At 43.5% G+C, this 72,089-nt stretch overlaps 1 pseudogene; it reads left to right on the top strand.

Annotated features, from left to right (window-relative positions):
- The first annotated feature begins 35,746 nt into the window (after positions 1-35,746).
- Positions 35,747-64,459, top strand: LOC142748874 (piRNA biogenesis protein EXD1-like; annotated as a pseudogene).
- Positions 64,460-72,089: the final 7,630 nt, after the last annotated feature.

The raw sequence follows: 72,089 nt of genomic DNA, 5'->3' as shown, positions 1-72,089 counted from the left end.
TCCAGGCTCTGCGGATGCTATTAAACACATGTCAATAGATTTTATTGCACATCTGTAAACAAATTGGTACACGCTAGTCTCTTATGAATAGTAGCAGTAGAAAATCTGTTGTCCACGAGCCAATGTTACATTTTTTACTGCAAAGTTTGTCTGACTTAGTTTTGGAAATTTGTATGTTTTACATGTTTACAAGATACTTTTTACCTGTAAGGTCAAGCTCATAAAAATGAATAGGCAACACAGATCATAAGCATTAGGCTCTGTTCACGTCTCATCCTTTCTTCCCGTCGGAGGTATACGTCGGGAGTTTTCTCCAACAATTATACTTCCGACAGAAGGCTGCATCGTCTAGGCACCGCCGCTGCTGTGGTCACATGGGATGAAACGTCACAGAGTAAGTAAACGTCATACAGTAAGTATACGTTTTTTTTTCTGATTTGCGCTTTTGCGGTGGAATCGCTGCGATTTCACCGCAATAAACGCAACAACTGCTATTTGTTGTGGGTTTTACCTTCCCATTGAATTCAATGGGAAAAATCTGCAACAAATAAGCAACGTTTACGCAAATACAATTGACATGCTCCGGAATAAAACTCCACACCACATGTCAATATCTGAGCGTTTTTTCCGCTCACTATTTATGCAGCGTGTGAATGTGATTTGTTTTATCTCATCCACTTTGCTGCTACTGTAGGCTGGATTTATACGAGCGTGTGCGTTTTGCGCACGCAAACAAGGCAGCGTTTTGCGCGCGCAAAAGGCACTTAACAGCTCCGTGTGTCATCACCATATGATGGGCGGCTGCGTGATTTTCGCGCAGCCGCCATCATTATGACACTCTGTTTGTATGTTTGTAAACAGAAAAGCACGTGGTGCTTTTCTGTTTTCAATCTTAGTTTTGACTGCTGTTGCGCGAAATCACGCGCGTCACATGGAAGTGCTTCCGTGTGCTGCGCGTGATTTTCACGCACCCATTGACTTCAATGGGCGCGTGATGCGCGAACATCGCACAAATATAGGACATGTCATGAGTTTCACGCAGCGGACATACGCTGCGTGAAAATCACGGACTGTCTGCACGGCCCCTTAAACTAACATAGGTCCGTGCGAGGCGCGTGAAAATCACGCGCGTTGCACGGACGTACACTACCGTTCAAAAGTTTAGGGTCACTTAGAAATATCCTTATTTATGAAAGAAAAGCACAGTTTTTTTCAATAAAGATAACATTAAATTAATCAGAAATACACTCTATACATTGTTAATGTGCTAAATGACTATTCTAGCTGCAAACGTCTGGTTTTTAATGCAATATCTACATAGGTGTATAGAGGCCCATTTCCAGCAACCATCAGTCCAGTGTTCTAATGGTACATTGTGTTTGCTAACTGTGTTAGAAGGCTAATGGATGATTAGAAAACACTTGAAAACCCTTGTGCAATTATGTTAGCACCGCTGTAAACCGTTTTGCTGTTTAGAGGAGCTATAAAACTGACCTTCCTTTGAGCTAGTTGAGAATCTGGAGCATTACATTTGTGGGTTCGATTAAACTCTCAAAATGGCTAGAAAAAGAGAGCTTTCATGTGAAATGCGACAGTCTATTCTTGTTCTTAGAAATTAAGGCTATTCCATGTGAGAAATTGCCAAGAAACTGAAGATTTCCTACAATGGTGTGTACTACTCCCTTCAGAGGACAGCACAAACAGGCTCTAACCAGAGTAGAAAGAGAAGTGGGAGGCCCCGCTGCACAACTGAGCAACAAGAGAAGTACATTAGAGTCTCTAGTTTGAGAAATAGACGCCTCACAGGTCCTTAACTGGCAGCTTCATTAAATAGTACCCGCAAAACGCCAGTGTCAACGTCTACAGTGAAGAGGCGACTCCGGGATGCTGGCCTTCAGGGCAGAGTGGCAAAGAAAAAGCCATATCTGAGACTGGCTAATAAAAGGAAAAGATTAATATGGGCAAAAGCACACAGACATTGGACAGAGGAAGATTGGAAAAAAGTGTTATGGACAGACGAATCGAAGTTTGAGGTGTTTGGATCACACAGAAGAACATTTGGGAGACGCAGAACAACTGAAAAGATGCTGGAAGAGTGCCTGACGCCATCTGTCAAGCATGGTGGAGGTAATGTGATGGTTTGGGGTTGCTTTGGTGCTGGTAAAGTGGGAGATTTGTACGGGATTTTTGAATAAGGAAGGCTATCACTCCATTTTGCAGCGCCATGCCATACCCTGTGGACAGCGCTTGATTGGAGCCAATTTCATCCTACAACAGGACAATGACCCAAAGCACACCTCCATATTATGCAAGAACTATTTAGGGAAGAAGCAGGCAGCTGGTATTCTATCTGTAATGGAGTGGCCAGCGCAGTCACCAGATCTCAACCCCATAGAGCTGTTGTGGGAGCAGCTTGACCGTATGGTACGCAAGAAGTGCCCATCATGCCAATCCAACTTGTGGGAGGGGCTTCTGGAAGCATGGGGTGAAATTTCTCCCGATTACCTCAGCAAATTAACAGCTAGAATGCCAAAGGTCTGCAATGCTGTAATTGCTGCAAATGGAGCATTCCAAGACCAAAGCAAAGTTTGAAGGAGAAAACTATTATTTCAAATAAAAATCATTATTTCTAACCTTGTCAATGTCTTGACTATATTTTCTAGTCATTTTGCAACTCATTTGATAAATATAAGTGTGAGTTTTCATGGAAAAACTTTTGAACGGTAGTGTATATCACGTTCATGTAAATAAGCCCTTATGCTGCGGATTTTCCGCAATGAATTTAGTTGTAGAAAATCTGCGGTATTTATTCAACGTGTGAACTGATGCTATCCAACCCCCACCCCCTGCTGGTCCCTGGAAAAAAAATTCATGCATTAAACTGGTTCTTGGTGCATAAAAAAACACCGAAAAAGGCCATACTTACAAATGGACACAGCCAGGCCAGAAATGCTGATGAAAGGGCGAGCAGGTGCTTTAAATAATAATAGCCACTCCCACTAGTCTTGAGGGGAGTGGTGTGTGTGGTGCATGGGATGTGTAGTAAGAAATAATAAATGAATAGTGTGTGTGCAAGTGTAATACTATAAGTGAAATATAGGGGGCAGTAATAAATGAAGTGCCTCAATGGAAATAAATGGATAATGGGGTGCAAGTGAGTGAAACATGGAGGGATAGTGTGTACGTCATGAGGCACAACGTGTCTAGCCAGGTAGAAGCCTATTTGTGACGCCTTGATAATTCATAGAGCGGGCTACCCTGCTTGCTATGCCAAACAACAACACACCATGCTCTCCCAGCATCAAAGACCCGGCTGTGTCCAAGAGAAGCGAATATACATAATAATGAAAAATACCTGGGGTATTGGTAATCATTTTGGCCAAAAGGACGCAAGCTCGCAATCCACGACAAGGATCCCCAGACTTGCGAGTCCCTAAATCCTATTTGTATATGTCCCTGTGTTTTTCTCTTGGTGCATAAAAGTTTGGGGACCGCTGCCTTAAAGGGTTATTCCACTTAAAAGAACACTCCATTTTTGAACAACATTTCACAGTTAAATTATATTTAACATGTTGAGTGACTTTCATTCAAATTACTTTTCATTACTTTTTTTGTAAAGATATTGATCGATATGTTGTTGTTTTGTTTTGCCATTTACACACAAAGCGAAAGTTAAAAATACTTTTTAGCTCCCTGCATACAGTCATGTTCACACGCTGTGTTTTCAGACGTAATTCTGGCGTTTTACGCTTCGAATTCCGCCTGAAAAAACGCCCCTAATACGCCTACAAACATCTGGCCATTGATTTCAATGGGTTTTACGATGTTCTGTTCCCACGAGGTGTAATTTTAGGCGTCACTGTCAAAAGATGGCGCGTAAAATGACGGCTCGTCAAAAGAAGTGCAGGACACTTCTTGTGACGTTTTTGGAGACGTTTTTCATAGACTCTATTGAAAACAGCTCCAAAAACGCAGCAAAAAACGCGAGTTGCTCAAAAAACTTCCATTGAAAACAGCTCCGTATTTTCAGACGTTTTTTTGTTAAGCGTGTGAACATACCCTTACTGTGAAACTACCATCCAAGCTCCCATAATGCACTGCTCGCTGTTAGGGTAGAAACACATAAAACGTAAACACTGCGGATTTTCCGCAACGGATTAATTGCGGAAAATCAGAAGCGTTTTACAGTACCAGCAGTGTGGGTGAGATTCCAACAAATCTCGCCCCCACACTGCAGTAAATACCTGCCGAAAACACCGCACATAAATTGACTGGTTACTTCAACCGCAGCATGTCAATTAATTCTGCGGATACGTAACTCTTCTGTTGCGGGTTTACCCATTGAATTCAATGGGGTGCTGAAACCGGCAACAAAGCAGTGTGTGTTGCGATATTTGCGGCGGAATCACCGCGATGTGCGACATAAAAATAAAAAAAAAATGATAAAGTTATATTTACCCAGAGTTCCCTGCTTCTTCACCAGTCCGGCCTCCCTGGATGGCGTTGCAGGCCATGTGACTGCTGCAGCCAATCACAGGCTGCAGCGTCACATGGCCTGCAACGTTATCCCAGGAGGCTGGACTATGCGCCGAGAAGAGGGGGGGGAAATATGAACGTTTTTGGGTTTTTTTTCCGGCGCTGCTTCGCAGCAGAAATTCCACCGGAAAAACGCATCACAATGTGGTGCTATTTTCCGGATGGCATTTCCTGCGGTGTTCAGGGCGGATACGCTGCGCAGCCTAACGCAGTGTATCCGCACAGAATACGTTGTGTGTGTTCAAACCCTTAACAGGAAACGAGCAGAATTTTGAATGTAGCTTTCTGTCTACAGAGAGCATAAAACATCATATCCTTTAAAGGGCTCTCCTCTCAACAGAGATAACCCCTTTGGCCCTGTTCACATCTGCGTTGGAGGCTCTGTTAGGGGCCTCCATCGCAGATTCTGCCGAAAATACTGGAAACGTTAACGCAGCATGCTGCACTATTGTTTCCAGTAAAACCACGGACACCCTGGCGCAAGTCAATGGGTTCCCTTCGGGCACGGCTTCGGCATATTCGTTGTTCTGCTCCTCTGATGGAGCAGAGAAATGGAATGCCGAATGCGGCTAGCAGGCCTCATGCATACTAACGTGCATTTTTGTCCGCAGAATTACAGTGCCTAATATGAAACCAAAGTCCACAACATATTGTGGTCAGTACTATTTCATATTGGGTGTTTGAGGAAAATACAGTCCGATGTACAGAGTCCCTTGGAAACACAATGTAAGTTATTTTTTGTGGCTTCCCAGTGTATTGCCACATTAAATAAGTGGGTATTAATATCCCCAAAAAATGCATGGCAGCCATATACGGAATGAAACGGCTCTTATGTGCATGAGGCCTTATAATCAGAAACCTTCCTGTTAGTGATCTGTTATAATAACCTGGAGTACTGCAAATTGAAATCCCCCAAAGTTTCTCTAAGAATCCATCATAATTGTATTTCACTGACAACCCGGTTACAATCTAGACACCATGTAACTGACGGCATTGCTAATAATGAGACCGAATTTGTGAACCATTCCAGGACATAAAAGGATTACTGACACTCTAGACATCTTATACCAGGTTATTGTGGGTACTTTTGAGTGCATTTTTATATCTATATTATTGATGTGGGACTCTTTAATATCAGTGCTGCTCTTATCCTGGACTAATATTGTTTTAGCCTATTTCTTCCAATATGAATAACCAGTTCAAATATATTTCCATAGATTTGACCAAAAACTGTTAAGTGTCAATGTCTTAAGCCCCATACACACGGAATACAGTCCGCAATTACGGACCCATTCAGTTCTATTGGTCGTGGACATCTTTTCGTATCGCTACGGATAGGTGTCCGTGCCGTAGAACTGTGCCGGGAATTATGGAGCATGTTCTATTTTTCGTATTTTACGGGCCGTGCTCCCATACTTTGCGGCCGTGCTCGCAATCGCAGGCCGTGATTAAGGGCACGGCCGTATGCATGAGGCCTTAGGGAGTACAATTGCATCTCTTTCAGGCTGCCAGCTATACTGATTTCTAATGAAGCCAAAGTATTTGAACTACATTTACCCGCATCCCTTGTTTTTCAAGTTGTTGTTGTTACAGCTTATATCAAGCACGTCACAGTGAGAAGGGTGGGATGGCATGGGGTACACTCACTTTGCCATAAAAATCTCAAAGAGGCCTCTGGGTGACAGATAAATTTACACCATGGGAGCAAATATGGCTGACCGTGGTTGCTGTCAAACAGCTACTTTTTGTCCAGGGAGGCAGGAGAAGTCTGGAACACAAAGGGAATGTCCACACACAAAATCAAAAACGTCTGAAAATACGGAGCTGTTTTCAAGGGAAAACAGCTCCTGATTTTCAGCCGTTTTTTAAGCAAACTCGCGTTTTTAACGGCCGTTTTTGGAGCTGTTTGGAGTCAATGAAAAACGGCTCCAAAAACAGCTCAAAAGGCTCAAATGGCCGGGTAAAATACGCCCTGTCGGAACAGTGCGCTGTATTTCCCATTGAAATCAATGGGCAGATGTTTGGAGGCGTTCTGCTTCCGACTTTTCAGAAGTTTTTCGGGCCGTAAATAGGCCATGTGAACATACCCAAACGGTTGATCTTACAAGAGAAAGACTGCACGCGGTTACTGCACATGAGAATTCAGTAATGCAGGCTTGAAAGACGTCTCTTGAAGACAGAGAAATTACTATGAGAGTTAATATTGCTGACCATGGTAAGGGTATGTTCACACGCAGTGAGCAAAAACGTCTGAAAATACAGAGCTGTTTTCAGGCGAAAACAGCTCCTGATTTTAAGACTTTTTTTTAACAACTCGCGTTATTCGAGACATTTTTTACGGCAGTTTTTGGAGATGTGTCAATGAAAAACGCCTCCAAAAATGTCCCAAGAAGTGTCCTGCACTTCTTTTGACGAGCCATCATTTTACGCGCCGTATTTTGACAGCGACGCGTAAAATAAAGGCTCATGGGAACAGAACATCGTAATTCCCATTGAAAGCAATGGGCAGATGTTTGTAGGTGTATTAGGGGTGTTTTTTCAGGCGTAATTCGAGGCGTAATACGTCCGAATTACGTCTGATAATACTGCGTGTGAACATACCCTTAGGGGGGATTCACACGAGCGTGTATTCGGTCCGTGCGGGCCGCGTGGTTTTCACGCGGCACGCATGGACCAATACAAGTCTATGGGGCAGTACAGACAGTCCGTGCTTTTTGCGCAGCGTTTGTCTGCTGCGCAAAAAGCGCGACAGGTTCAATAACTCTGCGTATTTCGCGCATCACGCACCCATTGAAGTCAATGGGTGCGTGAAAACCACGCAGGTTGCACGGAAGCACTTCCGTGCGAACCGACTGAAACAGCGCACCAGCTGTCAAAAGGATGAATGTAAACAGAAAAGCACTACGGAGTGTCTTTGCGATGAGCGAAGCCGGACAAGCGAACCGAACTTCACCGGGTTCGGCCGAACTCGTTTTGGCCGAACCCGGCAAAAAAATTATCGGTACGCGACGTCAGGAGATAGTCACTGTCCATGGTGCTGAAAGAGTTAAACTGTTTCAGCACCATGGACAGTGACTTCCGATCCCAATATACATGAACCTGTAGAAAAAAAAACTAAGTTCTGACTTACCGATAACTCCCGGCTTCTTCCTCCAGTCTGACCTCCCGGGATGACAATTCAGTCCAAGTGACAGCTCCAGCCAATCACAGGCCAAGCACAGGCTGCAGCGGTCACATGGACTGGCGCGTCATCCAGGGAGGTGGGGCCCGATGTCGAGAGGCGCGTCACCAAGGACGCGTCACCAAGGCAACGGCCGGGAAGTTCTCGGTAAGTACGAACTTTTTCTTTTTTTTCAACAGGTTTTTCGATATTGTGTTCGGCATTCACTGTCGAGGGTGCTGAAAGAGTTAGCTCTTTCAGCACCTTGGACAGTGACGGGCGTCGACTAGCCTCATCTCTATGATGGCGGCTGCGCGAAAATCACGCAGCCGCGCATCATACACGGATGACACACGCAGCTGTCAAATGGTTTTTGCGCGCGCAAAACGCCACGTTGTTTGCGCGCGCAAAAACGCAACGTCCGTCTGTATCTGCCCTTACTGTCAGCCAGCTACTTCTTGTAGAAGTCTAGAACACAAAGGCATAGGAACACAAAGGAACGTATTTCTGTGGGTAATATGCGGACCCATTCATTTTAATGGGCCCATGCACATGTCTGTGCATTGCCCGAGAGCCTGCACCGCAAAAAGATAGGACATGTCTTATTACGGACGCATTTTGCTGTCCAGGCTGAAATGAATGCACACGGCAATGTGCACGGCCCGTGATTTGCGGGTGACACTCCGCGGCCGTCTGAGCCTCAAATCATGGCCCGTGCACATCACTACGGATGTGTGCATGAGGCCAAACAGTTGGCCTTGTTCATACAGTGCAGATTTGCTGTAAATTTTGCATGAATTTTTTAAGCCAAATTTGATACAGGAGAGCAGACCTAAAAGGCCTTTCTTTAAATGTTTCTTCTGTTGAGGTGCCATTCCTAGTTTTGTTTTTTTTTTAAAATACATGCAAAATTTGCAGCAAATATATATGCATTGTGTGAACAAGGCCTTGATCTTACAAGAGAAATACTGCACATAGTTAAACACTGCTAAAACCGTACTTACAGTCCCAGAATCTTCAGAGGATATCTCTTCCCCCCGCACATAAGCGATAGACAATTAGTCCCAGTATTGCGCTTCTTTCTCCTGAGCCATGTAGTTCCACAGTGCAATGGCTTCGCAGCACACAATTTATTTCATACTCACAAAATGGAAGGCAAATAAAATAGTGCGGATTTTGCGGAGTTTTTTTTCAAGTCTGTGAGATAATGATATCCCCTCTTAAAAAAATGCAAGAATTCAGTCCACTTTCCGAAGCAGGAATTGATTTGCTCTGGAACTAAAAATACGCACCGCGGGTGAATTTCGGGGCTGAAATTGTACGCAGCGTGAGGATGACATTTGCTGATTCACAGCCACTTTGCTGCTACTGCATTCTGCTGCGTATTTTCTGTCCACAATTCCAGATGGAAAATACACAGCAACTCCATTACGTGTGGACAAGCCCTGAATTTCATAAAATGACGTGGAAAATAACGCATTTAAACGGCGACGTGGGAACTCAGCCTAAAACGGAACAATTGACGGCAATTAACTCACAACTGTGCCGCAGTCAGCTGCCTGGCACACATCAATAAGGATACACCTGGCACACTTGTTAGACACCTTTGTTAAGGATATGTGTACAGAGCCAGAAAAAATGAAGTGCAAAATTCACAGGAATGCAGTAAAAGCTGGCACTTCCTCCAAAATATGGACTCGCTCTGTCTACTTGTGAAGGGCTGAGCAAACATGAGATTTGTGCTTATGAAATGAGCATTTTCTGGGACATTCTTTACTGTGTGTAGAAGTAAATGTCTGTAATCTGCACGCGCTCACACTGCATGGAGGAAGGGACTGACCCACAAAGGTGATCTATGTAAGGGTATGTTCACACGCGTTTTACTCCTCTAATTACGCCTGAAAACATCTGCCCATTGCTTTCAATGGGAATTACGATGTTCTGTTCCCACGAGCCTTTATTTTACGCGTCGCCGTCAAAATACGGCGCGTAAAATGACAGCTTGTCAAAAGAAGTGCAGGACACTTCTTGGGTCGTTTTTGGAGGCGTTTTTCAATGACTCCATTGAAAAACAGCTGCAAAAACGGCCGTAAAAAACACCACGAAAAACGCAAGTTGTTGAAAAAAACGTCTGAAGATCAGGAGATGTTTTCGCCTGAAAACAGCTCCGTATTTTCAGACATTTTTGCTCACTGCGTTTGAACATACCCTAATAAGCACGGTGATGATGTCCTCCACTGTCAATGATAAAGGGACTTTAAGGGAACGTTCACACGTGGCAGAATTTTTCCGCTGCAAATGTTGGTGCAGATTTGGGGCAATTACGCAACGAATCTGCACCAACATTTGCATATTTAACAGGTAATTCAGACGTTGCAGATATCACAGCGGACTTGCCACAGAATTCAGTTTTTGCATTGCAAAGGCTGAAATCCACAGTGAAATTCCGCTTCTTCTCCGCAAAATACTGTGCATGCTGCGGAGGGGAAATTCTGCACCGCAGCCTAATTTCCGCAACGTAATTTTCTGCAACGTCTGCACTAAGTTTCCTAAAAATGTATAGAAACAAATGAAAAAAACGGCTGCTGCCGAATTCCAATGCGGACTGTCCACAGCGGAATTCAACAGCAATTCCGCCACATCTGAACGTGCCCTAAGGATACAATATAAAAAGCATCATCTTTTAGTTTAGATTGTGTGGCTCATAAACAATTGCCTGCACTGGATACACTTGTACCTGGCTCTCTTTTTTCTTTTCTGTCCCACAAAGGGTATGTTCACACAAGGTCATTACGTCCGTAATTGACGGACGTATTTTGGCCGCAAGTCCCGGACCGAACACAGTGCAGGGAGCCGGGCTCCTAGCATCATAGGTATGTACGACGCTAGGAGTCCCTGCCTCGCTGCAGGACAACTGTCCCGTACTGTAATCATGTTTTCAGTACGGGACAGTATTTCCACGGAGAGGCAGGGACTCCTAGCATCGTACATAACTATGATGCTAGGAGCCCGGCTCCCTGCACTGTGTTCGGTCCGGTACTTGCGGCCAAAATACGTCCGTCAATTCCGGACGTAATGACCTCGTGTGAACATACCCAAACAGTTGGCGTATGTGCACACGATAAGGGTATGTTCACACGCCCTATTTACGGACGTAATTCGGGCGTTTTAGCCCCAAATTACGTCCGAAAATACGGCTCTAAAGCGTCGGCAAACATCTGCCCATTCATTTGAATGGGCTTTACGATGTTCTGTTGCAGAATACTGGTCGGTTCGACTTGGTGGAACATTTAAAAAGGTTCTTGACCAAAGTGTTTTTGTGCAAAAAGGAAGTATTGGAAAGAAAAGTTTGGTGTGAAGACTGGCAAGCCTCCTTGCTCCTTCTCTGCCCTCAGTTTAGTGCCAAATTGGCAAGGGGTTTTTCTACGAATAATTTTCATATCAAAAGCCCAGAAACAAAGTTAATAGCTGTATTAGGGTATGTTCACACGCCCTATTTACGGATGTAATTCGGGCGTTTTAGCCTTGAATTACGTCCGAAAATACAGCACCAAAGCGTCGGCAAACATCTGCCCATTCATTTGAATTGGTTTTACGATGTACTGTGCTGACGGTAATTTTTTTTACGCGCCGCGAGTCCCTGCCTCTCCGTGGAACTACTGTCCCGTACTGAAAACATGATTACAGTACGGGACAGTTGTCCGGCAGGGACTCAGTGGCGTAACTACCGCGGTAGCAGCAGTAGCGGCTGCTACGGGGCCCTGGGCTTGAGGGGGCCCGTGCCGCCAGCCGACACGCCCTCCCAAATGCCCGGTGGCGCCGCTAGCAGCCGTTATGGCTGCTACAGGGGTAGCACCGCTACTGTGGGGCCCGCGCCACCGAGCCTTACACAGGCACTCTCATGCCTGTAGGTGTCGCTAGCACCGGAGGGGGCCCCGGTGCTAGCGGCAGCCAAATACATGTATTAGCACTGAATGGCCGGGCATGTTCCGTGCCTGACCATCCAGTGCCTTACAATGACCCTGATTGGCTAGCGGCGCGATGACATCATCGCGCCGCTTCCATGCTTGGAAGGTGCTGATTGGCGGGGCAAGTCATTCTGCCTCGCCAATCAGCGTCATTGAAGGACGCTCATTCAGCTCCTGCAGACATGCTCAGAAGAGAGCATGTCTGCATCGCCAGTGAACAGCGTGGGAACGGGAGAATGTGAGTATGTCAAGTTTATATATATTTTTTCCTCATAAAAATGTGAATGCAATTATCTATAGTGGGGGGGTCTATCTACAGGGGGGGGGTCGTCTTTATGTGGGCTATTATATATAGGGGGGTCTATATGTGGGGCAGTAGCTACAGGGGGTCTATATGTGGGGCAGTAGCTACAGGGGGGTCTATATGTGGGGGTGTGGGCCACTATATACAGGGGGGTCTATATGTGGGGGTGTGGGCCACTATATACAGGGGGGTCTATATGTGGGGCAGTAGCTACAGGGGGGTCTATATGTGGGGGTGTGGGCCACTATATACAGGGGGGTCTATATGTGGGCCACTATATACAGGGGGGGTCTATATGTGGGGCACTAGCTACAGGGGAGGTCTGTATGTGGGGATGTGGGCCACTATCTACAGGGGGGTCTATATGTGGGGCAGTATATGTGAGACACTATACAGGGGTGGGCTATATGTAGAGCACTATCTATAGGGGAGCTATTTTTTTAGGGTACTTTCTATAGGGGTGGGCTATGTGTGGGACACTATATACAGGGGTAGGTTACCTGTGGGGCACTAGCAACAGGGTGGCTATATGTAGTGCACAGTCTACAGGGGTGGGCTATATGTGGGACAATATCTACAGAGGTGGGCTATACGTGGAGCACTAACTATAGGGGAAGCTATATGTAGGGCAGCACGGTGGCTCAGTGGTTAGCACTATTGCCTTGCAGCTCTGGAGTCCATATGTGGGCACTATCTACAGGGGCTTCTATGTAGGTCACTATCTACAGGGGACACTATCTACAGGGGGCACGGTGTGTGTGTGTGTGTGTGTGTGTGTGTGTGTGTGTGTGTGTGTATGTGTGTGTGTGTGTGTGTGTGTGTGACAGTTATATTTAGATGTGTTGAGAATTTTTACTTTGTTTATAGGTGCAGAAATGTTTTAAAAGTGAGAAGCTGAAGACATCTAAACGGAAAACTGCAGAAATGGGTCATGCCCAGGAGAAATCCATCATAGATGTCTGAATCGGAGGGAGAAGAAAAGAACTAGAATCTGAGACGTCACCGGTGAGTCACTCAATGTAAATGTTTATTCTGCCTCTAATCAGTATTGTAGTCACTGTATGATCTGCAGCGAGATGATGGTGGTATGATTTTTTTTTGTGAAACCGCATCTCCCAGCATATCCTTATCATTGTTTCGGCCATGCTGGGAGCTGTAGTTTTACGCCGTACAAACCTATGCGCAGTGGTGTAACTACCGAAATAGCAGCCGTAGCGACTTCTACGGGGCCTGGAGCATGAGGGGGCCCGTGCCACCCGCCGGCACGGCCCCTCCCATGGCCGCAGGCTCCGCTAGCAGCCGCTATGGCTGCTACAGCGCGACGCCACTGAAGGGGTTGTTCCTACAAAAGACATGCATCCCCTAACCACAGGATAGGGGATACATGTGGGATCGCTGGGACGCCCAGCGATGAGGAGAACGGGGGACCGAAAGTCCCCCCTAAGTTCTCCATGACAAACCTCGGACTTCCGTAGTCTGTCTGCAGCTCCATGGAAATGGCTTGCGCACCGGTCGTGCTTGTGCGCATGCGTGACCAGCGCTCCTTTCATTTTTATTGAACTGCGCAGACGCCGGAAGTCCGAGGTTAGTCATGGAGAACTTCAGGGGACTTTCGGTCCCCCGTTCTCCTTATCGCTGCCAGCGATCACACATGTATCCCCTATCCTGTGGATAGGGGATGCATGTCTTTTGTAGGACAAAATATAGACAGTTTTTTTTTTTGGGGGGGGGTCTGTATGGCGTAATCTACAGAGGGGGCTGTATGGCGTTATCTACAGAGGGGGTCTGTATGGCGTTATCTACAGAGGGGGCTGTATGGCTTTATCTACAGGGGGCTGTGTATGGTGCTATCTATAGGGGGGCGCTGTGTGGTGGAATCTATAGGGAGGCACTATCTACAAGGGGGGGGGGGTTGTGTGATACCCAGCAGAGGGGGGGGGCCCAGTCAAAAGTTTGCTATGGGGCCCAGTCTTTCCTAGTTACGCCCCTGCAGGGACTCCTAGCATCGTACATAACTATGATACTAGGAGCCCGGCTCCCTGCAGTGTGTTCGGTCCGGGACTTGCGGCCGAAATACGTTCCGTCCATTACGGACGTAACATGCGCGTGTGAATCCAGCCTTAAACTACTCTGATATTGTTGCTGAAATGCCGATTTGGACTAATCACGGTTTGTCTCGCTTTCATGATCACGCATTCTGGGAAGTTTTAGGGGTAACTCAATTGCAACATTAATGGGGAAGATCGCACTTTGTCAGCCAGGGAGATACAGGATACATTCCAGGTACCTGAAAGGGGTGCATTTCGATGTGTACAACTGCATCACGTTTTGAAATCTCAATTTAGGAGAACTCGAGGCCCCATTTCCTCCTTGCGCTTATAGGGATACTTAGAACACAAGGCCCGCGGGGGCCGATTTCTGTTGTATACACCTTCCTGTTGTCCCAGAGGGTCGCTCACGCCGAATGTACAGTAGAAGTCCGGTGGAGGGGGCTAATTCCTGATTTGTCTGAGGGGGGATGGCTAGATGCAATGTCTTCGCATCTATTGGTCTCGCCTGCGGCGAATAATAGGATGACTCAATTATATTTCACTCACAAATGTTATATTACCCCTACCAGGTTATTGAATATGGGCAGAATTTCCTCGGCGACCTGTATCAGATGCCAGCATGACCGAGCTGATTTTGATCATATAATGTGGTCCTCCCGGGTGATTGACATTTTTTTGGAGAGAGGTCACGGATTTCCTCTCTTCGATAATGGATAAACGGGTCCCTTGCGAGCCTGGGATTTGTTTATTGGGTCTGTTGTCATTGGATTCTTGGTCTCATTATGAAGGTATATTCTTACGTAAGGCCCTGTTCTTGGCCAGGAAAGCTATTGCCATCCGCTGGATGGGGGACCTTACCCCTACAATCGCTCAATAGAAGAGGATGGTTAACTCTGTGCTATCATATGTAAATTTGGTGTATAAACAGTTATGAGTATTTGGGGTAGGTGGTGCATATCACCTCATACTTCTTTTGGCCTGGGCGACCTTAGGGCTTCCTTACCTCAGGATGGGATATCTGATGGTTGATATGGTCTTGGTTTGTGTCATCATTTTGTGGGGATGTATTGCCCGTCTGCGAGTGTCGACTGGACCTGGAATGTGTTGTAATGCTTTATTCTTATGTATTTATTTCTGTACCTTTTGCATTGTATTTTTTGTGACATGTATCTGACGCTTATCTCATGTTTATATGTACAGGGAGATCGATGTTGTTCTTTGGTTTATGTTTCTTGAAGAATGGGTTTCTTGTATGTCACCCACTATGTTTTGATTATCATATCTGTGAATTACTTTATTTGCAATAAACCGAGTTTAAAAAAACAAAAAAAAAAACAAGTTTGTGAGTGATTGACATTACAAGCAGGTAAAAAGAATGAAGGGGAAGTAGGCCTCGTACAAGCGCCGCTGGCACAAAAAATAGGAAATATGCATGCGATATTTTCACACAATACTACTAGGCCTGTAATACGGCATGACGAACATTGCCTTAATTTTTTTGGAACAATTTACATTAAAGTTAAAAAAATGCACAAAAATCATAACTTACGGTGGAAGTTCCATGACATCCTTCAGGTACATCAGCTGCTGGGTGAACATATAGCGTTTTTTTTTTAGAAGGAGCCTCTCTGTTTTTCCCTACTTGGTTCTGCTCACGGCGAAATTGGTCCGGACAAGAGTTCCACCGTGTTTTAACTTTGTGCACTTTAAAAAAGAAAAATATAAAAATATGAGTAAAAATGTGGTTATTAATGCATTATACATAGTACAGGCCATATGTATGATCGTTGGCGGTCAAACTAGATGCACCCACGCGGATCAGATGAAGGGGCCGTGGCGAATGTGTAAAGCACAGTAATGAGCCGGAAATCATTGAAATGGCCGCAGCGTTCGCACATGCACAGCGGCTCATTTTGAAAAATCTTTTGCTTGGGTGTGTAAAGTTTCACCACAACCATATATATATTAATGGCATAATATCAAAATAGATCATAAATAATCAATTGCAGCAAAGTGCAATGTGTGTATTTACTTACTTATTTTCTGACGCTGTGCACGAGTTCCCTGCTCCCAACGACACTGCCGCAGCTCCTTTGAAAGCTCCTCCCACGCGGCGTCCTTTTTGTAGCGGTCCTGGTACGATTCTGACGACGTATCCCACAGTTCTGGGTGGTCATACATCATTGCGATCAGTCTGTCCACATCCATCTTGTGTGTTGAATGCTGTGAACTTTTGAACTTTGGCACGCCCCGCCGTTGCTTGGCAACGGATTCGTCAAAAACGGACGGCACACGGATGCCTTCTGTGTGTCGTCCGTTTTTTAGACGGACCCATAGACTTCAATGGGCCCCACGGAACGACGGACAAAAGTAGGACATGCTCTGAAACTTACTGCATGTCCTATTTTGGTGCGTTTTTGTGCACCACGCTGCTCATTGAAGTCTATGGGTGCGTGAAAAAAACGGACAGCACAGGGACGACATCTTTCACGCACCAGTTGCTAAAGGAATGATGGGGGGGGGGAAAAGCACCTACTTCAGTTTTTTTACTGCCGTAAAAACACATGACATATGGTTGACATATGAGCGTAAAAAACGCAGACGCGCACCGTATACGGATGCCACACGTATTGTATGCACGCAAAACTGACACGTTTGGCCGTATTCACACGAACGTGTAACACGTCCGCGTGACGGCCTTTGAAACAACGGCCGTCACACGGACCTATATGATTCACTGGAGCCGTTCACACGACCGTTGTTTCAACGGAGCGTGTGAGGGTTCCGTGAGAAAATAGGACATGTATATATTTTTAACACATATTTTCTTGCGCTTCACGCATCCCTCCATAGACTGGTCTATCGGGGATGCGTGATAACGCGACCCGCAGCGTACAGCACGGATAGACCTCGGACGTTAAAAACTGCCGTTTTTCACGTCCGAGGTTCGAAACGTTCGTGTGAATCCGGCCTTAGGCCTAAAGTCCAGCAGGTTATAGAGATGAGGTAACGGGTACCACTCCCCTGAGGCATCTTTTTATGTCTCCTAAGGCCCAAACCACCTATAAACCAGACCACCTATAAAAGTTCCCTCGCACGACATTTCCTCAAAACCGCTAAAAGTATTATCCCTCAAAACTGTCATGTGAGAGTCCCAGGGTCAACTCAAACCCCCTTTAAAGGGTGAAGAATTTTTAACGTAATGAACACAACCACAACTGAAGTAGTGAGTTTTCCGGTTGGTAATAGACGAATATGAATACTACCTAATACATTGTTATGGGTACAACAATTAAAAGGAAGCATTATGGCGCCATCTGGTGTCTGTCATAGAGACAGCCAGGGGAGAGTTCCAAATGCACAAAGATAAGAGTGAAGAATAAAATCTGTCTGCGAATCACTTATTAAAAATGTACAGATTCATGACTAAAAAGTCAGGATAAAGTATCACACAGGGCAACCGTAAAGGGGCATTTTTCTGGGAGAGAGTGTCCATACTAAATGATATTGGACTGTTACCAGTGCCGTCTGAGCGGTAAACTTAACTGTACTTTATCTATGTCATTTAGGGTATTTGGTGGACAATACCCAATTTAATTTTACCTGCTCTGGTCTGAGAGATATATTGTGGGTATTTGAGGCAGGAGAAACTACCATTATATTTGTAACTATGTCTATGAAGCTCCTGCGCCCTTTTTTTTTTTTTTTCGACATATGAATGACAAAAAGTGGGCAAGGCTTTAGAATTGTGTCTAATGTGACTTTTCTACTAGGTCTGTCCTAGCATTTTTAACTTAAAGAGGCTCTGTCACCAGATTTTGCAACCCCTATTTGCTATTGCAGCAGACCGGCGCTGCAATGTAGATTACAGTAACGTTTTTATTTTTAAAAAACGAGCATTTTTGGCCAAGTTATGACCATATTTGTATTTATGCAAATGAGGCTTGCAAAAGTCCAAGTGGGCGTGTTTAAAGTAAAAGTCCAAGTGGGCGTGTATTATGTGCGTACATCGGGGCGTTTTTACTACTTTTACTAGCTGGGCGTTCTGACGAGAAGTATCATCCACTTCTCTTCAGAACGCCCAGCTTCTGGCAGTGCAGACACAGCCGTGTTCTCGAGAGATCACGCTGTGTCGTCACTCACAGGTCCTGCATCGTGTCGGCCACATCGGCACCAGAGGCTACAGTTGATTCTGCAGCAGCATCAGCGTTTGCAGGTAAGTAGCTACATCGACTTACCTGCAAACGCCGATGCTGCTGCAGAATCAACTGTAGCCTCTGGTGCCGATGTGTCCTCGCTCGTCCGACACGATGCAGGACCTGGGGCAGGAAGTGACGTCACAGCGTGATCTCTCGAGAACACGGCTGTGTCTGCACTGCCAGAAGCTGGGCGTTCTGAAGAGAAGTGGATGATACTTCTCGTCAGAACGCCCAGCTAGTAAAAGTAGTAAAAACGCCCCGATGTACGCACATAATACACGCCCAGATGGTCATTTACTTTAAACACGCCCACTTGGACTTTTGCAAGCCTCATTTGCATAAATACAAAAATGGTCATAACTTGGCCAAAAATGCTCGTTTTTTAAAAATAAAAACGTTACTGTAATCTACATTACAGCGCCTATCTGCTGCAATAGCAGATAGGGGTTGCAAAATCTGGTGACAGAGCCTCTTTAAACTAGATTCATCAGTATTAACCCCTTGGTGCACCATGACATGCCGGTACATCATGGTGGAGGGGGAGAAGTATGGAGCGGGCTCACGTGCTGAGCCCGCTCCATACACTGCGGGTGTCAGCTGTGTATTACAGTTGACACCCTGCACTAATGGCCAGGAACAGCGATGGTGTCTCTGGCAGAGCTTAACAGAGCGCCGCCACACTTTCATTGCAAAGTTTCTAAATTTCAAACAGACAGAGATAAGTTGCTGGAACTTGTGAGAAAACGAGGGCGTTTGAAACATACCAATCAGGATGTGAGAGTCTTTCCGGACTACTCATTGGAGGTACAAAAACAGAAGTAGCGGTTTACAGAGGCCAAGAAATGCCTTAGGGAGAAACAAATCGTCTATTCTATGGTGTACTCCGCCAAACTCAGATTGGTGCACAACGGCTCTACAATATTCCTGGACACGCCGGAAGACATCTTTGCCTGGTTGGAACGTCATGGACGCTAGTTTTTGTACTCCTGTAATATCGTAACTCCTGATGTGAAGGAGGCATACCACAGGGGGAAACTGTTCTGCAATATGGAACATGTTCTTAATTTTGCTCCTTGCTGGAGCTCTCGATTTTCTTTAACAAAGATTTCAGGACTGCGAGGACCCATTGTCCACCTTACCTGCCCAGGACCTTATACCATCCTTCATTAAATAACACACCAACACCTTCTTTATGGAAATGTGGAAGTGGCCACAGCTTTATTATTATATTTACACCATCGGCATGAAGACATATATATATATTTCTTTCTCTCCTTCTCCTGAAATGTTAAATACTTTTGTGTCAAAAAAGACAAAAGTATAATAGGTATGATACCTTTATTGGCTAACCATTAAAGTTCTATATGCAAGCTTTCAGAGCACACAGGCTCCTTCTTCAGGCAGTTTACAAATGAATGACTTAGAAAAAAGCACAACATTTAGATGTTACACAAAGACAATTAGTACATGAAGTGTTATATCATTAAGATAAGCCGTGGCAATAAAACTGAGGTTATAGGGGTGATGACTTAGGAGTTAAGGCATCTGGAGTCAGTCTGATGGGGGACGTGACGTGTGTCCATGTAGTGGCTCATAAATCCTGGTGTTAGATTGAGGCCTTGTGTCAATGACTGGAATTTTATCATCATCTTGAATTCCCAAATTTTTCTTTCTCTGTTGTTTTTAAAATGACCCTTCAGAATGAGTACCTTTAAATCTGCCAAACTGTGATCAGGTCCAGAGAAGTGTTTTCCCACCGGTGTATCCACCTCCTGGTTTATTGTATGTCTGTGAAGATTCATCCTGGTTTGTAGTTTTTGTATGGTTTCTCCAATGTAGATTCCTTTATTGATGCACCTTGTACACAGGATCATGTACACTACATTGGAGGATGTGCAGGAGAACGTGCCAGTGATTTTATAGTCCTGCTGCGTGTTTGGTATCTGGATGGTGTTTGATGACCAGATGTTGGTACAGGTCTTGCATTTTCTACTGTTGCAAGGAAAAGTGCCAGTCTCTGATGGTGGTGAGCGGCACTTCTGACCAGGAGATTCCTTAGGTTTGGTGGCTGTTTGTATGCAAGGAGTGGTAAATCTGGGAATATTTCCTTCAGTTTATTGTCTTTGTTAAATATAGGTTGGAGATCAGCAGCAATTTTCCTCAAGATGTTCATTTGGGGGTTGTATATGACCACTAGGGGAACCCTGCTGTTGTCTTCCTTCTTTTTGTACTCCAGAAGATTGCTCCTTGGAATTCTTGTTGCTCTGTAGATCTGATCATCTATAATCCTTGGATGGTATCCCTGTTGTAAGAATGTATTCCTCAGTGATAGCAGGTGTTGTTTTCTGTCTTCACAGTCTGAACAGATCCGTATGTATCGCAGAGCCTGGCTGTAGATGATGGATTTCTTTATGTGTCTCGGATGGAAGCTGTTCCATCTCAGATATGCTGGACGGCCTGTAGGTTTATGGTAGATTGTTGTTTGTATGGTATTGTCTCTCATGTATATGGTCATGTCCAGAAAATGTATTTGAGATGTAGAGTAGTTGAGAGTGAGTTTGATGGTAGGATGGAACTTGTTGAAGTTTTTATGGAAAGAAAGCAGTTCATGTTCAGAGCCTGTCCAGATTATCAGCAGGTCATCAATGTACCGGAAATATGCTAGAGGTTTAGTTGCGCAGGTTGATAAAAACTCTTCCTCTAGTTTGGCCATGAACAGGTTAGCATATTGTGGTGACATTTTGCTACCCATAGCGCTTCCCATACATTGCAGATATATGTCTTTGTCAAATAAAAAATAATTGTGATGGAGTACAAACCTGATGAGTTGTAGGGCTGGCTCTGTCGCTAGATTGTTCTTTTGAAGAAAGTGTTGGCATGCGGCTATGCCATCCTCATGGGGGATGTTAGAATATAAAGATTCCACATCCATAGTTGCCAATATTGTTCCCTCTGGTAGTGGACCTAGAGCTGAGAGTTTGAAGAGGACGTCTGTGGTGTCCTGAACATAACTGGGTGTGCACCTCACCAAGGGCTTTAGAAGATTTTCCACCCAGCCAGAAATATTCTCAGTTAAAGTCCCAACACCTGAAATGATTGGTCTCCCTGGATTGCCTTCTTTATGTATTTTAGGTAACATGTAGAATGTTCCCATTCTGGGATTGTCCGGTATAAGGTCCATTAAACTGTCTGATACAGCGTTGAAATTATTGATGATACGGACAAGTTCTACTGTGTATTGTTTGGTGGGGTCTTCATTAAGCAGGGTGTAGTATTTTCTGTCTGAGAGTTGTCTGTGTGCCTCCTGGATATAATCGGATGTATTCAGAATCACTACAGCGCCTCCTTTATCAGCTGGTTTGATGATGATGTCTCTGTTGGATTTTAGTGATTTTGTTGCATTCCTTTCCTCCATGCTGAGATTGTGTGTTACTTTGTGTTGTTGGTCCAAGATCTCAGATTTAATGATATATCACTTCATGTACTAATTGTCTTTGTGTAACATCTAAATGTTGTGCTTTTTTCTAAGTCATTCATTTGTAAACGGCCTGAAGAAGGGGCCTCTGTGCTCTGAAAGCTGCATATAGAACTTTTATGGTTAGCCAATAAAGGTATCATACCTATTATACTTTTGTCTTTTTTGACACAAAAGTATTTAACATTTCATATTGTCTCTGGCTAACACGGTACTACACAATTTTTTACTCTCCTTCTCCTGAAATGCCGATGCTCCATGTCTCCATCAGGCATGTAGGGTGCTAACTCTGTCTTCTTCTGCCGTACTTTCCGCCAGCTGTGACATCTACGAAAAAAACAGAAAAACGGCAGAACAAGAATATAACCGTAGAAAAATTTGCAAAAACAAAACCAACACCACCAGGGGAGGGAGGGCGGGTGTTTCTTCCACTGCAGCTTGAAGGTAAGAGGGCTTTCTGCCCCAAACCCCTGCCTTATATCTTCTTAACCACGCCCCTCTCAACCCCTTGTTCACCAATCCTGGTCCTGGGCATTATTAAAACGTTCCATCCTTCTTAACCCCTTGCAGTCCCTGACACTCTCCCTAGGCGCTTCAGTGTCTGCAAGACTGATGGGGGCTGAGAGATGTGCCAAATTATCGATCTACATCAGGTACTCGAACTATATAGCTACCATCGCTCCCTATTTTCTTATGCTGTAGGGAACTATACTGAAGGGAGACTGTTTTGCAACATGGAACATGTTCTTCACTTTACTCTTCGGGTGAAGATTTGGAGTTTCCTCGCTGATGTCTTCAGTGATGATGGATGTCAGGTCGCATAGCAGGACTTGGATATAGTGTCACAATATTTCTCTTTCAAGCTGTAGTTCTATCGTGTCTATTAATTATACGTGAAAATTCTTGCTGTTTTCTAGGGGAACGGGGTTGGCCCCCTTTGCTAACCATTTCTACATACCTTGTAGTTTAGTTTCTGTTTTCTACTACTTGCTGCAATTGGGAATGAAACCTGTCTCAAGTTCGGGGGGGGGGGTGTAGGCTGGGTTTGGGTTTAATTGTCTTTGCCTTTCATACTTGTCTTCTTGTATATACTGTATGTTATTTCTCTGAATATGTGCACTGGTGATCTAATCTATGGGAGTGCTGGTGTTGGGAGATTTTCATGGGAGGCACGACTGCAATATTCAACCCCAGTATGTTGCGGCTCACCAAATTTATATTGCCCTTATTATTACTAATGGAGACGCTACGCCATCTTAAAATTATCTCCTGGAACGTGAGAGGACTAAATGACAAATTTAAACAGGCTCTAGTGTTTAATTTCCTCTCTACGTACAATCCGCTAATGGTTCTACTACAAGAGACCCATCTACTTGGTTCCAAGCTGCGAGCCCTTACATGGCCTTGGGTCAGGCATGGTTATCACTCCTCCTACTCCAGTTACTCCTGTGGGGTCTTCTTGCTGGTTCGCAAATCTCTGCAATGTGATGTTATGAGTATAAAAACAGATCCACGGGGGAGGTTCATGCTATTTTGTCAAATCCACTTTACATCCTTTACTATAGTGAATGTCTATAATTCTCCTCCGGCCTCTATCCATCTACTCACGGATATAATAACGCTGGTATCGGAACTTGGTCCTACTCCCCTTCTGCTCCTGGGGGACTTTAACCTCTTGCTGTGTTCTTGTCTAGATAAAGTGCGGGGAGTCACAGGTTCTGGTTCCCCTTTAACTTATTGGTCAGCCATACATCTATGGAAAATTTGGCGGGCTCGTTAACCTAAATCTGTGGCTTATTCATGCCACTCACCAGCCTATAGGTCCTTCACCCAAATTGACTTGGCATTTGGTAATTTTGCCTTATTGGCATGTGTAGTGGATGTGCAGTATCTGCCTTGGGGAATCTCGGACCATTCTCCCCTCATTGTTACTTTGGGGTTCCCCAAAATCTCAAAGCGTAAGATTTGAAGACTGAGTCCCCGTTGTCTCTCTTGTGCTGAGATTGCAGCTACATTGGAAAAAGAAATTGTAGGGTTCTGGAGTACTAATCTGGGTTTGACAGCTAGCAATCTGGTGTGGGATGCCTTCAAGGCATATATTAGAGGGGTAGTCTAACGGGCAATGTCCTTGTATAGAAAGGGGCTAGCTCCGCGTACAGTTTTGGAAGCTGAGTTGGCTGAGGCAGAGGAAGAGTATTTTAGGACTAAGGAGTCTTCAGCCTTTACTGCCTTCTTGGCAAAACTATGAGAATATAATCTTTTATTAACTGAACCTACTAAGAAAAAAACGTTACATTCCTGGCAGAGGGTTTTTGAGCATGAAAACAAAAATGGTCTTTTGTTGGCATACCTGGCTAGAGAAGAAACTACCCCAAACCCTATTTTGGAAATAATCTCCTGCACTGGAATGTCTGTTAGTGATCCCATTAATGAAGTCTTTGCTAAATTTTACTCTGACTTAAACTCGTCTAATGTTTCCACCACCCCTTCTGATCTAGAGGCATACTTAGATAATATTGCATTCCCTATCCTGGATAGGGAGGACGTTGGTATTCTCGAAGTTGATTTGACTATAGAGGAAATTACAGAGGCTATTGGCTCCTCTCCAAACCGGAAAACCCTGGGACTGGATGGCCTGCCCATAGAGTGGTATAAACTCCATGTTGAATTAATTGCCCCCCCCCCCCCATTTGCTTAACCTTCATAGATTGTAAGCTCTTGCGAGCAGGGTCATCAATCCTCCTGTCTGAATTGTAAATTAGCTTTGTCACTATGTGATGTCTGATATTGTTTGTTTCATGTTCCCTCTAAATTGTAAAGTGCTGCGTAATATGTTGGCGCTATATAAATAAAGATTATAATTATTATTAATAATAACCTTTTCCAATCCCTTAATGGGGGTGATACCCTCCCTCTATGAGAGGGGCTCTTGTAGTCAGGGCCGCCATCAGGGCAGTACTCGGGCTACTGGTGTAAGGGGCCCGGCCAAAGCTAATTGAAAGGGGGGCCCGGCAACTGCCGCGACTTGCCTTTGGCAGAAAAAAACAGGTCCCTGCAATGGGGCCCGTACTTTTCACCAAAAGAATGTCGTGAGTTGCGGGCCCCGCTCTCTTCATGGGGGCCCGGCCGTCAAGCACCGCCCCCTCGCGGGCACTCGCGCGCACACACGGACACCGGCGCACACACAACTTACCTGGGCCTCCTTCTCCAGAGCGTAGCTGCGTAAGGAGAGGGGGAGGAGTCCAGTTGTAGCTCGGCAGCAGGCGTTCTCCGATCCCTGCCATTTTCTGGAGCCTGGCTGGAGATGACGGACTGGACCTAGAAGATTGGACCTGGAAGACATCGCCTGACACGAGCACTGGAGTGGGAGCCAGCAGCTCTTCTGACACAGTGTCTGAAAGTGCTGATTATGTATGGCCCTGTTTACACAGAGTATTTTGCAGGCAGAAAAAATCTTCCTTAACCCCTTTAGGACACAGCCTGTTTTGGCCTTGTGGACACAGCCTATTTTTTCAAATCTGACATGTGTCACTTTATGTGGTAATAACTCCGGAATGCTTTTACCTATCCAAGCGATTCTGAGATTGTTTTCTCGTGACATATTGTACTTTATGTTAGTGAAAAAATTTGGTCGATAAATTCAATATTTATTTGTGAAAAACTTCAAATTTTAGCAAAAATTTGCAAAAATTTGCATTTTTCTAAATTTAAATGTATTTGCTTGTGAAACAGATAGTAATACCACACAAAATAGTTACTAGTTAACATCCCCTATATGTCTACTTTATGTTTGCATCATTTTTTTTCACGTACTTTTATTTTTCTAGGACGTTACAAGGCTTAGAACTTTAGCAGCAATTTCTCATATTTTCAATAAAATTTCAAAAGGCTATTTTTTCAGGGACCAGTTCAGTTCTGAAGTGGCTTTGAGGGCCTTATATATTAGAAAGTCCCCATAAATCACCCCATTTTGAAAACTGCACCCCTCAAGGTATTCAAAACCACATTCAGAAAATATTTTAACCCTTTAGGCGTTTCACAGGAATTAAGGCAAAGTAGAGGTGAAATTTACAAATTTCATTTTTTTTGCCGAAATTCATTTGTAATAAAAAAAAATCTGTAACACAGAAGGTTTTACCAGGGAAACGCAACTCAATATTTATTGCCCAGATTCTGCAGATTTTAGAAATATCCAACATGTGGCCCTAGTGTGCTAATGGACTGAAACACAGGCCTCAGAAGCAAAGGAGCAGCTAGTGGATTTCGGGGCCTCCTTTTTTTAGGAAAATATTTTAGGCACCATGTCAGGTTTGAGGCGGTCTTGTGGTACCTAAACAGCCGAAACCCCTCCAAAGTGACCCCATTTTGGAAACTACACCCCTCAAGGCATTTTTCTAGGGGTATAGATAGCATATTGACCCCACAGTTTTTTTGCAGAATTTAGTGGAATTAGTCTGTGAAGATGAAAATCACCTATTTTTCTGTGGAAACATAGAATTTTTTCATTTTTACAAGGAATAAAGGAGAAAAAGCACCCCAAAATTTGTAAAGCAATTTCTCCCGATTACGGCAATACCCCATATGTGGTCGTAAACTGATGTTTGGACCCACAGCAGGGCTCAGGAGGGAAGGAGCGCCTTTTGGATTTTGGAGCGCAGATTTTGCTGGATTGGTTTTCAGTGCCATGTCGGGTTTGCAACGCCCCGGAGGGACCAAAACAGTGTAAACCCCCCAAAAGTGACCCCATTTTGGAATCTACACCCCTCAAGGAATTTTTCTAGGGGTATAGTGAGATTTTGGCCCCTCAGGATCTTTTTTAGAGCTAAGGTGACCAAAAAACAGCGATTTTGGCACTTTAAATTCTTTATTTATTACAGCGTTCACCGTGCGCAATAAATTACGTTTTAATTTATTCTGCCGGACGGTACGATTATGGCGATACCACATGTGTATAGATTTTTTTACGTTTTGCAGCGTTTGCACAATAAAATTAAGTTTCTATAAAATAATTTATTTTCTGGGACACGCTATTTTGAGCCGTAACGTTTTTATTTTTTCGTCAAAAAAGCTGTGGGAGGTCTTGTTTTTTGCGGGACGGGTTGTAGTTTTTATTGGTACCATTTTGGGGTAAATGCGACTTTTTGATCACTTTTTATTCTATATCTTGGGAGGGGTGGTGACCAAAAAATAGCGATGCTGACAGTTTTCCGTTTATTTTGTTTGCGGCGTTCACCGTGCGGAAAAATTAACATTATAGTTTCATAGATTGGGTCGTTACGAACGCGGCGATACCAAATATGTGTACTTTTTTTTTAACGTTTTCATTTTTTCCCTATAATAAATGACTTATTATAGGAAAACAAAACCTTTTATTTTTACACTTTTATAAAACATTTTTATTAACTTTTTTTTACTTTTTACACTTTATATTTTTGTTTATTAACTTTTCTTTTACTTTTTACACTTTCTTTTTTGACCTGCAGCTCTGATCGCTGCTAGAATACATTACACTACCTAGGTAGTGTAATGTATTCCAACTGTCAGTGTGACGTCACAGTCACTCTGACAGTTGGTATACGAGGATCAGCAGAGGCTGATCCTCATAGGCTGACATACATGGCAGACCTGGGGGCCGTTGTCTGGCCCCCGGGTGCCATCACAAGCATCAGAAGCCCCCACGATTGCATGGGGGCTGCTGATGCGCTACAAACCCGCTACATGCGGAGATCGCAATCGAGCCCCGCATGTAACGGGTTAATTGCCGAAATCAGCGGCGATGAGCCGCTGATCGGCAACACTGGAGAGTGTCAGCTGTCGGGGACAGCTGATCTCCAAGTTCCCGATGCACACTGTCGCCGACAGTGTGCATCGGGAACGGCACAGTGACTTTCTGTCACTCTGACAGGAAGCCTATCAGGACCAGCCGAAGGTTGGTCCTGATGGGCTTCTGTCCATGGCAGACCCGGAAGCCATTGTTTGGCTTCCGTTTGCCATACTAACTATCGGCAGACCCCGCGATTTCGGACGGGGGTCTGCCGATATGTTAGAAACCCCTAAAATTCGGCGATTGCACCCGATCGCCGAATTTAAGGGGTTAATGCGCCGAAATCAGCGGCAAAGGACCGCTGGCCGGCAAGAGGGGAGTGTCAGCTGTCGGCGACAGCTGACCTCCTGGTTCCCGGTGCACACTGTCGCCGACAGTGTGCACCGGGATTAACTCAGTAACTGTACGTCCTCGTGCGGGAAGTAACTTCCCGCAACGACGTACAGTTACGTCCTGGTGCGGGTAGGGGTTAAAGAATTTTGAGGCAGATTTTGACCTGCCCACACTATCTTGCCGCGTTTTTTGCCCGCGGCGATTGAGGACAGCAGAAAATAAACGCAGCGAAAAATGCATTTTCTGCCTCCCATTGATTTTGATGGAAGGTCAGAGGCGGAACCGCGGCAAGAAAGGACGTGCTGCTTTTTATTTTTTCCGCGACTGGCTCCCATTGATTTCAGATTAAATCAATGGGAGGCGGTTTTGGAAGTTTTTTGGCGCTGATTCTGACGCAGTGTCCGAGTCAATATGTGAACTGGGCCTTATTGTTAGGGTAGGAACACACTATGCGTGAACACTGCGGATTTTATGCAACACATTTTATTGCGGAAAATCTGCAGCGTATAACAGTAGCAGCAGAGTGGATGAGATTTGAACAAATCTAATGCACACACTACAAAACAATTGACCTGCAGTGTTTCTTGTAAGCCGCAGCATGTCAATCTATGCTGCGGAATCACTGCTCCTCTGCCGCAAAAATTACAATTGAGGAAAAAAAAAGGTATTTTTTTAATTTACATTTTTTTTAAAAGTTTAGACTTACCCCGGCCTCCTGTCATGACGTTTTATCCTATGTGACTGCTGCAGCGGTCACATGGTCTATAGCGTCATCCCAGGAGGCGGAGCTACGTTCAGAAGAGAGAGACGCGTCGCCTAAACTATGGCCGGGGAAAGTCTAAACTTTTTTTTTCCCTGCAGGATTCCCGCAGCGGACATGCCTCACGAAACCTGCGCCACTATTTGGTGCGGTTTTTCTGGCGGAAATCCTTGTGGCTACCGGGGCGGATAAACTGTGTAGTTTTACTCAGCGTATCCGCCTAGTGTGTTCCTTATGATGTCGCTCCTGGAGCTGCTGCCTGTCTCTAAATAGGCAGTTGGTCCAGTAGAATTTGTAATTTTTTTTTTGTTAACCAGCTTAAAAAAATACAAAACTTTTGTTTTAGGCCTTGTTCACATCTGCGTTGGAGGCTCCGTTGCAGATCAGACCAAGAATACCAGATACAATAGTGCAGCATGCTGCGATATTGTTTTCGTTAAAACCACCGACACCCCAACGGAAATCCGACAAAACCCATTAAAGTCATGGGGTTTCGTTGGCGGCAGGTGTTATTTTTCCGTTGCTCTGCTCTGACAGAGGAGAATAACGGAAAGCTGAATGCAGGTGGGAACCCAGCCTAACATTTTGGGCATTTTGAGTAAAATAAAACTTGCACTCCCATGCAGGCGGAGCTTGTACGGAGCGGCGGTCAAGCATGTACTCTGGTGTCTCCGTCATTCCCATACACTTTGAATGAAATGGAAGCGTGCACGCTTGACCGCCGCTCAATTCAATGTCTCCCTCACTGTGGGGGGTGCAGTGAGGAGGATCTGGGGGTTTGGGACCCTCGTTCTTATAAACACAAAAAAAAATAAACAAAAATGAAACTGTAAAATTATTGTTAACCTACCTGCTGGACTCACTTTCTTGCTTCCCGATCCTTTCCCTCGTTCTGGTCCCAGTTGTCCAGGATCCAAGATGGCTGCTACTGTCTCAGACTTGCATATAGAAAGCATTGCCTGCCAGTCTGAGACATGCCCCCCACCTCCTTCACTGCTCTCGGAATCTCTGTGTCCATCTCTTCTGACACTTGTCCTGCTGGCTTCTTGACAGGGGTTCCGGCTGCAGCAACATCCTCACTGACAGCACGTCAGTAGAGTACGGAGGAAGACAGCGCCAGGGTTGGCATGAATCATCTTCTGTATGTAAGTATATCATTGTATGCTTGTAACGGTCTTATATGTTTTATTGTCTGTGTTTTTTTACAGGTTTCACTATCTTGGACTATGTAAGATCGTCGTAGGATCGAATTTTTACCAATAAAATGTTCAAAGCGGGCTGTAGGGGACAGTTTATTTCAATAAACTATTTTTTATACATTTTTCCACTGTATAACAGAACTAGTAATCGAGGTGTCTGACTGACAACTCTCCATTACAATTGCTAGGGTTTGGCGTCAGCCAGAGTTGTGCTATGTCCACTTTTGGATGACACCAACCCCTTCAATCTATTACCCCAGTACCCAACGCACCATGGGTACTGGGAAGAGCCGAGGAATATCAGGAGCGGCCCATCTAATGTGATGGGTAGCCCCTGGGACAGCCGCAGGCTGGTGGTTTTAGGATGGGAGGGAACCAATAGTCATGGACCTACCCATCCTGAGAATTTTGTAATGGAAAGGTGCCAGTCAGACACCTCGATTTGTAGCGCTGTTACACAGTTGAAAAAAATATAAAAAACACTTTATTGAAATAAACTGCCCCCCCTACAGCCCGCTTTGACCATTTTATTGGTAAAAATTAGATCCCACGACAATCCAATGTAGTCCAAGACACGGAAACCTTTAAAAAAACCAGATAATAAAACATATAAGACCGTTACAAGCATACAATGTGATATACTTAAAAAGGCTCTGTCACCACATTATAAGTGCTCTATCTCCTACATAATGTGATCGGCGCTGTAATGTAGATAACAACAGTGGTTTTTATTTTGAAAAACGATCATTTTTTACCAAGTTATGAACAATTTTAGATTTATGCTAATTACTTTCTTAATAGACAACTGGGCGTTTTTTAACTTTTTACCAACTGGGCATTGTAAAGAGAAGTGTATGACGCTGACCAATCAGTGACCAATCAGTGACCAATCAGCGTCATACACTTCTCATTGTTCCAGCCCAGCTGGTTTCACTGCACACACAGCGTGATCTCGCGAGATATTTCTTACTACACATCCCATGCACCACACACCACTCCCCTCAAGACTAGTGGGAGTGGCTATTATTATTTAAAGCACCTGCTCACTCTCCTTCATCAGCGTTTCTGACCTGGCTGTGTCCATTTGTAAGGGGGCTTTTATAGAGGCACCGGAAGCACAAAATAATAATGATCCGATTCTCACCTGTGGGAAGATACCGCAAATCGGCGCGTGATGGGCATGATGATCCGCACCAAACATCGCCGGAAGTGCCATGTAACTGCATGGTCGCAGAGACGTCTCGTCAGACGCTCATCGCCAAGGTAACGCAGATAAACATTTTTAGGCACTCCGGAATGCGGCGCTCACAGCGCATGCGTCGCCAAGCGTCTGTGCAGAAAGCACATAGGTGAGAAAAGTATTGACCAAGGACTAAAATTACCGTCCTGAGACACATATAAAGCGAAATATGTGGTCCATATATTACCGTCCTAAAACACATGTAAGGCGGAATGCATGATCCATAGAAATAGAACAAATACTACATAAACAATAAATAATGTGCATCTTATAAATATATAAATATATAAACATATACATGGCTGTGCAGCAAAATAAGAGATATATATCATTTAAATTTTATATATATATACATAGCAGAAAAAGAGATATATATCATTTAAATTTTACATATACACATATATGTAAAAAATTTGAAAAATATATAAAAATATATATATAAAAAATATATACACATACATATACATCGCAATATTAATAAGTAAATACATAAAGGTGAATACATTAAACATAATTGAGTCAATACACATACATATACATACATCCAAATAAATAAACACATATTCCAAATCCATACATCATACATAAGCCAATATCGACATGATCAATTACAGAGATTTTATGTTTATAAGTCCTTAAGTAGATCCATATATATGTACTTATTTCATAAATGTACATGCAAAAAATACATATATACAGTTAATCAAATCACAATAAATATATGAAAAAATTGTTTTTTTATATATGTTAAAAAACAAACCAAAACAAAACAGAAAACAAACGAACAACAAGAACAAAAACAAAAACAAAAAGAAAACGAAAACAAACAATAAAAACAAAAACAAACAAAAATAAAAATAAAAATAAATATATCCTACATGCCATATAAAGAATAAAATGAACTGTGACAGTAATTGTGAGAAAATAATATATATATAAATATGAATAAAGTGTATACATCAAAAAGATATTATATATGTAAATATAGTAAATTAAGAATAATGTGATCACAAAATATGTGCAATAAATACATAAAAATAATAATAATAAAATGTGATTACACAATAACCAAATTTTCATAAATACAATATGAATAATAAACAAATACACACGTATATCAGGATGAAAAAGAGACACAATACTAAAAACACCCCACGTGAACAAATATCAAGGCATGATAAAGGCAATTATATATACAGAAAAATATATAATATAAAATAGACAAAAAAAGCGAAAAATATATTAAACAAAAAGTAATAAAAAATAATAAATAAAAAATAAATAATAATATAAAAATAAAAAATAAAAAATAAAAATACAACAAATAATAAAAAAATATTAATATAAAAATAATAATAAAAAAAAAAAATGTACGATGGCAAGGCTGGCGACTGTTACTATGGCAACAGGAGCCCTAACAATGGACTCCTGTCTGCCATTACGTAAGCTGATTAGGCCCCGCCCAGAGGCGGAGCCTGATCGGCTTGCTGTCAGTGAACAACTGACAGTTCCAATACATTGCACTACATAGGTAGTGCAATGTATTAGAACATCAAACAAACAGTTGGACATTCAAGTCCCCTAGTGGGACTAAAGAAAAATGTAAAAAAAAGTGTAAAAAATGTAAAAATAAAAGTTGTAAAACATACAATAAAAGTTTCAAATAATAACACAAAACACAATCGCCTTTTTCACTTATCAAGTCATTTATTATAGAACAAAATAATAAAGCCATACATATTTGGTATCGCAGCGACCGTAACGACCTGAACTATAAAAATATTATGTTATTTATCCAGCGCAGTGAACGCCGTAAAAAAAAACCTCAAAAACACTGCCATAATTACTGTTTTTTTTGGTCACTGTCTTCCAAAAATTGAAATAAAAATTGATCAAAAAGTCGCATGTATCCAAAAATGTTACCTAAAAAATCTATACCTCGTCTCGCAAAAAACAAGCCCTCATACAGCTCCATCGACGAAAAATTTTAAAAGTTATGGCTCTCACAACTTGGCGACAGAAAAAATACATTCTCTTTCCAAAAGTAATTTTATTGTGCAAAAAGTTATAAAAAAGTTCTATAAATTTGGTATCGCCAGAATCGTACTGACCCACAGAATAAAGGTAACATGTAGTTTATAACGTACGGTGAACGCTGTATATAAAAAAAAAGTGGCACAAGCTGGGCACGACATATTTGACACTGAATTGGCATATCTAGGGAAAAATTTTAATTTGTACCTTCCGCAGCGCAATCATTTATGGAAAAGACACGTGGGGTGAAAATGCTCACTACACCTCTTAATAAATGCCTTGAGGGGTGCAGTTTCCAAAATGGGGTCACTTCTCAGGGGTTTCTTTTATTATTTCACATCAAAGCCTCTGCAATTGTGAACCAATACTTTATATGTCGCCAAATTAGGCCTCAATTTTACACGGTACTCTTTCACTCCTGAGCTCTGTCGTATGTCCAGGCAAAAGATTAGGGCCACATGTAGGGTGATTCTAAAACAGGAAAACACCGCATAATAATTGAGAGCTGTCTTGTTATGGTGGCACAAGCTGGGCACCACATATTAGCGTATCTAAGGAAAAATTCCCATTTTCATTCTCCCACATCGTGTGCACACGAATTTCTGCAAAACACCTGTTGGGTTAACATGCTCACTACACCCCTAGGTGAATACCTTGAGGGTGTTGTTTCCAAAATGGGGTCACTTCTGGGGGGGATCCACTGTTTTGGTCCCACAGGGACTTTGCAAATGCAACATAGCGACCAGAAACCAAATGCAGCAAAATCTGTACACCAAAAGCAAATGGCGCTCCTTCCCTTCTGAGCCCTGCCGTGTGCCCAAACAGCATTTTATGACCATGTGTGGGGTATTGCCGTACTCCAGAGAAGTTGCTTTACAAATGTTGGGGTTCTTTTTTTCCTTAATTTGTTGAGAAAATTTAAAATTTGGAGCTAAAGCTACGTCTTATTGAAGAAACAGGATTTTTTTTATTTTCACTGCCCAATTCCAATAAAATCTATGAAACACCTGTGGGGGCAAAATGCTCACTACACCCCTACATGGATTCCTCAAGGGGTGTAGTTTTCTCAATGGAGTAACTTTTTTGGCGTTTTCACTGTTTTGGTCCCTCAGGGGCTTTGCAAATACGACATGGCCTCCGTAAACCATTCCTGCTAAATTTGAGCTCCAAAAGCCAAATAGCGCTCTTTCCCTTCTAAGCTCCGCCGTGTGTCTAAAAATCCGTTTATAACCACATGTGGGGTATTGTTTTACTCGGGAGAAATTGCTTTACAAATGTTGTGGTGCTTTTTCTCCTTTAGTCCTCGTGGAAATTAGAAAAAATTAGCTAAACCTACATTATCTTTGAAAGAATGACGATTTTCATTTTCTCGGCCTACTTCCAATAATTTCTGCAAAAAACCTGCGGGGTCAAAATGCTCACTATACCCCTAGATAATTTCCTCAAGGGGTGTAGTTTCCCAAATGGGGTCACTTTTGATGGATTTCCACTGTTTTGGCACCGAAAGAGCCCTTGAAACCTGACATGGTGGCTAAAATATTTTCTAATAAAAAGGAGGCCCAAAATCCACAAGGTGCTCCTTTGCTTCTGAGGCCGGTGCTTCAGTCCATTACCGCACTAGGGCCACATGTGGGATATTTCTAAAAACTGCAGAATCTGGGCAATAAATATTGAGTTGCGTTTCTCTGGTAAAAACTTCTGTGTTACGAAAAAAATAGATTAAAAATGAATTTCTGCAAAAAAAAATGAAATTTGAAAATTTCACCTCTACGTTGCTTTAATTCCTGTGAAACGTTTAAAGAGTTAAGAAACTTTCTAAATGCTGTTTTGAATACTTTGAGGGGTGAAGTTTTTAAAATGGGGTGACTTTTTTGGGGTTTCTAATATATAAGGCCCTAAAAGCCGCTTCACAACTGAACTGGCCCCTGTAAAAATAGCCTTTTGAAATTTTCTTGAAAATCTGAGAAATTGCTGCTAAAGTTCTAAGCCTTGTGACGTCATAGAAAAATAAAAGGACGTTCAAAAAACGATGCCAATCTAAAGTAGACATATGGGGGATGTTAATTAGCAACAATTTTGAGTGGTATAACTGCCTGTCTTACAAGCAGATACATTTACATTTAGAAAAATGCAAATTTTTGCAATTTTTCACAAAATTTTGGTGTTTTTCACTGGTAAATATTGAATTTATCGACCACATTTTTCCACTATCATAAAGTCCAATGTGTCACGAGAAAACAATCTCAGAATCGCTTTGATAGGTAAAAGCATTCCGGAGTTATTACCACATAAATTGAAATATGTCAGATTTGAAAAAATGAGCTTGGTCCTGAAGGGGTTAAGGAAAATATTGAAAGTTGACATTGCAAATATATTATTATTCTGTGGTAAAGAAAGAGCTCAGCGTGTAAACGAACCTCTCAGGATTGTAAATCTCTCCGCCAGCCACCATTATCCGGAACGTGAACCAGCTTCCACTAGGGGCGCTCGATAACACACAGAGGCGAGGTACGGCGGGGTACTGCAGAGTAACATCCGACAACCCTATTGGCTGATAATTACAGAGAAGGGGAATATGAGCCAATTAGCGGCCGCGTAGGTGGCGCACATCTTATCAAGCGACTAGAGAGGGGTTTCTGCCGCAAACGGCAACGTTGAGCGCAATGGAGTGAGTGCGGTGACGTCATGAACCTGCATTATATTTATTATTTTCTTAGAATGCTGTTAGTGACGTTTATAAACGTGCTCAGACTGAAGGACTAATGTGTCTACATTATAAGTAATCTTCTGTAATCTATTATATAGACACAGCTGACGTAGGGTAAGGACTAGAAGAGCTGACCGTTGCTTATATAGAACAAAACTTCTGCCTCAAGCACATAATATGCATAAAAGCCATTTACTCTAATATTTGTCTAAATGTTGCCTGCTGACAACGCATGTAAATCACGTGACCGTGTGCAAATATCTATATGACATCACGCGTCATGTGACTTTATCCAATGGGACAAGGCTGCATACCCGTGTCTGCACGTATGCGTACGCAGCTTTGGAACATGGAAAATTCAGTCACATGATCGCATCGTATGTGTCGTCATATAGACGAGGTTCCTCGCACATAATTCTAGCTATAACGCAAAGGTGAACATAAAACGGTTGTCGAAAATAGTGATAGACGGCAGAGAACAGCACCATTACCGCGCCTGGTTTTCTAAAACCATTGCCATAAGTATTTACATGAAGTTTTACATGTGGATTATAGCTGTTATATTCCCGAATTGTCCATATACTCGCCATTATTCAGGTAGTGGTGCAGCAGAAAGCAATAGCTATTCAGTAGATTTGCAACACGATCCTCAGCACTTCTTTTTTTTTTAAAGAATCTTCTAATAAATGTCCCTAGAACTTTTTCCATGGGAAACCACAATCACGTTTTTTTTTCCCATCTTCGCTATACATTTTTTTCAGAATTTCCTTCTTTTTCAGGAACTGGATCAGTAAAAATACAATGAACGAGCTGGATTATAGCTTCTTGAGCAGGGTCATTAGTAAAAAAGTCATCGTGACAATGACATATGGTCAGTTTCAGGGAACCTTGATACATGTTTACCATGGCAAAGCTGTTATGCTAAGTAAAGGTAAGTCTTTACACTGAAATAATACATCACTACCCATAATCCCCTGCTAGGCACGTAAATGGCGAGTATCACAACTGCTGAGGTGTTCTGAGTCCAAGGACTGTAGTGTAGGTCCTATGCACATGGCAGTGCCTTATGCGAGAAGCTGTAGAGCCCCACACAGGACTCCGTGTTCCGCCACATGGTTCTCCGTATATGATGGAGAAATTCTATTTTGCTGTAAAATATGGTGCCCAAAGTAAGTTTGCATAACAGAGAAAAAAAAATCTACATATGCCTTCATATTAAATCTGAGGTATGTGGAGTTACAGAAGAGTCCTATAATAGTGTATAGGTGCCCTAACATTGCGCTGTACAACTCGGCAGTTGATTTGACCGTATGCATGAGGCCTAATTTGGACAGTAACACTGTTTTAGGGGATTTCTTTTTACACTCTTCCTCTTTACACTGAAGCGAAAAAGATTGTCCTTTTGACCTCCATCTGGCTGGTTACATCCTGGCTGGTTACACTATTACATCCTGAGGGATCCCACAACGAAATTATATCGCGCGATATAAGTGTTTTTAGCATGGAAGCCTATGGGTGACGGATGTCGCTCATCTGCCAAGTAAACATAGATACGCCAGGAAGCTCCCCACATCACTGTCCATATATGTACAGTGATGACAGGACTTTCCAAAGCCGGAGTCGTGAAGCCGGATGCACTCTGCCCACGAACTTTGGCCTTGGGGTAGCTCCTGACATTACCGTCCAAATATCGACAGTGGCGGAAAGTTCTTCTCCAAAGGCGGAATTCCTGGCCAGAGCGTTGCTAACGCTCAGGCCAGGGATTCCGGCATCTCAAAGCTCTAGACGTCACTGTCAATATATGGCCAGTGACGTCAAGGGCTAACCCTGGGCCTAGAGTCCCCAGCCACAGTGCTTCCGACCCTCTGGCTGGGGACTCCGTTATTGTAGCTCCTGACATTATTGTGACAGTGACGTCAGGTGCCTCTGGGGCACAGCGCTTCAGGTAGCCATCTGCCTGGCGGGGTTCAGGCAACGTATCCCACTGTATACCTATAAATTGGGCCTTCCATCAGAGTTATACTGTACATTGGGAGAAGGGTTACCGGAGTCATTGAAATATCAATACTATTTCGATGCTGTGCACCCTCAACCGGTTCAGTACCGTTAATTCATGTATCTCGATTCTAAGTTGTGCGGCAATACAGCTTAGTTTAGTAAAATATGAATATAGTCACTGGCAAGATGTGATGCGTTCGGCGCCGCACTAATGAGCAGCGGCGACGGCCCTGAAGACAGAGTACATGGCGCGCGATCAGGAGCGGGGCAACCAGCCGCAACCCCGCTCTAACAGCGGAAATCAGAGAAACCTATTCCCTTGAATGCTACAATCAAAGCTGACCGCAGCATTCAAGGGGAAAATTAGATGGGGGGTCTCCCCTATGATCGTGTCATAGGGAATCCCTGTGATGCAATCGGGGGACATACCATATATGGACAGACAGCCTCAGGTCCATTGAAGGACCCCAGGGCTGTCTGACCATATTTCCTGTTAGGACACACTTAAGTATGTCCTAACAACTGCCTGTGTAATACACAGGCTAATCCTGGCATATAGACATATGTCAGTACATTAAAATAAAAGTAATAAAAAAATTAATATTCAATAAATAAAATGTAAAAAATATACAAATTCACATTTTTTACAATAAACATTATTAAAATAATTCCCAATAAATAAAATAATATGCACATATTTAGTATCGTCGCGACCGTAATAACCTGCACAACAAATTTATAGCGTCATTTACGACTGGTGTATGCTGTAAAAAAAAAAAGAAAAAAGTTTTTTTCAGCATTTTTGCCAAAATAAAAACGTATATAAATTAAGCAATAATGTAAATGTACCATAAAACGAAGTCTCATACAGCTACGTTGAGCAAAAATAATAATAAGTGAGCATGGGATGCAAAGAGGACTAATTAATGTGAGGCACGAGGTGTTATGAATTTTGAACCTCCATGTGCCTCACATTCATAGTAATTAACCAATCATGTACCTCATACATTAACCCAATGTTACCCATTATGACTGATAAACATGATGGGGTTAATTACTATTAATGTGAAGCACATGGAGGTTCAAAATTCATAATACCTTGTGCCTCACATCAAAAAATGGAAGGACTTTCTTTTTGTGTGGTTTTTTTTGGTATCGAAAATCGCAATACTACACAAAGTATCAGTATTGAAGTCAAATTCCGGTATCGTGACAACCCTAATTGGGAGTCCTCCCGACATATACCGCTGAGTGACGGCTGTAATGTGATGTGAATATGGACCTTAAATGAGTTGTCTGAGAGAATAAGAAAACAAACTGGTTGCAGGAAATACAATAAAATACCAAACTAAACATAATGTAAAGGATCTGCCAGACACAACTTCTGTGTCGATGCCCGTGGTTACTCAGTCTGCACCTGCTCCTAAGTCTGATAGAGTGACTCCTTCTTCTACCACTCAGGTTGGGAGGCTGAGGAGTGGGAGAGCCTATCACAGCCTGGCCAGACGGAGCTAGCTCCTGCCCTCTGTCTATTTATACCTTCATTTCCTGCTTCTCAATTGCCTGTGATTCTGCTTGTTTCCTGGCTCTGCTGCAGCTGCTTGTACTATTTGTCCTCTGCTTCATATTGACCCTGGCTTTACTGACTACTCTCTTGCTCTGCGTTTGGTACCTCGTACACTCCTGGTTTGACTCGGCTCGTTCACTACTCTTGTAGCTCACGGTGTTGCCGTGGGCATCTGCCCCTTTTCCCTTAGCTTCTTTGTACCCTTGTCTGTCTGTCTGTCGTGCACATAGTGAGAGTAGGGACCGTCGCCCAGTTGTACGCCGTCGCCTAGGACGGGCCGTTGCAAGTAGGCAGGGACTGGGTGGCGGGTAGATTAGGGCTCACCTGTCTGTCTCCCTACCCCATCATTACACATAACCTACCAATGAAATCCCCTGCTGCTCCAGCATCAATGTTCTGGTTGTCCCACCGGTCCCTGTTGATGTGTCTTTCAGTGATGACATGACGTTCATGCATGTGACTGCTGCAACCAATCACTGCGCCACTGAGGCCAGTCATTGGCTGTAGCGGTCACATGGAAGAACGTCACATCATCGATGAAGGGAAATCAATAAAAGACCGGCTGAGACCACTGAAGCATCGGCGGCGCTGGATCGGCATCGGATTTAATAGGTGAGTTATGTTTGGTTTGTTATTCTTTCACATTTCCTGCAGCCAGTGTGTTTTCTTATTCTCTCGGACAACCACTTTACTGCCAAAACAGCAAAAAATAAAAACCGCCAGTCAACTATAGTCCTAGAGTCGTCCATGACGTGTACTCCCCCAAACCACATCTGTTTCCAGTATTTTACGTCTCTTTCTTTTGGCTACCAACATCTTTTTTGTTTTTTCTCTCTCTTTTGACCGGCAATAATTTGCTGCTATATTCGGCATTAATGAAGGTGATGATTACCTCATGCTCCGGGATGACTAATTTGTTACTGGTTTTATGTGATTCTGGTGAGCAGTCCTCCACTAAACCTACTCCACGTTTACTTAGGATTTCTTCAGTTTTCCATTTCTTGTTACCATGACAAATAAAATGTGTGGGGGGCTATTAATAAAATTCTATTTTTCAGGCTGCACTGTCGTGTCATAATATTGGATTTACTTCCTTCATGGACACCTTTTATTTTTTATTTTTCTTACTATGGGTTTTATTTATCAAAATTGTCTAACAGGCAGACTTGAGTTGGTGCGAATCAGACCAAAACTTTAAGGGTATGTGCACACGACCTATTTTCAGACATAATTCAGGCATTTTACGCCTCGAATTACGCCTGAAAAGACGGCTCCATTACGTCTGCAAACATCTGCCCATTGCTTGCAATGGGTTTTACGATGTTCTGTTCAGGTGAGGTGTAATTTTACGCGTCGCTGTCAAAAGACGGTGCGTAAAAATACGCCCGCGTCAAAGAAGTGCAGGATACTTCTTGGGTCATTTTTGGAGCCATTTTTCATTGACTCCATTGAAAAACAGTTCCAATTACGTTCGTAATGGACGCTGCGTAAAACGCGAGTACTTGCAAAAACGTCTGAAATTCAGGAGCTGTTTTCGCCTGAAAACAGCTCCGTAATTTCAGACGTAATTTGTTAAGACGTGTGAACATACCCTAAAACAAAAAAAAAAAGAGTTTCCTTCAGGAATTTTGAGACAGATTTTGAACTGCCTGCATGTATTTTTCCACGTTTTTTCGTAGCGTTTTTCACCCGCGGCCATTGAAGCAAATTCAAGGACAGCGGGCGAAAAACACTCAGAAACGAGTACCGCTGGTTTTTTCTGCCTCCTATCGATTTAAATGGGAGGTCAGAGGCGGATACAGCGGGAAGAAAGGACACTCTGCTTTTTTGTTCTGCGAGCAGCCAAGAGCCGCCCAGGGAAAAATTCCTCTGCCTCCCATTGAAATCAATGGGAGGCGATTGCAGACTTTTTTAGCGCTGATTCGGACTCGGTTTCCACGTCAAAATCAACGCCAAAAAACTCAGTGTGGACTGACCCTTAAACTGCTCCAGAAAAATAAAAACTGCATTGTGATTGGTTGCTATGCACAAAATGGTCAGCTTTTCTGTCAGACAGTTTTGATAAATGAGACCCTATAATATGTTCTTAATAAACGTGATCGTTTTCACTCATCATTGGGATTTCATCAGTTATCTTCTGATTACAAGCAGCTGGACATACATTTCAGATAACTGTAAGCCAAATAATTATTCGCACCACAGCTTTTCCTTCCACATCCCCTTACACATGCACTCTTGGCTCGGCCGAGCGTATATGCATTCTCAATAGGAAAAAGGGAGAAAGCCGCTGCCAGACTACTTTGCCAGCGGCTTATCTCCTTGCAGACTGAAGGATCGGGCATGTTGGAATCCAACATGCCGAACCCTTCTCTCTCTTGACATCTTCCATCAGGGAAGAGTCTGGACACCGCCACACACATTAAATGGTCGGCTAGTCCTGCCAAAATCATCGGGTTCAGTTGACATACGTCTAATGTGTATTTTGGCTTTCTTCACATCTGCGTCCTGGTTTCTGTTTATAGTGGAAACCATCACGCAGTGCTAGGTACGCCGTACGACGGATTCCACCAATGCCTGACAAACCCTATTAACTTATGATGGGGTTCCATCGCGGTATCCATCGTTTTTACGAGAAAAATGTTACATACTGTGCCTGGCATTCTGCTTAAAAAGGACAATAGAGAGGCGTATTGTAAGCTGCTGTCAGACTTTCCTCTCACATGTTCCTTTCTGCTTGATGCTAGGCACACTATACCTTCCACACTACCTCCGGTTTAAGAAGCTGTATAATGGGGATCTCATGGCACCCACTTTTTTAAGTCTTTATGGGCATGATAGAAATACCTTTGTCTCTAAGCCAGACTTCGTGTTATTGAATCTAGATGCCTTTCATGCAATATATAGATACTTTATAAATCAGTCAATATGTAAGTGGACTGTAGACATTCAATTTATGTTTCTTTGTGGAAAATGTATTGGTAAAGGGAATGTGTTTTAGGGACGACCCCCTTATGTATGGTAGCTGGACAGGCGATCAGATGATCGCTGCAGTTCTGACATTTCTAACACCCGGAGATCAGCTGTTACCACCAGGAGAAGCCATCTCTGGCTATACATTTTACCTGCAGCATCTGTACAAGGGAAATGTAGCATTATATTCCAGCCATTGAAATTAATCTCCGTCCATGTAATGCATAGTCGCGCCAGAGTTGCCCTACATTCAGGCATATGGAGGCGGGTCCTGAGTCGGAGACCCTCATTTATGACATCCTAATTTCCTAATTCTCTTTATGAGACAACCCCTCGAAGTTGGTTTTTAACATTTCAGTTGTATGTGACGAACTGTGTTAAGATGAAACACAGAAATTGCTTTAAGTAGACTTTTTTTAAATCTATAAAAGCGGATCTGTCATTTGAATAATTACCATATTTACCGGCAGCATATTACAGGGACAGGACGGTTCTACTTTTAGTCCAAACGGCACAAAAATGTTACCTATGATTCCACTGTAGTCTTTGTTATCTGCTATTAGCCAAATGACACAATATATTTTTGGGGGTTATTTAGGATAATAGTAGATGAGACCTGTCCCGTAAATAGCACAGCATATTCAGGTGACAGATCCGCTTTAAATATAGGAGTATTGATTGAAATTAATGAACCCATTTCTCTATTTTGCAGTTAAGGATTTGTCAACAAACATAATAAAACCTGGAATTCACCTGTATTTTGTACCTGAAATCTTAAATGGTAATTCTCTGCATCCACAAAATTTTTGGAAAGGGGATAATGTTTTTGGATAATAAACTAATTGCCATTCAGGCCCAGTCATAGGGCCATAGCACATGCCACGCAGTTTTTTTTGCAACTCCCTGAACGTATTCCTGTGTTGTCAGCCTGCGTGCCCAGGATTAGTGAAACCAGTTACACTGCTGAATTGTTTTAAATAGTACTTATTACAGGAGATTGTCGTATACTTTTGTATTACCTGCAACACAATACCACACGTCACAAGTTATAAGTGAGGAACATAAAAAAAGCGGCTTCACATATTGTCTGTATAATTGTTTGTTTAAAGAGACACTGAATGACCACTTTATTAGAGACACCCATCTAGTAGCGTGTTGGATCTCCTTTGGCCTTCAGAACCGCATCAATTCGTCATGACATAGATTCCACTTGGTGTTGAAAGGAATATTGGCCCATGCAGACAGGATAGCTTCTCACAGTTGTCACTAAAGTGTCCTTCTGCCATGACGAGAGGTACGTGGTCAGCCACAATGCTTAGGTAAGCCCTACTGATCAAACATCCATCCACATGTATCAGAGGACCCAGGGTGGGCCAAGAAAACATTCCCTACACCATTACTCCACCTCTACCAGCCTGAAATGTTCACATCGGACAGGAAGAGATCATCGATTCATGCTGCTTTCTCCAAATTCTGACCCTCCTATCAGCATGGTGCCACAGAAATCTGGATTCATCTAACCAGGCCATGTTTTTCCACTGCTCAGTGATACAATTTTTGTGTTGTTTTTTTTCCCACTGGAGTCTTGCTTTTCTGTTTCCCTTAGACAGCAATGACACTCAAACTGGTCGTCTGCTGTTATAGTTCATCCACACTAAGAAACGACGAGTTGTGCATTCAGACACGTTAGTTGGGCACCAGCGTTGTATTCGGTTGCAATTTTATTGACTGTTCACCGTCCTATCATCAGAACGACTCTTGACATCCTCGTCTGACCCCTTCTTTCTTGATCACACCATTCTTTGTATACTCTCGACATTGTTACAGGAAAAAAAAAACACAAGCTTAGAAGTTTTTGAAATACTGGCCCCGGCTAGCCTAGCACCGATGACTGTGCCTCAGTCGAAGTCGCTGAGATTGCTCGATTTTCCCATTCTAATGGATTCACACTGAAATTGATCGACGGAAAACTTGCTCACTTGATTTTATGCTTCACTCCAGGGTCACGTGTCTGGTGTCTCTTTTAAAGTCGCCATTCAGTGTATATGCCCATTGTCAAGTCTTATAACACGATCTTAGATGCGAGCACCAATCAGCAGCTACTCAAATGTTGCTATCTCTTCCTGTACCAATCTCAGCAGTGGAGGACAATTCTGAAAGATTATAGAGATTTTGCTAAATAGAACAGTGCCAAGAATCACTGAATTCTGAACACTTGTGTGACGTCGTCAACTAGCCTGGAGTCGTCCGATAGAGGCCCACTAGCCTGGAGTGTTATAATACACCTAGAATTGTTTGTGGAGAGTAATAGATCTCTATGGAACTGCAATTTTATAGTGTATTTGGCGTGACCCAGTATGAGCACTCTGAGCTAAAGATAGGTCAAAAACCTTTTCTCTAAGCTTTATTTTAAACCTTGAATCTATTTCATTATAATATTGCTTTATAAATCTGTCTTTGTTATTACTGCTTCAGTGGAATTACAGATTGAGAAGAAAGATGGTCCCAAAGTGGAGTCAAAAGAACAACACCTCACAAGAGAAAGGTGAGAAACGTCAAAAGCTGCTTCACATATCCCTGTATAATTCTTAGTGTTTATTTTAAATCAACGTTTTCGGGGTGAAAGTTAAAGAAATCCATCTTTTTCCCGGTGTGGAGGAGTCCCTGAAATTCTCACCTACTGGTCAGGCCTTGAGCAGAGAGGACAGTAAGATGTTCTTACTACAGTTCCCTGGGTGGGTCATGTTGCCTGGGACCTGAGCATACAGACAGGCTGAAGGAGCAGTCTGCCAGAAGACACCCAATCGGCAAGGAAGATGACAATTTGGGGGTAGGGTGGACCTTCCACTGAATTTTTAGCTTTTGCCCAGAGTGTTCCTTTTAAAGATTACCTTTTACCTTTCTTTTTGCAAGAATTCTGATTTATCTCATGAAATTGCAATTTACAATATTTATAGGATAAGCCTCTGTATTTTTTAATAGGAAACTCACATCCAGCTGCCTTTTCTTCCCTCTCTAAACATTTCCACAATTCTTTGAAATAATACCAAAAAATCTGGTGAGATTTTGCCTGTTTTGAGATATTTTCGGTCTGCACTGGCCTGAAGTACACTAGAGAGGAAGCTGAGCAGGCCAAGTACTGTTTCTGAATAGCCTTCCCAAGGTTAATGTATTTAGGACAGTTGTACTCATAGGATATTTGCCGTAAGCACCAAAAATACAGGTGTGGAAATAACTTAATGAAATATAAAATGTAATTAAATGTCTTTATAATTGGAGACACTTTTCCCCTGAAAGAGCGGCTTGCCCAAACGAATGGACAATCATGTAATACACAGTCATGTTAAGTCTGCCATAGAGGGAGCCGAGGCTGCTTCCTTACCAGTGGCCACTGGTGCTGGCCCCTCTATTGGACATTTGCGCTAAAGTATGTGGCGAATTTATGGCTGACAATTGCGAAAAACAAATCCTAAAATATTTTTTTTGGGGAGTGCGGCCATCATTAGATTAGAAAAACTATTATACTTTTAACCCAGCTGCAGTGGGAATTTCTAGAAATAACACTTCACTTTTACTTCCTGATAAATATTCATGGTGGGGTCTTCAGAGGACAGTAACACTTTCCAATGATTCTTACATGTACAGTTTTTTTCTTGTAGGAGTAAAGATGCTTCATTGCAGATAGTTGAAGAAGCCAAGGATCTAGGGAGAAGAGAGACTGTGTCTTACACTGATCACATGCAAGCTATAAAGGCTGCAGGTATTTAAAAAGATATGGGTAGAATTAAAGGAGCTCTCCATGCAAATTAGCTACACTGTGTTATGCCTAGGGCAGGGCCGAAGGGAGTGGTGGATGACGCAAGCATTTAAAGAACGCCAAAGAGAGAATCCCTGAGTTCATGCCCCATCCCCCTCATGCCTTGCACTGGACAAAACAGTGTATCTGTTTTGCCCTGGAGTGTTCCTTTAATTTTATTGGAAAAGTTCTTGCCCTAAAGCTGTTATCGGAGATAATTCTTTCAGATTTTACCTCTAAATTATGCAGTCAAAATGTTACCAAATAATACCATTATTCACTATACAAGAAACAAATATCACCATACTATTACTGAACAAAATCCAGTATACCAAAGGCAATATTACCAATTATACCATTATACAAGGGATAAACAATACCGCCACACCGTAGCCACATATTAGCAACACATAGTGACAAATTAATACCACCATACTGTTACTGAATAATACTGCCATACCTTGACCACATATTAGAACCACATAGTGACTGAATAATACCACCATGCTATTACTGAATAATACAGCCACACCATGACCACATATTACCACCACACAGTGACTGAATAATACCACCACAGTGTTACCAAATAATACCACCACACCATCACAACATATTACTACTACATAGTGACTAAATATCACCATACTGTTAGTGAATAATACAGCCACGCCCTGACCACATAATACCACCACATAGTAACTGAATAATACCATACAGTTACTGAATAATACCGACACACCATTGACAATATATAACCACCACATAGTGACTGAATAATACCACCATACTGTTACTGAATAATACCGTCACACCATGGCCACATATTGCCGCCACATAGTGACTAAATAATACTGCCATACTGTTACTGAATAATACCGTCACACCATAACCACATAGTGATAGAATAATACCCCCATACTGTTACTGAATAATACCTCCACACCATAACCACATAGTGACTGAATAATACCCCCATACTGTTACTGAATAATACCTCCACACCATAACCACATAGTGACTGAATAATACCCCCATACTGTTACTGAATAATACCCCCATACTGTTACTGAATAATACCGTCACACCATAACCACATAGTGATAGAATAATACCCCCATACTGTTACTGAATAATACCTCCACACCATAACCACATAGTGACTGAATAATACCCCCATACTGTTACTGAATAATACCCCCATACTGTTACTGAATAATACCATCACACCATAACCACAGTGACTGAATAATACCACCATACTGTTACTGAATAATACCGTCACACCATGGCCACATATTGCCGCCACATAGTGACTAAATAATACTGCCATACTGTTACTGAATAATACCGTCACACCATAACCACATAGTGATAGAATAATACCCCCATACTGTTACTGAATAATACCGTCACACCATGGCCACATATTGCCGCCACATAGTGACTAAATAATACTGCCATACTGTTACTGAATAATACCGTCACACCATAACCACATAGTGATAGAATAATACCCCCATACTGTTAATGAATAATACCTCCACACCATAACCACATAGTGACTGAATAATACCCCCATACTGTTACTGAATAATACCTCCACACCATAACCACATAGTGACTGAATAATACCCCCATACTGTTACTGAATAATACCCCCATACTGTTACTTAATAATACCATCACACCATAACCACATAGTGACTGAATAATACCACCATACTGTTACTGAATAATACCGTCACACCATGGCCACATATTGCCGCCACATAGTGACTAAATAATACTGCCATACTGTTACTGAATAATACCGTCACACCATAACCACATAGTGATAGAATAATACCCCCATACTGTTACTGAATAATACCTCCACACGATAACCACATAGTGACTGAATAATACCGCCACACTGTTACTGAATAATACCTCCACACCATAACCACATAGTGACTGAATAATACCCCCATACTGTTACTGAATAATACCTCCACACCATAACCACATAGTGACTGAATAATACCCCCATACTGTTACTGAATAATACCCCCATACTGTTACTGAATAATACCATCACACCATAACCACATAGTGACTGAATAATACCCCCATACTGTTACTGAATAATACCCCCATACTGTTACTGAATAATACCATCACACCATAACCACATAGTGACTGAATAATACCACCATACTGTTACTGAATAATACCCCCATACTGTTACTGAATAATACCCCCATACTGTTACTGAATAATACCGTCACACCATAACCACATAGTGATAGAATAATACCCCCATACTGTTACTGAATAATACCTCCACACCATAACCACATAGTGACTGAATAATACCCCCATACTGTTACTGAATAATACCCCCATACTGTTACTGAATAATACCATCACACCATAACCACATAGTGACTGAATAATACCACCATACTGTTACTGAATAATACCGTCACACCATGGCCACATATTGCCGCCACATAGTGACTAAATAATACTGCCATACTGTTACTGAATAATACCGTCACACCATAACCACATAGTGATAGAATAATACCCCCATACTGTTACTGAATAATACCGTCACACCATGGCCACATATTGCCGCCACATAGTGACTAAATAATACTGCCATACTGTTACTGAATAATACCGTCACACCATAACCACATAGTGATAGAATAATACCCCCATACTGTTACTGAATAATACCTCCACATCATAACCACATAGTGACTGAATAATACCCCCATACTGTTACTGAATAATACCTCCACACCATAACCACATAGTGACTGAATAATACCCCCATACTGTTACTGAATAATACCCCCATACTGTTACTGAATAATACCATCACACCATAACCACATAGTGACTGAATAATACCACCATACTGTTACTGAATAATACCGTCACACCATGGCCACATATTGCCGCCACATAGTGACTAAATAATACTGCCATACTGTTACTGAATAATACCGTCACACCATAACCACATAGTGATAGAATAATACCCCCATACTGTTACTGAATAATACCTCCACACCATAACCACAGTGACTGAATAATACCGCCACACTGTTACTGAATAATACCTCCACACCATAACCACATAGTGACTGAATAATACCCCCATACTGTTACTGAATAATACCTCCACACCATAACCACATAGTGACTGAATAATACCCCCATACTGTTACTGAATAATACCCCCATACTGTTACTGAATAATACCATCACACCATAACCACATAGTGATAGAATAATACCCCCATACTGTTACTGAATAATACCGTCACACCATGGCCACATATTACCATGACATAGTGACTACATAATACCACCACACTGTTAGTGAATACCTACACACCATAACCACTTATTACCACGACAGAGTCACTGAATAATACCACCATACTGTTACTGAATAATACTTCCACACCATGAGCACATAGTGACTGAATAATACCACCATACTGTTACTGAATAATACCCCCATACTGTTACTGAATAATACCATCACACCATAACCACATAGTGACTGAATAATACCACCATACTGTTACTGAATAATACCGTCACACCATGGCCACATATTGCCGCCACATAGTGACTAAATAATACTGCCATACTGTTACTGAATAATACCGTCACACCATAACCACATAGTGATAGAATAATACCCCCATACTGTTACTGAATAATACCGTCACACCATAACCACATAGTGATAGAATAATACCCCCATACGGTTACTGAATAATACCTCCACACCATAACCACATAGTGACTGAATAATACCCCCATACTGTTACTGAATAATACCCCCATACTGTTACTGAATAATACCATCACACCATAACCACATAGTGACTGAATAATACCACCATACTGTTACTGAATAATACCGTCACACCATGGCCACATATTGCCGCCACATAGTGACTAAATAATACTGCCATACTGTTACTGAATAATACCGTCACACCATAACCACATAGTGATAGAATAATACCCCCATACTGTTACTGAATAATACCGTCACACCATGGCCACATATTGCCGCCACATAGTGACTAAATAATACTGCCATACTGTTACTGAATAATACCGTCACACCATAACCACATAGTGACTGAATAATACCCCCATACTGTTACTGAATAATACCTCCACACCATAACCACATAGTGACTGAATAATACCCCCATACTGTTACTGAATAATACCCCCATACTGTTACTGAATAATACCATCACACCATAACCACATAGTGACTGAATAATACCACCATACTGTTACTGAATAATACCGTCACACCATGGCCACATATTGCCGCCACATAGTGACTAAATAATACTGCCATACTGTTACTGAATAATACCTCCACACCATAACCACATAGTGATAGAATAATACCGCCACACTGTTACTGAATAATACCTCCACACCATAACCACATAGTGACTGAATAATACCCCCATACTGTTACTGAATAATACCTCCACACCATAACCACATAGTGACTGAATAATACCCCCATACTGTTACTGAATAATACCCCCATACTGTTACTGAATAATACCATCACACCATAACCACATAGTGATAGAATAATACCCCCATACTGTTACTGAATAATACCGTCACACCATGGCCACATATTACCATGACATAGTGACTACATAATACCACCACACTGTTAGTGAATACCTACACACCATAACCACTTATTACCACGACAGAGTCACTGAATAATACCACCATACTGTTACTGAATAATACTTCCACACCATGAGCACATAGTGACTGAATAATACCACCATACTGTTACTGAATAATACCTCCACACCATAACCACATACCGTGTTTCCCCGATAGTAAGACACCCCCGATTGTAAGACGTATCGGGGGTTTCAGGGGGGTCGGCTAATATAAGCCGTACCCCGAAAGTAAGACATATGTCTTACTTTCGGGGAAACACGGGGGTATTGCCGCCTCCTGCCCACTTCCGCGCCGCCCCCTCTCCATATGTCACCGCGCCGTCCCCTGCACTTGCTCCTGCTGCAACTGCCGGAATCGAAGCGCGCGCCGATTCCGGCAGTTTAACCCATTAAATACCGCTGTCAATAGCGACAGCGGCATTTAATGTGTTTGACAGAGGGGGGAGCTCCCTCTGTCACCCGATCGGCGCCCCCGCAAACAAATCGCGGGTCGCCGTCGGGTTTCCATGACAGCCGGGGGTCTAACAAAGACCCCCAGGTCTGCCTTCAGCATCTGCCTGTTAGGCGATGCCGGAGGCATGACCTAATAGGTTGCCTGTCAGTTTTACACTGACAGGCAATAATGCTTCGGTATACTAAGTATACCAAAGCATTATATATGCGATCGGCACATCGCATAGTGAAGTCCCCTGGTGGGACTAAAAAAAAAAAATGTAAAACAGTTAAATAAAGTTTGTGAAAAAAAAAAAAAAAAAAATTTGACAATTTTTTTACAATATAAGACATACCCCGAAAGTAAGACATAGTCGGGCTTTTGGGGATAAAAAGAAAGTAAGACACTGTCTTACTTTCGGGGAAACACGGTAGTGACTGAATAATACCACCATGCTGTTACTGAATAATACCCCCACACCATATCCACATAGTGACTACATAATACCACCACACTGTTAGTGAATACCTACACACCATAACCACTTATTACCACGACAGAGTCACTGAATAATACCACCATACTGTTACTGAATAATACCTCCACACCATGAGCACATAATGTCTAGGAAACATGCAGTCATTGAGACCACGATGAACACCACTTTATACCAGAATTTTATTGAGACGAATGTGAGGTCATCTGTTCAGCAGCTTAGGCTGGGCCGAAATCGGGTCATGTAACAGGACAATGATCCCAAGCAATTCAAAATCAAGTTATTGGAAATGGTCAAGTCAAAATCCAGACCTCAACTCTATTGAGATGCTGCAGCGGGATATAAAGGTGGATCTGTGAACTTAATATCCTGCCCTTGTAAGGGCAGCATATTACAGCTACAGGACCATACTCCTACTGCAGTAGCCAAAATGGTTACCCCCGCCACTCTCTGCGGTGACTGACAGGCTGCGGTGTCTGCATGTATAAATAGCAGCCTGTCAGTCACCGGCCCTGAAGGGTGGGGGGAGCGCTCGTCTCAGGAACACACCAGACTCATAATTATGAGTCCAGTGTATTCTTTCAATGATCCTGTTAGTCAAACGGCACAAACGTTTTTGTGCCATTTTGGCTACTAGGAGTATAAACTTGTAGCTGTAATATGCTGCCTGCATTAAGCTGTTAGATCCACTTGAAGAAAGATATATACAAATGAATGCCCACAAGAGACTGCATATTACTTATTTATTAAGTGTACTTATTTTTCCCACCTAGTTTCTGAATATTGGTTTACTTTTTGGAAAAAAAAGTCTACAAATTGAAATCTGTGTTGTTGTTTTTTGTCACCAGAGGTTATTTGCTTGAATATAGAAGTTGGTGAGGACCACACAATTGTTCTTTATGCCCTGATAAATAAAAACAGAGAATTTCCCTATGACTGTACATAGTATGTTAAAGTAATGTTTTTGAATGTATAGTCTATGAAACCACATGTTAATGCATCACCCACCAAATAAGTCAGAGCCCTACGTTGGACGTATACGACATATACACAGAACATATCCATAGGCCCCATTCACCCGAAGTGTGTGGTTTTGGCGTAAGCCGGGCCGGTGTGCATCGGCATGCTTCATGTTTTACCGTATGAAGGAGCTAGGTAGACTACGCTATTACATACAAAATTATTCAGTAAAATAAAAAACTTTTTTTTACAATGGGATCCTATGGGCATCTATGCCTATACAGTGGGATAGGTCACAGACACTCATCAGGGTAGATCCTACTTCCGATGTAAGGCTCTGGCGTAATGTGAACAGAGCCTAAATCTTATTTAAATATGTTGACTATGTCATCATATCTCATGCGTTACATTTTAGGGTAGGGGGACCTTCAATCTCAACCCTCAAAGCCCAAGACTTTGTAACTTTTTTAGTCTATTGTTGTTATATTGTCTGTTGTTGCTATATTATGTGCATTACATGTCGTATCCACTGAGATTGTGATTTTTGTACATCTTTTATATTTTTTCTTGCAGTCGATAGACTGTAGGTTAATTTCACAGTAATTGACCAGCTCCGGACAAGGTTTGGCAATCCTGTAAGTAACCACACAACATTGTAGCCCAGATATAGGAAACCGCTGAGCACTAGATATTCCACCCAGCCACATTTGGTTTGGACCTACCAATAATAATATTATAATTTACTGTCTGTAACAGCCACTTGTTCTGATCCCAACATAAAAAATAATTTCCAGGTGGCACACCCATAGTAACGACAAGGTGAGTAATTTTACTAATCTCCTTCTGGACCCCACAGCGCAAGTTAAAAATTATTCTGGAACTTTTTATAAACTCAGTCAATACTTCCCTTTGTTGAATGGGTTGGTTGTCAATAAACAGATCTAGACCAGAAACGGGAGAATCTCAGCGGCGGTATTTGGATCTTCGCCGAATTCATGGTGGCCTCAGCATCAGTCCATGGGCTAAACTCGACTTAATGTCTTTGGCGGTTTCGGAAACCAGTCATTGGCACCCACTCTTCTGAAGAACCGCTCAGCTCAATCATCCATGTTTTGTTTGCGACAAAACATTTTCTGAAATCGTAATAAAGTTTTGGCTGTAATTTCCGGTCTGCGTTTATTTTCTTTGAAGCTGTTTTTAGGATGGGATATAAAACTAATATTCCAGCGTCGCCTGTTTAATACATTATTCCTCTACCCAAGTATGCATAGGGATTCTGTGTCTGTTTGTAGATTTATTTTAAGCTATTTTTTCCATAGTTTATGGAAGAAAAGTTGATTTAACATTATGCAGTTATTACCATTTCTGAAATAATTTTTCTTCTGGAAATAGTTTTTTTATAAGTTTGAGTTGGGGGGATGCATTTATATATTGTGTAATGATGTAAAAACTTGAAAGCCCTTCTCCTTTTTTCCCTATTAGATTAGGGATATTCAGTGCCAGCCTGTCATTGGTTTGGCTTCTGGTGGATCCAATGTGTGTCGTCATGGAAGTCTGTATTTTCTTCAGGTAAAACCAATTATCTGTGGTTATGTAGGAATTCTGTGGACTCCGTATTTCTTAAAGCTGGCGATACACATTAAATAAACGTCAGCTGGACCGGCCAACGATTTAATATGTTTGGGGGGCTCACCTGAATCTCCAATGTCAGAGGAAAAAATCATCGGGTATGTTGGATTTCAACATGCCCGATCATTTGTTCCTGCAGGAGATAAGCTTCTGACAGCGATATACAGTCAGTCAACAGCTATATACAGTGTATGGCCAGCTTAAAGGGAAAATGCAGTCTGGTCTGTAGGCAGCATGTAAAGCAGGAGCGGAGTAGCTTGATATATAGGTTTTCAGGAAAAGATTGAGAACTTGTAATTTATTTATCTATTTATTGAGTCCAGTTGGCGGTCCTACACAATGATTGACAGCTATTTCTGTATTCACACTCATACATGAAAGCAGTCACTCACTGAGTAGGACCGCCCACTGGACTCCTAAGCCCAGAATGAGCAGAGATTTAGATCAATAACTTAAAAGGTTCTACTCAATCTTTTCCTACAAAGCTATATATCAGTCTGGCGGCGGATAGGATTTTTTTTCAATGTGACATGTTCCCTTTAAGAAATGTGCGTTTTGCGCGCGCAAAAAATGCTGCGTTTTGCGCGCGCAAAAGGCACTTGACAGCTCCGTGTGTCATCCGTGTATGATGCGCGGCTGCGTGATTTTCACGCAGCCGCCATCATAGAGATGAGGCTAGTCGACGCCCGTCACTGTCCAAGGTGCTGAAAGAGCTAACTGATCGGCAGTAACTCTTTCAGCACCCTCGACAGTGAATGCCGATCACAATATACACCAACCTGTGAATAAAAAAAGACGTTCAAACTTACCATGAACTGCCTGCTTCCTCCAGTCCGGTCTCCCGGCCGTTGCCTTGGTGACGCGTCCCTCTCTTGTCATCCGGCCCCACCTCCCAGGATGACGCGGCAGTCCATGAGACCGCTGCAGCCTGTGATTGGATGCAGCCTGTGCTTGGCCTGTGATTGGCTGCAGCTGTCACTTGGACTGAATTGTCATCCCGGGAGGTCGGACTGGAGGAAGGAGCCGGGACTTATCGATAAGTCCGAACTTCTGTTTTTTTTTACACGTATATGTATATTGTGATCGAAAGTCACTGTCCATGGTGCTGAAACGGTTTAAAGAGGCTCTGTCACCAGATTTTGCAACCCCTATCTGCTATTGCAGCAGATCGGCGCTGCAATGTAGATTACAGTAACGTTTTTATTTTTAAAAAACGAGCATTTTTGGCCAAGTTATGACCATTTTTGTATTTATGCAAATGAGGCTTGCAAAAGTACAACTGGGCGTGTTGAAAAGTAAAAGTCCAACTGGGCGTGTATTATGTGCGTACATCGGGGCGTGTTTACTACTTTTACTAGCTGGGCGTTCTGATGAGAAGTATCATCCACTTCTCTTCACAACGCCCAGCTTCTGGCAGTGCAGACACAGCCGTGTTCTCGAGAGATCACGCTGTGACGTCACTCACAGGTCCTGCATCGTGTCGGCCACATCGGCACCAGAGGCTACACTTGATTCTGCAGCAGCATCAGCGTTTGCAGGTAAGTAGCTACATCGATTTACCTGCAAACGCCGATGCTGCTGCAGAATCATCTGTAGCCTCTGGTGCCGATGTGTCCTCGCTCGTCTGACACGATGCAGGACCTGGGGAAGTGACGTCACAGCGTGATCTCTCGAGAACACGGCTGTGTCTGCACTGCCAGAAGCTGGGCGTTCTGAAGAGAAGTGGATGATACTTCTCGTCAGAAAGCCCAGCTAGTAAAAGTAGTAAAAACGCCCCGATGTACGCACATAATACACGCCCAGTTGGACTTTTACTTTTAAACACGCCCAGTTGTACTTTTGCAAGCCTCATTTGCATAGATACAAAAATGGTCATAACTTGGCCAAAAATGCTCGTTTTTTAAAAATAAAAACGTTACTGTAATCTACATTGCAGCGCCTATCTGATGCAATAGCAGATAGGGGTTGCAAAATCTGGCGACAGAGCCTCTTTAAGTCTTTCAGCACCGTGGGCAGTGACTGTCTCCTGACGTCGCGTACCCGAACATTTTTTGCCGGGTTCGGTCAAAACGAGTTCGGCCGAACCCGGTGAAGTTCGGTGCGCTCATCTCTAATTTGACACTCCGTTTGGATGTTTGTAAACAGAAAAGCACGTGGTGCTTTTCTGTTTACATTCATCCTTTTGACAGCTCTTGCGCGAATCACGCAGTTCGCACGGAAGTGCTTCCGTGCGGCATGCGTGGTTTTCACGCACCCATTGACTTCAATGGGTGCGTGGATGCGCGAAAAACGCACGATTATAGAACATGTCGTGAGTTTTACGCAACGCACTCACGCTGCGCAAAATTCACGCATTGTCTAAACTGCCCCATAGAGTAATATAGGTGCGTACGACACGCGTGAAAAGCACGCGCGTATATTACGCTCGTGTAAATGAGGCCTAACTCACATAGACTAGAAGGACAGCAGCGCACATGCACATCCAGCTCTCTCCTGCTTCTGCACCTCATTGTGGCAAACTCTGTCAGGCTTCTATAGCTAAATGTGGGATGTCTATTCGGATAGGTAGGGGCCCAAAATATATCCTATGTATATACCATAAATGCCCTTTAAGCAGCGGGAGTTTTACAATAAAAACTACTGTCTGGAAGTAATAGGTAAGATTTGCCTTTGTCCTGGGAATGTAGTGAGGAAGCAAAGAATTGTGAACTGGATGATGGAGAAGTAATACACCTTTATTCCTATCGGAGAAATATAAATAGTGGTTTAGAAGGATTGGTTATCATCTGTGTTTCTGTGTGCCATCACTTTGTTAGGGTACGTTCACGTAGAGTTTTTATGTGTATTTAGGGGCGTATACGCCTGGAAAGACGCTAGCTAAACACCTACAAACATCTGCCCATTGAATTCCATGGGAAAAATGGCACTTAGTTCAAGACGGGGTGTTTTTTTACGCCGCTGTTTTAAAAAGAAGGAGCATTTCACTTCTTGAGCCATTTTTGGAGCTGTTTTTCATTGTGTCAGGGAAAAAACAGCTCAAGAAACTCCTCAAAAAAAAGTTTTAGGCTACAAATACTGCTGAAAATGACAGAGCTGTTTTCAGCCATTTTTGTAGCCAAAAGCATTTTTTGAAGCCTTTTTGGAGCTGTTTTTCTATTGACGGGTATGGCAGCAATAGGTCAAGTTAGGCGGCAGGCGTCGTAACGAGTATGGCAGCAATAGGTCAAGGCAGGCGGCAAACGTCGTAACGGGTATGGATAGCAATGGGTTAAGGCAGGCGGCAGGCAAGGATAGTCAAGTTCAGGCAGAGGTAACAACGGCAAATCCAGACAAAGGCAGAATGGACGGAAACAGAGAACCAGGGTACAGGGAAGCTCACGGGAAACTTGGTTGAACAAGCATGGATTAGAGGAAGGAGGATCCTTAAATAGGAAGTCTTTGAATTAAGGCGCGTGCTGGCCCTTTAAGAAAGGACGAGTCAGCGCGCGCGTTCTCTAGTGGCTGCAGCCGCACATCGAGGATGACGGCCGCGGAGGGAGGTAAGGGATGAACTTATCTGACGCCGCCCAGGACCAGCAGAGCGTCCGGATCTGGTAAGTGGAGCTCGGGATGAGCGTGACGGAAAGGAGGCCGTGGGGAAGGCGGGGAACGGCGCGGCAGCCGTTACACAGTCTCAGAATCGCTTGGATAGGTAAAAGCATTCCAAAGTTATTAACACATAAAGTGACACATGTCAGATTTGAAAAATAAGGCTCTGTCTGGAAGGTCAAAAGTGGCTGCAGCGGGAAACATACTAATTAACCGGTTAAGGACCAGGCTGTTTTACAGCTAAATGACCAGAGCAAATGTCACAATTTTGCTATGCGCTTCTTTAGATGACTATAACTCTGCAGGTGAATAAAGTTCATCTTTGAATTTGACACTCTTTTTAAAGGACAGATAGGGCTTTGTTTTAGTGGCATTTGTCAGTATATATCATTTTTATTTTTTTCTCTAAAGTGGGCAAAATTGGAAAAAAATGCAAGAATTTAGCATCTGCGTCAGTTTATGCTAGCATTTTTCACACACAGTATGGACCACGGACAAAATTCATCTCCTTTCACGTTCTTCCACTTCTCCCGTGCATGGGGATACCAAATATGTGTGCCTTATTCACTGTGCGGGCATGTGCCAGGGCTTGGCATAAAAGGAGGCTTTTTGGCCTTTTCGGTCCAGGAATTTTGCATTTGATTTGATTGATGCTGCTGAAACATTAGAAACACCCCATAAATGACTACATTCACACAAGTAGACCCCACAAGGTTTCCTTCAAGGGGTTTATCATATTTTTAGACAGTCCAGTTTTTTTCTGAAAGTTTCTTGAATAAGATGGATCAAAATAAAATGAGCAATTTTTTAGCAAATGCGTCAGTTTATACCAGCATTTTTCACACACGGTATAGACCACGGACAAAATTCATCTCCTTTCACATTCTTCCACTTCTCCCGTGCATGGGGATACCAAATATGTGGCCTTATTTATCACATAGAGATGTAGGAGGGCGGAGGATAGAAGAAGATTATTTCACAAATCGCTTTTTTTCAAAGCTGGTTTTACAAAACTCAACAGAGTTTCTATAACACTTCCAAAATATCTGCTCTTGAAGCAGAAATCCCAAAATATTCATCTAGGGGTATAATGGGAATTTATTTTTTGTGGTTTTCTAAAATAAGAAATTGCAGGTTTATGCAAATGGAGCTCTCCAGCAGATGAACTTTAGAAAACATCAAACATGACATCCACCCCCCACCCATTCCCTCCCTCACCCTTGGAGTAAAATCAGGGGAAAAATAAAAACGTAATGTAGGGCAAATATATTTTCAACGAATTAACTAAAATCTAATAATGCAGAACAGTGTGGTATTTTTTAAAACATGGCTCAATGCACAGGCCTGGTTGCGAGGGACATGAGGGACAGAAATATCGGGAATCTTTGCGGTGCCCGTCTTTTCTGCAGACGCGGCACTTTTTCTGGGGGTTGCTTCTGGTTGGTGTTGGGGGAATCCGACTGATGAAGTGTCTTTCAGTCAGTCGCGTGACATCCTCAGACTGGGGGCATTCTCGGGTGTCCTGAACATCAAATATGAGGCCTTCAATAATTTTCTCCTGGAAATCCAGGTATGTGTCTCTGCCTCTGTTTTTTTTATAGAGCACAAATGAGTTGTGGATGGCCACCTGTAACAAATAAATGGCCACCTTTTTGTACCAGGTTTTTGTTTTTCGCTTTACTAAATAGGGCTGTAAAACCTGGTCGCTTAAATCCACCCCCCCCCCCCATGTACTTGTTATATTCGGACACGCTCACTGGTTTGTGCTTGTCCGATGTTGCCCCTCTTTCCCTCACTGCCACTGTTCCTGCGGTATGAATCGTGCTTAGCACATACACATCTTTGCGATCCCTGAACTTGACCGCCAGCAATTCCTCAGATGCATAAGCACAGGAGTCCCCCTTTACCATGCGCTTCCCCATTAATTGCTGTGGAAAACCAATTCTGTTTTTGCGCATGGTACCACATGCCCCAGTCCTTGCAGCATGCAAATGCCTAAACAGGGGCACACTGGAATAAAAATTATCACAGTACAGGCTGCATTATCTCCCACACAATTTTGCTGCTGGTGGAAAGATCAGGGGGGCATCCAGGAACATTTATTGTGCGGTCCCGCCCTTCATAAATCCTGAAGGCGGTGGTATTTCCTGACCCACTTTCGCACAGTTTATAAAGCTTAACGCCATATCTTGCCCTTTTGGAAGGTAGATATTGGCGAAAGCTAAGTCTGCCATGAAAGTTGAGGAGGCATTCGTCCACACTTACATTCTGCTCAGGGGTGTAGAGTTGCAGAAATAAATTATTCAGGGAATTTATCAGTGGTCTAATTTTGAACAACCGATCCCGGTTTGCATCGGTACTTGGGGGGGCCTGTGCGTTGTCATTGAAGTGGAGGAACCTCATTATTGTCCCATAACGAGACCTGGGCATTACTGCAGAATACACTGGGGTGGCTTGGGCGGGTCTTGTTGACCAGTAAGACCTAATGGAGGGCTTTTTGACAATACCCATATTTAGGGTGAGCCCCAAAAATTTTTTTACTTCCTGCAAATTGGTGGGCGTCCAATCTCTGGCATGGGTGGATGAATGTTTCTGCCTTATATATTGCGTGGCATATAAATTTGTTTCGTGGACAATCTGATTTAGGATGTCGTCCGTTATAAATAAATGGAAGTAATCCATTTGGACAAAATTTGTATTGTCCACGGTTATGCCAGGAGTGGCAGTAAATCCGTGGATTCTAGGCCCAAAAGATGGGGCAGGTGCCCATACAAGAGCCTGGACTGGAGGGACGAGGCTGTCCCGTGCTACAGTGCTACTTGGCCCTGCGCTTTCATGTTCTGCAGTTTCAACTGCATTAGGGACAACGTCCCCTGAAGATGAACCTGAAGTGACGCTGTCATTGTCACTGCCCAAAACAGGTTCCATCTCTGACGCCATCTCTGATGCGGTCTCCGACTCAGACCACAGCATGGCGTATGCCTCCTCAGCGCTAAACAACTTCCTCGCCATAACGTCACTAACACTAACTAAACAAATTTTTTTTTATTTTTTTTTATAAAACACACAAACTGGTATATATATCTACACTACCGCTAACAAAAAAATAAACTATTATATATATATGTGGATATATATATATATATATATATATATATATATATATAATTATATACTCCCTACCTGCCTATTCTAATAGAATAAAAGAAAGAAAGGTAGATAGATAGAAAAAAAGATAGATGGATAGATAGATTGTATAGATAGATAGAAATCTATCTATACAGAGAATGTTTTATAGTGTAACTGTATTTTTTTTCACTGTAATCTTCTGGCAGCAATTCTCCCGAGTCTCTTCTTCTCCTCAAACTGAAACAATGTTTGAGGAGAAGAAAAGAGGAAGGAGATTTGCTGCCAGAAAAGTCAAAATAAAACAAATGTGGTCGCTGTGATAGGTTTTCACAGCGACCACATGTTCAGGGACCATCAGATTGGTCCCAAATACTCTGCCCAGTGCCCAGATCGCGTGCACACTGTTTTATACGTACAAATGCATGTGATCGCTGTGATTGGTATTCACAGCGATCACATGTTCAGGGGCCAAAAGATTGGTCCCTGACATTCTGCCCAGTGCCCATGGCTGTTAGCAACAGCCAGGGCATAGAGCTGTATGCACGCGATTGCGCGTGCACAGTCTCTAAAGTGTCGCCGTAATTAGTCTATACGGCGGACTTCAGAGACCCTGACCGCTGGCCGTAAAAATACAGCCAGCGGTCGGGAACCTGTTAAACGATAATATCTTTGCAACTTCTGTGACAACTATTTTTACTTTTTACTTATGAGGTTTTAATTTTCTAGATTAGTTTAGCCCCTTTACGACTGCCATACGGCTATATACGTTCCAACTTCCGATGCCCCGTGCAGTTGCCACGTATATAAACGGCAGCCTGGAACGGGGTTTAATGAGTGCAGTGCTGCTTCAGTGTGAGCAGCGCTGCACTCATTCCTGCCGGGGCTTTGAGAGTCCGATATACACCGCCCCCCCCCCCCCACTGTAGATAGCGCCATACACAACCTCCTGTAGATACCGCAAAACCACCTGTAAATAGCGCCACCTAAGCCGTTAAAAAATGTATGAATTTTATTTGTTAGGGTTTTTTTGTCCCAGCCACCTGAAAACACCACGGTGCCCATGTAGATAGTGCCACAATACCACTGTAGATAGTGCCACATTGCCCACTGTAGATAGTGCCAGTGCCCACATAGATAGTACCCACTGCAAATAGCACCACAGTGCCCACTGTAGATAGTGCCCATATAGTGCCACAGTTCCCACTTTAGATAGTGCCACACTATCTACAGCTATCTGAAGCTATCTACAGAGAGTTGCTATCTACAGGGGGGTGCTATCTACAGGGGGGTGTGGCGCGATCTGCAGGGGGGTAGTGCTATCTACAGGAGGGGTGACGCTATATGCAGAGGGTGGCACTATCTACAGGGGGATGGAGAGACGTTGGGGGCTCCCTCTAGGAGGGCAATCCCCGGCCATAGCTTAGGTGGCGCTATCTACAGGGGGTTTTTGCGCTATCTACAGGGGAGTTGTGTATGGAGCTATCTATGGCGGGGGGGGGGGATTGACAGGAGAGTGCAGCGCTGCTTACAATGAAGCAGCACTGCACTCATTAAACCCCGTTTTTTATATACATGACAACTGCACGGGGCATCGGCAGATGGAACGTATATAGCCATATGTCATTCGTAAAGGGGTTAATATCAAACACAATATTTTCTCATCCACCCTAATAATAATTAGCAAAAGTTGATCAATTAATTATATGTACCCCAAAAATGGTACAGTTGCAAAAGACAAGCCCTAATACGACTACGTCGACAAAAAAAACAAAAACGTTATGGCTCTTGCAATGCAGCGATTCAACCTTAATGGGTTAAACTGGTTTTATTAGGCCACAAGACCCAGCCCGCCCCCCCCCCTCCATTCTACTGAACCGAATCCTATGGTGATCATCAGTTCAATATTTTAGTTCTTGTGGCAGTTATACAGGTGTTAAAGGGGATGTCCAGTCATAAGAAATTGATGGCCTGTCCTCAGGATAGACCATTAATATCTGATCGGTGGAGGTCCGACTCCTCTCACCCCCGCCGATCAGCTGTTTTGAAGGGGCAGTGATGCTCGTATGAGCGCTGCTTCTCCTTTATTACTGTCACTGCTCATTTGTAGCAGTGATTCAGTGTTACAGGCTTCTCCCACTCGAGGGAATAGGACAGTTCTGTAATACTGTGAACCGCCACTACAAGTGTGTCCGCGATTCATAGTACGAGCAGATAAGGAATGAAGGGGAAGCAGCACTCGTATGAGCACCGCAGTCTCTTCAGAACAGCTGATCGGCGGGGGTGCTGGGAGTTGGACCCCCACCAATCAAATATTGATGGCCTATCCCGAGGATAGGCCATCAATTTCTCATGACTGGAACACCCCTTTAAAATGCATTTGTATCTGAATACACTACCTGAAGAATAGAAGGCTGTTATTGTCCACCTAGAACGTGCACTAATGCAGCACTTGCGTTTCTTTGAATAGGATAATCTTCTTTGGTCATTGCACCCTTTGCCTTCACCCGTGCAGAAAGTTTTAGCGCTGGAGGCATCATATGTCTTGTCCCTTCACATGACGATGGCAAAAGCAATGATGGCGGACTTTACATCCATAGTGGCTGGGTATCTGAATATCTATACTCACAAAAATGTCACAAGTTCTTTGCAGGTAAGCCTGATGATAACACAGCATTACATATATCCAGACTTGGACAGCTGCATATCTTCTCACGTAGCATACCTGGAGCTCTCTAATATGGCGTCATCAGCAGAATTGCTCATGCTACCAGCAAGAGCGATCCAAGTCGTGAAACCCATGAACAACGACTCTCACATTGTAGTCCCAGATATTCTGTTTGTGGGGGTTTCAATGGTCGTGATTCATGTACATTCAATGTTATTACAGTTCTCTAATGACAAGCTTCCCGAAGAATTTAGACAGCTCAAGGTCTTGGAAAGAAACTGTAAAGAAAAGGCTCTGAAGGATTACGTCGTAGATGAAGACGGTTTACTGGCGAATCCTGGAAACAAGCTGAATATCTTTGGAAAAGACCAGAGAGCCTCAGATATGAAAAGAGACAAATCGGTGGGAGGAATGAAGTCTGTCATTGATGGCAAGTCAGAGGGACATAATATTGAAGTTCAAGTTGCTCCACGTGATAACATATGTGAAACCAGAGTCATTAGTCGGGGTCCTCTGGAATATCCTGTGCGGTCCGCTGCGCAAAACCCAATGTATTTACAGTTTCCAAGACCCCAGATGTTTAGACAAGAACAGGTGCAATTCTCATCACATGCACCCACTATAGGATCTCATGTTAGGATGTCGGCTGGACGGCTTTTGGCCAAGACGACCTATACGTGGTTTTCTTAACATACAGAGGTAGCTGTGAACAAGTTATAACATTTTTGCATATAAAAGTTTTATTAAAAACAAAAAGACAAAGGGGAGATTTATTAAGATTGCCATTTCATACGCCTGTCTTAATAAACAGTTCGCCGTAAGATGCGACACATAAATTAAGAGGCAAACGTCTCCTAATAAATATGTTGCATCTTAGAGCTGGCATGCGCCACAATTGCAGCTCAACAATTACGCAGAGGCGTAGCTAGGTTCTCCAGCACCCAGGGCAAAGATTCAGTTTGGCGCCCCCCCCCCCCAACCTCTTTCCCGACATCTCCTTCCCCCTCGCCGTGTTTGTTTTCTCTACCAATCGACGTGTCATTTCTTTTTATGTAACGCGAGCATAAAATTATTTGTACATTTCACAAGCAATATGGTTCTATACACAACACCAGAACCAAGCTCGGTACATATATACAGCCCCAGAACAAATACAGCTCAATTTAGTGCAACCCCTGCCGTATAGGTTTGTACGGCGTAAAACTACAGCTCCCAGCATAGCCCGAACAATGATAAGGATATGCTGGGAGATGCCGTTTCACAAAAAATAAATCCTATCATAATCACACCACCCATCATCTCGCTGCAGATCATACAGTGACTACAGTGCTGATTAGAGGCAGAATAAACATTTACATTAAGTGACTTACCGGTGACGTCTCAGATTCTAGTTCTTTTTCTCCATTTGGTCCAGACCTCTATGATGACTTCTCTCGATCACAGCCCATTTCTGCAGTTTGCCGCTCAGATGTCTTCAGCTTCTCACTTTTCCAACATTTCTGCACCTATGAATAAATATAAAGTTATCATTATACCACACACTACGCCCCTAAATATAATAGCGCCAAACACTGCACCTCTAATTAGAATAGCACCATACACCATGTCCCACACACACACACTGTGCCCCCTGTAGATAGTGCCTGCCATAGAACCCCCTGTAGATAGTGCCTGCCATAGAGCCCCTGTAGATAGTGCCCCCATATAGACCACCCCTGTATATAGTGTCCCACAAATAACTCCCCCTATAGTGCTCTACAGATAGCCCACCCCTGTATATAGCCCCCTGTAGATATAGCCCACCCCTGTATATAGAGCTCTACAGATAGCCCAACCATGTATGTAGTCCCCCTGTAGATATAGTCCCCCTGTAGATATAGCCCACCCGGTATATAGCCCCCTGTAGATATAGCCCACCCCTGTATATAGAGCTCTACAGATAGCCCAACCATGTATGTAGCCCCCCTGTAGATATAGCCCACCCCTGTATATAGTGTTTCACAGATAGCCCGCCCCTGTATATAGCCCCCCTTGTACATATAGTTCACCCCTGTATATAGTGCTCCACTAGATAGTCCACCCCTGTATATAGTGCTCCACAGATAGCCCACCCCTGTATATACTATATACAGGGGTGGGCTATCTGTGGAGCACTATATACAGGGGTCGACTATATGTACAAGGGGGCTATATACAGGGGTGGGCTTTCTGTGGAGCCCTATAGGGGGAGCTATTTGTGGGATACTATATACAGGGGTGGGCTATATCTACAGGGGGACTATATACAGGGGTGGGCTATATCTACAGGGGGACTATATACAGGGGTGGGCTATCTACAGGGGGACCATATCTATAGGGGGACCATATCTACAGGGCTGGGATATACACAGGGCTGGGATATACACAGGTGGGCTATATCTACAGGGGTGGGCTATACACAGGGGGGCTATATCTACAGAGGGGGGCTATATGCAGGGGTGGGCTATACACAGGGGGGCTATATCTACAGAGGGGGGCTATATACAGGGGTGGGCTATACACAGAGGGGCTATATCTACAGAGGGGGGCTATATCTACAGGGGTGGGCTATACACAGGGGGGCTATATACAGGGGTGGGCTATATACAGGGGGAATATATCTACAGTGCTGGGCTATATCTACAGGGCTGGGCTATATACAAGGCGACTATATCTACAGGGGGGGCTATATACAGGGGTGGGCTATCTATGGAGTACCATATACAGGGGTGGGCTATATCTACAGGGGGCTATATACTATATAGCCCACCCCTGTATATGGTGCTCTATAGACAGCCCACTCCAGTATATAGCCCCCCTGTAGATATAGTCCCCCTGTATATAGCCCCCTTGAAGATATAGTCCCCCTGTATATAGCCCAGCAGATATAGTCCCCCTGTATATAGCCCAGCCCTGTAGATATAGTCCCCCTGTATATAGCCCAGCCCTGTAGATATAGTCCCCCTGTATATAGCCCCCCTGTAGATATAGTCCCCCTGTATATAGCCCCCCTGTAGATATAGTCCCCCTTAATATAGCCCAGCAGATATAGTCCCCCTGTATATAGCCCAGCAGATAAAGTCCCCCTGTATATATCCCAGCCCTGTAGATATAGTCCCCCTGTATATAGCCCATCCCTGTAGGTATAGTCCCCCTGTATATAGCCCAGCCTTGTAGATATAGTCCCCCTGTATATAGCCCAGCCCTGTAGATATAGTCCCCCTGTAGATAGATACCCCCCCGTAGATAAAGTCCCCCGTGTAGACAAAGTCCCCCCGTGTAGACAAAGTCCCGTCCCCCCCCCGCAGATACAGCCACACACTTCTATTACAATTAAAAATTTTATAAAAATACAAATTTCAAACTCACCTTATTCCCGCTCCCATGCCGTCCGGCAGCCATGGAGACCTGCTCCCTTCTGCGCAGGTCTCCAGGGGGTTGAATGCGGCGTCTATGAAAGGCGCTGATTGGCTGGGCAGGATGACTTTCCCTGTCAGTCAGTCAGCGCCTTTCATCGACGGAAGAGTCACTGGTACAAAAGGTACCAGTCGCTTCATTCGCGGAAACGTGCCCGGTCATTCATTGCTTCCAATTGTACCTGTGTCCTTGCCAGGGGCGTAACTAGGAAAGACTGGGCCCCATAGCAAACTTTTGACTGGGGCCCCCCCCCTCTGCTGGGTATCACACAACCCCCCCCCCCTTGTAGATAGTGCCTCCCTATAGATTCCACCACACAGCGCCCCCCTATAGATAGCACCATACACAGCCCCCTGTAGATAATGCCATACAGCCCCCTCTGTAGATTACGCCATACAGACCCCCCCCCAAAAAAACGGCCTATAGTTTGTCCTACAAAAGACATGCATCCCCTATCCACAGGATAGGGGATACATGTGTGATCGCTGGCAGCGATAAGGAGAACGGGGGACCGAAAGTCCCCCGAAGTTCTCCATGACTAACCTCGGACTTCCGGCGTCTGCGCAGTTCAATAAAAATGAAAGGAGCGCTGGTCACGCATGCGCACAAGCACGACCGGTGCGCAAGTCATTTCCATGGAGCTGCAGACAGACTACGGAAGTCCGAGGTTTGCCATGGAGAACTTAGGGGGGACATTCGGTCCCCCGTTCTCCTCATCGCTGGGCGTCCCAGCGATCCCACATGTATCCCCTATCCTGTGGTTAGGGGATGCATGTCTTTTGTAGGAACAACCCCTTCAGTGGTGTCGCGCTGTAGCAGCCATAGCGGCTGCTAGCGGAGCCTGCGGCCATGGGAGGGGCCGTGCCGGCGGGTGGCACGGGCCCCCTCATGCTGCAGGCCCCGTAGAAGTCGCTACGGCTGCTATAGCGGTAGTTACGCCACTGCGCATAGGTTTGTATGGCGTAAAACTACAGCTCCCAGCATGGCCGAAACAATGATAAGGATATGCTGGGAGATGCGGTTTCACAAAAAAAAATCATACCACCCATCATCTCGCTGCAGATCATACAGTGACTACAATACTGATTAGAGGCAGAATAAACATTTACATTAAGTGACTCACCGGAGACGTCTCAGATTCTAGTTCTTTTCTTCTCCCTCCGGTTCAGACATCTATGATGGATTTCTCCCGGCCATGACCCATTTCTGCAGTTTTCCGTTTAGATGTCTTCAGCTTCTCAATTTTAAAACATTTCTGCACCTGTAAACAAAGTTAAAATTCTCAACACCTCTAAATATAACTGTCACACACACACACACACACACACACACACACACCGTGCCCCCTGTAGATAGTGCCCACATATGGACTCCAGAGCTGCAAGGCAATAGTGCTAACCACTGGGCCACCGTGCTGCCCTACATATAGCTTCCCCTATAGTTAGTGCTCCACATATAGCCCACCTCTGTAGATATTGTCCCACATATAGCCCACCCCTGTAGACTGTGCACTACATATAGCCACCCTGTTGCTAGTGCCCCACAGGTAACCCACCCCTGTATATAGTGTCCCACACATAGCCCACCCCTATAGAAAGTACCCTAAAAAATAGCTCCCCTATAGATAGTGCTCTACATATAGCCCACCCCTGTATAGTGTCTCACATATACTACCCCACATATAGACCCCCCTGTAGATAGTGGCCCACATCCCCACATACAGACCTCCCCTGTAGCTAGTGCCCCACATATAGACCCCCCCCTGTATATAGTGGCCCACATATAGACTCCCCTGTATATAGTGGCCCACACCCCCACATATAGACCCCCCTGTAGCTACTGCCCCACATATAGACCCCCCTGTAGCTACTGCCCCACATATAGACCCCCCTATATATAATAGCCCACATAAAGACGACCCCCCCCCTGTAGATAGACCCCCCCACTATAGATAATGCCATTCACATTTTTATGAGGAAAAAAATATATAAAGTTGACATACTCACATTCTCCGGTTCCCACGCTGTTCACTGGCGATGCAGACATGCTCTCTTCTGAGCATGTCTGCAGGAGCTGAATGAGCGTCCTTCAATGACGCTGATTGGCGGGGCAGAATGACTTGCCCCGCCAATCAGCACCTTCCAAGCATGGAAGCGGCGCGATGATGTCATCGCGCCGCTAGCCAATCAGTGTCATTGTAAGGCACTGGATGGTCAGGCACGGAACATGCCCGGCCATTCAGTGCTAATACATGTATTTGGCTGCCGCTAGCATCGGGGCCCCCTCCGGTGCTAGCGACACCTACAGGCATGATAGTGCCTGTGTAAGGCTCGGTGGCGCGGGCCCCACAGTAGCGGTGCTACCCCTGTAGCAGCCATAACGGCTGCTAGCGGCGCCACCGGGCATTTGGGAGGGCGTGTCGGCTGGCGGCACGGGCCCCCTCAAGCCCCGGGCCCCGTAGCAGCCGCTACTGCTGCTACCGCGGTAGTTACGCCACTGGTCCTTGCGACACAGGTACAATTATAGTGCAGGAGGAGGTGGCGCTGGCGCCCCCCTCTGAACTGCGCCCGGGGCACATGCCCCACCTGCCCCCCCTAGCTACGCCCCTGAATTACGACCCCGGCGGCATTCCTCTCCCCCGATCTGGCATAAAATAAAAAAGAAGTATCCTCACTGCTCCGCTTCTCTCCACCGCTTCCCCTCAGGCTCTCACTGCAGAACGCGGCTCATACAAGGTCCTGACGCTGAGCAGTATCAGTACCTTGTATAAGCTATAGAGTGAGATCTACGCCAGCTTAGAGCAGGCGAATACCTCTTGTATCATTTACATCATTTTTATGACCCCGCCCCTTTTATTAAGACATGTCCCCTTTTTCAAAAGTATCAAGGTTGAAGTAAAATGGCTAAAAGTCGCAATTTTCAACGCAAGTTGACTTTTGGTCCTTTTGTGACATTTTTAACCCAATGAACCAACATGGAAAAGTTAATCAATTCCATCCACTTTCTCTCTCTTTACTCGTCACCTTCCCTATCCTTTCTTTTAAACTGGGCTACCTAATAAAAAAAAGGACTCCCAAATCAATAATGACAATGTTAAACCCCATTTTGGTCAAAGTTTTCTTTTCATGTCTGGTGCAATGGCGCCTTTACAGAAAACTTAGCCACAAGAAGCTAGAAAGGTCAAGTCACTCTCCAGCCGAAACTTAAAGGGTAACTAAATGTTCAACAAACTTCTGACATGTCATAGAGACATGTAAGAAGTTTTGATGGGTAGGGGTCCGAGCACTGAGACCCCCACCAATTGCTAAAACGAAGCTGCAGAAGTGCTCATGTGAGCACTCAGCCACTTCGTTTCTGTTCTGCTTTTTCTGGAAATCAATGTAGCAGTGTACGGACTCAATAGAAAGTTTATGAGCCGGTACTCTGCTAAATCGTCTTTCCGGAAAAAGCCGAAAAGAAACGAAGCGACACAGCGCTCACACGAGCACTTGTTTTAGCGATCGGTGGGGGTCTCAGTGCTCGGACCCCCACCAATCAAAACTTCTGACATGTGACATGTTGAACGTTTTGTTACCCTTTAAAGGGAATGTGTTGCCAGCAAAACATGTTTTTTTTTTTTAGTTAAACAATTAGTGTGTGGGTGATTAAACATTGTTCTAATTTTTTTTTTTTTTTCACGAGTCAGAAAATATTATAAATTGGATTCAATTGGATTCTAATTTATAATATTTTCCATTGCTGGTCACTAGATGGAGCCATTCCCAAAATTGCAGCATTGCATGTGGTAAAGCAACCACATTGCTTTATGCTGCAAAATTGGGTAAAAATCCCTCCCTCTAGTGAGCTCTCAGAATCCCCCCCTCCTTTATCCTGGCTAGTGCCAGGAGAAACGAGGGGTTTGAACGGTCTAACCTCCTACACTGTGTGTCGCAATTTTTTGAGCTAACACACAGTGTAGTAGGTTTACATACAGTAGTAAACACACACTGAAACACAAACATACATAGAAATCCCTTACCTGCTCCAGTCGCTGCCGCTCCCTCCGGTCCATCCGCTCCGTCTGCTGCCGCTGCTCCATGTGCACAAGTCCGGAAGCCGCGACCGGAAGAAGTAATATTACTGTCCGGCCGCGACTTCCGGTCCACAGGAAAATGGCGCCGGACAGCGCGCATTTCAAATTGAACTGTGTGGGAGCGGCGCATGCGCCGTTCCCACACAGCGGCGTACATGATAGTGGATGGAACGGGCCCCGTTCGCAGTCCCTATAGGACTGGAGCTGCCGTATTCCATGTCTGTATGTGTCGTTAATCGACACATACAGAAATGGAAAAAAAAATGGCAGCCCCCATAGGGAAGAAAAAGTGTAAAAATAAAAAAAAGTAACACACAAACACACAAATTAATCCAAACGTTTTTAATAAAGCACTAACATCTTTAACATATAAAAAAAAAAATTGTGGTGACACTGTTCCTTTAAAGAGGCTCTGTCACCAGATTCTCAAATCCCTATCTCCTATTGCATGTGATCGGCGCTGCAATGTAGATAACAATAACGTTTTTGGTTTTTTTAAAACGTTAATTTTTGGCCTAGTTATGAGCTATTTTATATATATGCAAATGAGCTTTGAAATGGACAACTGGGCGTATTTTTTTTCGTATGTCCAACTGGGCGTGTATTGTGTTTTTAACTGGGCGTGTTTACTTGTTTTACTAACTGGGCGTTGTGAATAGAAGTGTATGATGCTGACGAATCAGTGACCAATAAGCATCATGCACTCCTCTCCATTCATTTACACAGCAGCATCACGTTCTTACTAGAACGATGTGCAGCCACATACACAAGTGTCCTGATAATGAATACACATGACCTCCAGCCTGGACGGGA

Source organism: Rhinoderma darwinii, chromosome 1 (genome assembly GCF_050947455.1).
Source record: "Rhinoderma darwinii isolate aRhiDar2 chromosome 1, aRhiDar2.hap1, whole genome shotgun sequence".
NCBI lineage: Eukaryota > Metazoa > Chordata > Amphibia > Anura > Rhinodermatidae > Rhinoderma > Rhinoderma darwinii.
Note: the sequence above shows the minus strand (reverse complement) of the source record. Positions and strands in the feature narration are given on the sequence as shown.